Raw genomic sequence first — 67,749 nt, 5'->3', positions numbered from 1 at the left:
CCCCCGCAAAGTTGGAGTGTGTAACAGCAAATTTGGTCAAAGTTTGTATGTGTTTTGAAACCTTTTCCCAAATAGAAATTAGTAGAAGATACTATCAAAAACAATGGACGCCCTAAACCCTGAGCAATTGCGATGGAGACTTAGCAGCAGGCATGTCTGCGCACATCTCTCCCCGACCTTTGGTTGTGGGAGAGACAAACCCTAATCCTAATCAACAAACATCCTTTGCTACTCGATTAACCACAAATCAAGTTGTCCAAAATTTGACAAAAATTCAGTTGAAACAAATTCAATATGTACATGGAGAGCCTACGATTCAATTCACAAAGGGAGAACGACAGGTTTTTGCACAGGAAGAAGGATTACATCAAACTATAATTATTAAGTTCTCATCCAATACACTAGAAGCGAAGGATTTGCGAAAAGTTTTACCTAAACACTTGGGCATCAAAGGAAACTGTTTAGTTGATTTACTTTCTCGTAGACATATTCTGCTAAGGATAGACCAATATGAAGATCATGTGGTTGCTCTATCAAAATCGGTAAGCTTTTTGTCTTTCTTTGGAGATCAACAACTTTATAGGGTATTTCCTTGGACAATAGATTTCAATTCAAAAGAAGAAACTCCAATGGCCGCGGTGTGGATTTCGTTACCTCGATTATCACCAGATTTATTTTGCCAAGAGATCCTTGTTGTCGATGGCATCAGCGGTTGGAAGGCCAATAGCTATCGACAAGGCAACACAAGACAAAACAAGGCCTAACACTGCTAGGGTGAAGGTGATACTCAAGCTGCCTAAGAGGATGCGTCTCCAGTATTTGGACAAGCAGTCCGGTAAAATTCAAGAGGTTTTTCAGGAATTTATTTATGATAATTTACTTTTATATTGTTACCATTGTAAGCATCAAGGTCATGACGAAAACACTTGTCGATTGATTTTGAAAAAGAATCAAGATAAAAATCACAAAGATGATGGAATGCTTGGAGATGAACAATTCAATTGTGAAAAATTTCAAGGTGATTTGAGACAAATTATAAATGAGAAGAGGGGACTAGCAAACATAGATCAAAGTATTGATGATAATACTCGAGTTACAGATGCAAATAATAATGAAATAGCAATGGTGGAAGCCATTAAAAATAATGGAGATCGAGTAGTTGATACTTGTGTTCAAGATGATACTTTGGTTTTGGGTGCAAAGGATGGTGTTACTAGTGATTCGGTGGTTCCTGTGATTAATTTGGAGTCTGATCTAACTTTGAATCCTAAACTACCTACTGCTGGTGTTTTATCTAGGAAAGATCCTAGTTTAGCTACGATTGAAGATTCTGGCCAAGCTAATAAGGTGCAGCAATGTGAAAAGAATTTGGATCAAATTGTCGAATCTGGTGGTACAAGTGATCATGACTTCACTTTGAAGGACAATGATGAGGGAGGCTGGACTGAAGTACCAAGCAAAACATTTTCTCCAGGTAACACCAAACTACAACAACTAGATTGCACTAACCCACCATGCAAAGAGCAAATGATAAATTGTGAAAATGAAAGTATTGTGTGCTCTAACAACTTTGATGCCCTAATGATCAATTCTGATCAAGAGCTCAATGTTTTGTCCACTCCAATTCTTCAAGTTTCTAATCCAGAAACTACTAGAATAATCAAAGAGTCACATGCCACAATGTTGAATAAAGAAAACCCAATGATCAAACCACTTATACAGTCAATCTCCAAAGGGAATGATAAGAGTTTGGTGTAGGAAACGAGTGATTATAGATGGGCAGATTTAGTTGAGGAAGAGGAGCATGCACCTGCAAGGAGTAAGTTAAGTCCTCAAGAACCCATATTTGTGCCTTCAAGTAAGGCAAATCCATCTATGACAGTGACAATTTATAAGTCCAAAAAGATCTTGATCATTACCACCAAGGTATTGGAAAAAAAGCCATGAGCCAGAAGCTGAAGTTTCAAGACTTAGTCCAACTACAACTTATGATAGTGACTTATGCAGTGAAATGTTTGACGAGGATGATATGCTAGACGTATTATTTGATAAGGTAGCCAAGGATGTAGATCTCTCACCTAGGCAACAAAGAAGTGGAAGCAACAAAAACAAAAAGAAGACACATGAAAGGCAACATAGTTGAGATGGTAAGGTGACTGAAGAATTTATTTCAAGGCACCTACCAATGCGACTAGCAAAGCAAAATCATATGACAGTTTCAACAACAACACGATCCAGTAAATCCAAAAAGAAGTGATGAACTATCAAGTTTTGTTGGACATATTTGACGAAGAAGACAAGAGGGAAATACTTCATGTTACTTTACACGGGCAATCCATCTCTTTTAATTCTTACATATATAAAATGAAGTTTGAGGTTGATAACCTACCTTTATTCTTAGATTTTATATTTTTGCATTACTTAAGCATCCTCATTTGTAGTATCATCACAGAGTGTATTATAAACTCTATGATGATCATAGAATATCTAGTTTTCTCTAGCTTTTATTTTCTTCATACTTGTAAATTAGTAGAGGTTCGTTACCTCATTAAGATTAATAAGGTAAGGCCTAGCCCTCCTTGCTTGTACTTTTCTCTTTGAGATCCTTTTCTCTTTATTAATAAAACTAGCCCTAGGCACACCTTGCCTAGCGGAATTGCTTAAAAAAAATAAAATTAGTAGAAGATATTTTTTTTCTCCTTTTGCAAATTTTAAAAAAAATTGTAACTAAATTATGACTCTTTTTAAAATTGTTTTAAAATTAAAATATTGAAGAATTGAAACATACCTCAATGATACCACGACAGTATGTAGATATACCGTAATGGTATCATGGATGACTGAGTAATCTCATTGAAGGATTGAAGCAAACCTCAACGAAAATACTGCTCAGTTACTCGTTGATAGTATATTATATTTGATTGTATCAAGAAGGAAGAAGCAGTCCTTCAATGAAGACACTGCTCAATTACTCTTGGATGCCGATTGTGTTGATCAAGGAGAAAGGTTAATTAGACTAATAAGCTGAGTATATACCGCTGGCATTCTGCTATAACAGTATGATTACTAGCTGGTTAGGTAGTTAACTAGTTAGTTAGGTATAGTTAGTCTATAAATAATAGTTAGTACACAAGATGTAAACTACTATGTATTCATTCTTCTCAATCAATACAAACAAGCACTTATTTACTCTCTATGTGTTAGTTCTAGACTTCTAGTAATGACCTAAAAGATCTCATATTCACTCTCCAATAATGGTGAATTTTATCAATACTATCAGACTATATTTATAGTATATAAATATAGTCTGATGGCATCAAAGAGAAAAAAAAAAGTAAATGGTGACATCGGCATGGTGTTAACGCATGAATCAATATATGTCATTTTAAAAAAATATATGAAAATAATAAGGTATTTAAGGGTAAATTAAATATTTTACTTTTTTGGGATATAAGTAATTTTTTTTTTTATATAGTATAATTTTTCAACTGATCAATTTGGGAGTTGAGCCTGGAGGGGGTTTTGATAAGCCAAAATATAGTTCTTGAAAAGCATTGAGGTGACTTTGTTTGTGTGTGTGTTTTCCATTCACCCAATATTTAGTGTCTGGTATTTTCTTTGGATACTATTTAGATTCATGTTGTATAAACTTAGTTAGAGGAACCCTAGCAAAGATCTTTTTCACTTTCAAACTCAAATTCGAGATATCTAGTATTATATTTACAAAGACTTGATGCATATTTTGCCTTGTCAATAACAAATTATTGCATAAAAAACACTTGTATAGATTAATATTGTAACATCCGACAATTTGAAATAACTTTGAAAAAGCTTGAAATTGGAAATAGCCATTTTTGGAAAAATGTGAAAAATTTCAAATCTGAAAAATTTGGCCAAGTATGGAAAATAATGAGTTTTTGGCCAACTTTGAACAGTTATAACTCCTAGATCAGGATGATCTAGGTGTTGTTCCAGTTATGTTTGCAAAGTCCGTGGAATGATCTTTCCAACGCCATAAAGTTTGCTCGTTTCCGAGTTTGTATGAGCGAGTTATGCCCTTTGAAAGTTGGGCAGTTGGCAGAAAATCTGTCCGGAAATTTGTAAGGGTATTTTGGTCTTTTCCCTAGCCTTTTCTTTTGGATATATATTAGTGTGTTAGACTGATTTTCAAGTCAAGCTAAGAGTTTAAAGTTGAGTTCATTTCTCCAAAAAGTATTAGGGAACTATGTATTCCCAGAGAAGTTTCTAAATGTTTTTACATTTGAGTAAGAAAGGAACATCAATTTCCAAGAGAGCCTTTGGGCTAAGTTTTGAGTAATTATCTCAAATAAAGAAAAATGTGTTTAAAACACTTATGAGCTAAGTATTTTTGGGAGTAGTCTTGAGCACCGAATTGGAGACACGAGTTCCTATAAACTCAACTCTCCATAAGAGCCATGTTGCCAACATGGGAGTTAACGGGTCATACTTTTTAGATGAATCCGTAAAGTTAAGCTAGTGGATCCACTTGGTAAAGGTATAGGATGGTCATCGGGCAACGTGAGGTAAAACGTTGTATCATTAGCTTCTTATATCACGGCAAGGTATAGGATGGTCCTCGGGCAACGTAAGGTAAAACGTTGTATCATTAGCTTCCTATATCACGGCAAGGTATAGGATGGTCCTTGGGCAACGGGAGGTAAAATGTTGTATCACCACTAGGGCTCATAGTGGTGATTGTCGATTAAAGAGTCTCCCACTAAAGTTATATTACTTTTATATAAGTAAAGTTGAGTTGTTATTGTTTTATCTTTAACAAAGCTAAGCTGTTTACACTGTTTCACAAGCTTTATATATTGCATGTGGCTTATTGCTTTATATATTGAGTTCAGTTATTCATAAGTTGAACAGAGCCAAGGTAAGAGTTTCTTTGTACTCTTTTCAAGCTTGAGTTGTGGTTTAGTTTTCCAGCTCACATAATCGTACATTCAATGTACTAATGCCAGTTGGCCTGCATCTTATTATGATGCAGACACAGGTACCCAGGGCTAGCATCCGGTTCGCCAATGATCCAGTTGAGTACTTCAGAGTCAGTGGTGAGCCTCTTTGCATTCGGAGGACTCGGTTATTTTGTTCTCTCAACTTTTGCTTTATGAGGATGTCGTGGGGCCTGTCCCAGCATCCCTCTCAGTATTTTATTTTAGAGGCTTCATAGACAGCAGTCAGTCAGTTGGTTTGGAGTCTCTCATCTATGTATATATGTAAATATTCTATTTTGAGACTCGAGTTGCCTTTTTGGCCAGATGTTATTTTAAGCAGGTTGTTTTAAAAACCTTGCATTGCATTGAGTTATTCCGCTGAGTTAAGAAAGCCAGGCCAAGGGTTCGCTTAGGGGTCAGTGATGGTCTTTGAGTGCCAGTCATGTCCAGGGGGTAGGCTCGGGGAGTGACAAATATATACATAAAGAATGATGGCCTAAAATTGGCAAAACCGTATTATATAACTCGGAGAAACGGAGTACACTTAATACAATATACAATCCGAAAATTGTTGTCAACTAGCCTATGCTCTTTTACAAAAAAAATATCTACTGCGCGATTCGGTTCTTTGGTATCTATGCCCACCCCTAGGTTTCTTCAGCAGAACAGTACTCTTCTTGTGGATACATTGAATTGTAATGCAATTCAGCACAAAAGCTCAAATATATGATGTCGATTGATTTGGCTGAAATTGGTGATAGTTCTTTAGGGGCAATTATATTGTTAACATATTGTTTACGCTTAGAATTATAATCTTTTGACACGTCGTCAAGCTAAGCAAAATCACTCTGATGATACTGATCAGAAATATATCGTGGGTTAGTTAGCACACAATCATAAATAATGAAAACAGAGAAGAAAAATAATATAAGGATTTAATGAAGTTTTTGCTAAGCTTAGTAGAGAGAATTTTTCACTATGCTTTAGAATTTTCAATTACATACCCTAATATAGATCTCAAATAATCCTAAACATATAGGGAAAAAGTTTTTCCAATTCTAAACTGGAAAAAAAGAAGAAGAGAGAAAAAAAAATACCATAAATTAAGTAGACCTAATTAATTTTTTATCTATGTAGGATTTGATATATAACTTATAAAAAAAAAGTTTCCTAACTCCCTCACGTAATAAATTAAAAGCTCAACACACACATAAGGGAAAAGTAAAAAAAAAAAAAAAGAGAAAAAAAGTTACTATAAATTAAGTAGACCTAATTCTTATCTATGTAGGTTTTGATATATAACTTATAAAAAATAGTTACTATAAATTAAGTAGACCTAATTCTTATCTACGTAGGATTTGATGTATAACTTATAAATATACGTACCACCAAAAAGTAAAAAAGTGATCGATCATACACAAATTAAGAAAAAAAAAAGGCTGAGTTATAAATTCCGCAAACAAGATCAAGAAGAAGAAATAATTACAATGAGGTCTTTTCATCCTGATTATTATATTAACAGGCAGAATTATATTAGTAATAGTTACAAGATGAAGATCAATAATGGAAGTGCAATTCAGAAAATCAAGAAGTGGCTAAAGAACAAGTTGATGATGAGTAAGAAGGACTCATGCGCTAAGAGAAATTCAATTTCCGACGACTCATGCGATAAGAGAAATTCAATTTCCGACGACTCATGCGCTAAGAGAAATTCAATTTCCGAGTTGTTAAACGACGACCCAAGCGCTAAGAGAAATTCAATTTCCGAGTTGTTAAACAACGACTCATGCACTAAGAGAAACTCACTTTCCGAGTTGTTTTTACTTGATGTTCAAAATTGAGTATGTGATTTAGGAATATATACTACAAATGAGTCATATTTCAAGGTTTTTAGTTTAGTTTACTCAAATTCCAATGCGTCATATATTACAAGTTTTTTTTAGCGTATAATTGAGTAAGAGAATGTCAACTATTGATCACAATAAAATACTTTCAAAAAGCATTATTAACTTGTTTAGATGATAGTCTTATATTGTTTCATAATATATCATATAATATATATGCAATCACATAAATCTGTCTTTACTTAATAAAACTTTCCATCTCATTACATAATAATGGAATCGGCAATAGAGATACAGCAAATTAGTTTAGAAACAATCAAAATATTGTATTTAAGTTAATAATGCGATACAATATAATAGGTACGTAACAACCATCCAAACAAAGTTGTAAGTCATAATTGACAGTTCCCAGAATTGGAATCTACCTAGCTAGATATGGCTCATCACTCATGGATGGGCATTCTACCTCTGCTATAACAATATTGGAAAAACAATTATTTTTTTAATCAAACTTCAAACATTAGCCAAAACGCGAAATAAAATGATTTACTACTTCTCGCTCTATATATACATGTTTATATAATATATGTATATATGTATTTTATAGGGTCCATTTCTAGGAGAATTTGAACTCGAGAGTCGAGACCTCAAGAATTAGCCCAACACCCCCAATATAATATTTTTCATTCTAAAAAAATAAAAGCTTTAATAATCTGAAAACTCTAATCAAGAGTTAATGATACATATAATTTGTTTGTTTATATAAAAATATTATTATGAGCAAGTGTAATTACACTCCACCACTAAAAATTATATACTCTAATAATAGCCACTAAAGTAAAAAAACTCAAAAGTTAGAATTCAAATATTATAACTAACAAACAAAATCCGAACCTTTTGGTCGTTAAGAATATGGTAATCACTACGGCGGCGTCAACATCATTTCATATTAACCGTTTTAACCACCGGCGGCGTCCCCCACTTCCCTTTTTCCGTCAGCCGTCGCCCCTAATTTCCTCCATTTCTAAATAAAAATTCCATTGATGGACTCGTAAAATAAAAATAAAAAAATAAATCTATAATGTCTTCCATCAACCAACAAGGTAATGCATGAATCGACTAGTTTGGGATTGAGACGTTGTTATTGTTATATTATAGGATTATACATTGTGTATGTAATTTTTATTTTTATTTTAATTTTTGTGATTCAGGTTTGATGGATCTGGAAATGGGGCTACCTCCGGCCCCACATCCAATTTCGAACATGAATTATGCCGGCGAGCCATCATCGTCGCCATCGCCACGAGCACCGGCACTTGTGGTGTCACATTCAAGCAAAGCTTTGATTCCATCAAATTCAGGGAAAGCCCTGTTTGTGTCAAATTCAGGGAAAGCATTACTTTTATCGAATTCAGGGAAAAGGATGGATCCAACAGGGAAGAAAAAGTATGTGAAGCAGGTGACAGGGCGACACAACGACACGGAGCTGCATCTCGCGGCTCAGCGTGGGGATGTGGGTGCTGTGAGGGATATATTAGGGGAAATTGATGCACAGATGTTGAAAACCATGAGCGGGGCGGAGTTTGATGCAGAGGTTGCTGAGATAAGGGAAGCAATGGTGAATGAGGTAAATGAATTAGGCGAAACGGCGTTGTTTACTGCTGCTGAAAGGGGATATATTGATGTTGTTAAGGAGTTGCTGCCTTATAGTACAAAGGAAGGGATCACAACGAAGAATCGTTCTGGTCTTGATCCCTTGCACATTGCTGCTAATCAAGGTCATCAAGGTAATAAAAAATTGTATATGGATTTGAAGAATCGTTTTTAGTTTTCCTTATCAATATTATTATTAGTAACTCTCCTACTATTGTATTCTTCGATTTTACTATTATATTGTTTTCTTTGCTTCATTTACCTTACTAGTTGTCATTGTTATTGTTCTTTTCTCCATTATTTTCTATATGTGCCTCTCTACCGACTACCTTTCACAAGGTAGGGGTAAGGCTGCATACATATCATCCTATCCAGAACCCACTTATGGAATTACACTGAATATTTTGTTGAATAGATGTTATCATAAAATGATATTTTAGCTTCCAGTTGTCCGTCTAAGTATTTGATTTTGTACTTGCAAGGATGGAGATATTTTAGTCAAGCCTAAGAGTGTACAGTGTTCTAAGCATAAAAGGTAAACAACAAATTAAAACAAACCAAAAAATAAATAAAATCGAGCCCACAGAATTTACTGTGTGTTCATAAGGAACTTAATCCTCTCAAAGTACCCGAGGTGTTGGATTATGTTTTTCCAGGATAGAATGGAATATACCTTTGTTGGAATAGTGGTACTTCAAATTCAAGCAAACGATCTGAGGTCAAGAACGAAGCAAATCACTCGACATTGCTTTCTGGTGTCTGAAAACTAGTTTTACAGGAAAAGGCAAAGAAAAAGAATTTATTTAGTCCAAAAGTTAATCAATCAGATCACTCGAATCCAAGGAATTTATAATTTTAATTGCTAACGCGTGGAAAATGTATTTGCAGCTATTGTTAAGTTACTGTTGGAGCATGAGCCAGAGTTGAGCAAGACAGTTGCTCAATCAAATGCAACTCCTCTTGTATCTGCAGCCACAAAAGGGCATACATCAGTTGTCCATGAATTGCTTTCCAAGGATTCTAGCTTGTTAGAGATATCAAGATCTAATGGAAAAAACGCGTTACATTTGTCTGCACGCCAAGGCCACGTGGATATTGTTCAAGCATTGCTGGAAAAGGATCCACAACTGGCAAGAAGAACTGATAAGAAAGGACAGACTGCTCTACACATGGCTGTAAAAGGCGTTAGCTGTGAAGTGGTGAAGTTGCTTCTGCAAGCAGATCCAGCTATTGTAATGCTTCCAGATAAGTTTGGCAATACTGCATTACATATTGCCACGCGGAAAAAGCGGTCAGAGGTAATCACTATTGCTTTGTTTAACTACTTTTGATGGCGTAAAGCTGTGATTCATTGTTTTACCTGGCCTAAGGGTTAAGACCATCTTAATATTTTCTCTCTCAGTTTCGGTTTGATTTGATTTGAGCACGCTCAAATTTCGTTTTAGATACATCTGTTGGATGTGATTCATTGTGTCTTACTAGATGTAGCTAAGATACCATAAGAGTTCAAATTATTACTATGGAGTAACCTTTCTCTCCATGTCATGTCAAATGCTTTAGATGTTCTAGAGATCCCTAAAGCATTTTGACATTCTTGAATAATTTTTAGAGATATTGGTCAAAAACACACATGAACTATCATTTTTTTGCGAGTTTTCACACCTCAACTATCAGTTGTTCTATTTTCCCGCCTACACTATCATCATCTATGCATTAAAACACACCTCAACGATCAGTTGTTCAGGTAGGAATAGGGAACAACTATTAGGTTTCTCTGGATTTCCATCCTTTTTAAGGATAAGAAGTTGTCAAGCATTTGACTGTAACATAGCTTGTNTGGCGTAAAGCTGTGATTCATTGTTTTACCTGGCCTAAGGGTTAAGACCATCTTAATATTTTCTCTCTCAGTTTCGGTTTGATTTGATTTGAGCACGCTCAAATTTCGTTTTAGATACATCTGTTGGATGTGATTCATTGTGTCTTACTAGGTGTAGCTAAGATACCATAGGAGTTCAAATTATTACTATGGAGTAACCTTTCTCTCTGCGTCATGTCAAACGCCTTTTATTTAGACGTTGTAGAGATCCCTAAAGCACCTTTTAGACATTCTTGAATAATTTTTAGAGATAATGGTCAAAAACACATGAACTATCACTTTTTTGTGAGTTTCACACCTCAACTATCAGTTGTTCTATTTTCCTACCTGCACTATCATCATCATCTATGTATTAAAACACACCTCAACGATTAGTTGTTCAGGTAGGAATAGGAAACAACCATTAGGTTTCTCTGGATTTTCCATCCTTTTTAAGGATAAGAAGTTGTCAAGCTTTTGAATGTAACATAGCTTGTCAAATGAAACTGGTCTTTATAAGGCACTGGTAATGTTAGGCATTAAAGAATCTGTGGTTTTGAATTTAGCTTTATATGACTGCAGATAGTGCAAGAACTCTTGATGCTCGACGACACAAATGTCAATGCATTGACAAGAGAACACAAAACAGCTCTAGACATAGCTGAAGGTCTTCCTATGTCTGAAGAATCGACAGAACTAAAAGAGTGCTTAACACGTTATGGTGCTTGTAGAGCCAATGAATTGAATCAGCCGCGAGATGAGCTTAGGAAGACTGTGACAGAAATTAAGAAAAACGTTCACTCCCAGCTTGAACAAGCTCGAAAGACTAACAAGAACATGACTGGTATTGCAAAGGAGCTTCAAAAGCTCCACAGAGAAGGAATTAACACTGCTACCAATTCTGTAACTATTGTTGCCTCTCTTTTCGCAACAGTAGCTTTTGCTGCTATATTCACAGTTCCTGGTGGTGATCTTGATTCTGGATACGCTGTGGCGTCCAACACCCCTGCATTTAAGATCTTCTATATCACGAATGCTCTTGCACTCTTCACGTCCTTGGCTGTCGTGGTTGTACAAATCACAGTAGTCAGGGGTGAGACAAAATCAGAGAAAAGGGTTATTGGAGTGATTAACAAACTCATGTGGTTGGCCGCGGTTTTCACTAATCTGGCCTTTGTATCTGCTTCTTATGTAGTTATTGGAAAGCGTAATATATGGGCTGCAATTTTTGTTACAGTTGTAGCAGGGATCATAATGGCAGGGGTTTTAGGTGCCATGACTTATTATGTTGTGAAGTCTAAAAGAACTCGCAAAATCAGGAAGAGGGAGAAGTTTACAAGGACTAGAACCAACTCATTTCACACGGAATTATCTGATTCAGACTTAAATCCAATGTTTGCTCTCTGATTCAAGCTATAGTGGCTTCAGAGTATGTGTGTATGTGTGTGTTATCTCAGACAAGATACGAAGAACAGTGAACGGTTGCAGTAGGTCGTTGCTGGAAATACTGAAGCTGCATTTCAGCAGTTTTGTTAACGAATTCGTCTCTGGTAACTGGCTGGATATATTAATGGTAGATGAAGAGAAGAGAAAGCAATCACAGAAAAATGGTGCAAGCACTATTTGCAGAAGGTTTTTGTTTGTGCTAGAAGTGCATAATATTTGAATTTCTACTAACGCAAATATATATTGTCCCCTATTCTTTTTTTCAGTTCTCTTAAATTCTTTTTGTCGACAAAATTTTGCCTTATTCTTAGTTGGTGTATTTCTTTCTGTTTGATCTCAGACTATCATCTTGTTAAGTTAAATGCTGTTTCTTTTCTCGATTTTTCGACTGAATATGGAAATTGTGGAAATAAGAAATTCAGAAAACTAAAATGAATATATGATAACGTCTTTTATGTAAAACCATGGCTTCAAAAATGGAGAGAAAAACTCGTACTAAAAATGTAAAGCTATAAAATGAACATATGAACTGTGGCTGTACAAAGGACTCAATGCAACTTGTACAACATCGTGAATTAGAAGGGTAGGTTGGTCGATTACGACACTTGGAGAGAGTGTGTCCTTGTCTTTGGCTTCATCCTGTATGCACTATGCACAGGGTAATAGGTTACGAGGCAAGTGTGTCCTGGTGCTAAGGGCACTGCCTGCTGATTGGTGCTGTGGCCTGTGGGCACAGGTGTGTGACTGGTGGGGCGACATAGTCACAGGCGCACTTGTCAGTTAGCTACACCAGGGGACGGGACAGTCCATGACACCAGGCCAAGAAATCGCCCATGACATTGTTTCATAGCCTGTCTTAGGTAGGAGAATACCTATATCATCGAACTTTCTACATACTGTTTTAACTGATTGTTAGCCTCTCGGGATCTTGTTTAGCAATTCTCCATTTGCACTGACATGAGAAATGATGGTTGAAGGAGGATTTGTATATTTTCACCAATAGTCTCTACAAGAGCAAACACCATTCTTGAAGTGGTGAAAACGATGACGGTCTCTAATGACTATTTCTCTTTCAAAGCTAGCAGAAATCAGCTTCATAGCTGCATGACAATCAGGGCAAATGCGAAGGTTTTTCACCACACGAATGATAGTTGTTTTATCAGTTGCAATAAGTCCGAAAGCAACAGCCATTTTCTCACTGTGGAAGAACAGAGCCTTTTCCTTTTCCTCCTCTTCAACGTCGAAAAATACCTCTCTGGTGCTTGCAACATGACCTGCCCTCTTCAGTCGTCTATAAATCTCATCTATCATATCATATATTTCTCTGGCTTGAGGGTGTTTTTTCTCTTGGACACCAAATTCGTGTATTACCCCATTAACCTCAATGGAGCTAATCCCTCGCGATTTACCAATGCCTTTTTCCTTCATCAATTTTCGGACCTTTGAGACATCTTCCCACCTTCCTGCATTAGCATATATGTTGGACATAATTGCGAGGTAGCCCCCGTCCTCAAGGTCAAGTTGGATCAAGTGTTCTATGGCGTTTTCAGCAAGCTCAACATTTCCATGTATCTTGCATGCTCCTAGTAAGGCTCCCCAGGCACCCGTGTGTGGCTCATATGGCATAGATTGTATCAAACTATACGCCTCATCTAGCAAACCAGCTCGACCAAGGAGATCAACCATACAACCATAATGCTCCAACTTTGGTGTTAACCCAAACTCCTCAGACATGCCATAAAAGCACTTCTTTCCCTCATCAACCAACCCTGCATGCACACAAGCACACAGAACCCCCAAAATTGTCGCATCATTTGGTCTTTCAGATTCATCTTTCATACGGTAAAAGAAGTTCAACGCAGTTCTACTTTGCCCATTCATTGAGGACCCCATGATCATAGCACTCCAAGCTACAACATCACGTTCAGACATCTTATTGAAGACATCCGCAGCACTCCCTAAATCACCACACTTGCAATACATATCCACCAGCGCTGTTCCAATAACAGCATTTAACTCAGAACACCTCCTATCAATATATGAATGCAACCATTTCCCAGTATCCAGAGCTCCAGCTTGTGCACAAGCAGAGAGCAAGCTTGCCAGGGTAACATCATCAGGCGATAAATTCACTCTTTCCATTTCATAGAAGAATCTCATAGCTTCATTAATCCTCCCATCACGTACGAGCCCTCCAATTACCGTATTCCAAGATACCAAATCCCTACAAGGCATTTCATGAAACAATCTTAAGAGACATTCAACTTCACCATTCTTGGCAAGGCAACCTAAAATTGTATTGTACATGAGTAAATCCTTAACAGGAGCTATATCAAAATACTTTTTCGCTAACTCCAAGTCCCCAGCTTTGACATATCCCAGGATTAAGGTATGCCAAATAACAAGATCCTTACATGGTATCTTTTCGAACAAATCTCGAGCTTTCCCCATGTCATTAAACTTGTTAACATAGCTCGATAACATCGCATACCATGTTACCTCATCTTTATCCGGCAATTCCTCAAAAACTTGCTTAGTCATGTTCAAATCCCCCATAGCAGTATAAAAATCAACCAAGCTAGTACCCACAAAGACATCAAAATTGACCCCAATTTTAACCACCTGACCATGAAGACTAGCTCCTTTAGCAAACTCCAGTAAACCTGAACAAGCACGAATGGTGAAAGGGTAAGTAAATCTATCAGGCTGTACATTGTTTACCCGCATTTGATCAAAATAATAAAGGGTGTATTTCGGAGAATGATTCTGTTGGAACCCTCTTATGAGTGTATTCCATACAAACGAATTTGGTTCAGACATTTGATCGAACAGTTGGGCTGCATACGACATGAGTCCAAGAGAAGCACAATGGGTGATGAAGTTTCCAACGGCGAAACTGCTGTGGTGAAGGCCAGTGCGGAGGAGGTATACATGGAGGGATTTTAGGTGATTCAAAGTGGAGAGCTTGTTGGGAGACTTTAGCAGAGAAAGGGTAAATTGTTTCTGCTGCCATAGCCCACTGCAAGGTCCATTCATTGGCGCCTTGGTGTGGAGTTGGGATCGGTTAAATATAGATGTATGAACTCAAACTCAGTATTTCACGAGGCAGTTAAACAAAACACATCAAATGAAAAGTTTTGATATCAGTCTTTCATCATAGTGCATCTATCTTCTTGAAATCGTGGATTTGTATTTAATAATATTGGCATAATGTATATGAGAAATTAAAATATTCTTGACTACGTATAATAGAAGAAATGCAAGTAATGTTGAAGAAAGGAAATTAGAAAGGGGAGACCACATAAAGTACAAGAGGCGCCGTTCGATTAATTTTATTTCCTATGCTTTTAATGAAATGACAATGTGAATTGACCACGACTACAAAATCGTTTTTATACACTTGTAATAAGAAAAAAAGAAGTTCACTGCATCCGGCATTTACATCAAACTAATGACGATAGGACAAGCGTCTTGCATATAAACTTTTGTCATCACAAGTGATATGTACTCTCACTTTAGTACGTATATCTTAGTATTACGTTTCTTAATTTGGTAGAAACATTGGGTGCGAGTAAATATTTTTCCGACCAAAAAATCAGCAGTGGCAACCCCCTCCTTTCAAAGAGCTAGAAGTGATCAAATCAACAGAATAGATCCATCTGTATGGAGACAAAATCTCTACAAAAAATTGATGTCTGAGATGGGCATTTTCCAATAGTTCCATATGTTATAATCTTCCTGCAAACAGAATGAAAATCCAGAAATATGTGGCAAAGTGCCTACTTAGTAAACCACAAATTTAGTCAAATGTCCCAGATAAATCAGTAAATGAAACAGTGGTTTGTAATGGAAACTGACTGAAGAAAGAACGGAGACGTATTCATCCAAATAGTCAAAACGATGATGGTGGGGATAAAAACTAACAAGAGATTTTATCATTTGTGCAAATAACACACATTTTGTGGGGAAGATAGTTGTCAACTTTCTAAATCTATCGGTGAAGTTAGATGTAAAAAGTCACGGGAATGGAGGGGGTGAACAAGACGAGACAGAGAGAAAATTGAATTCTCTCTAACTTGGATTTATAGGTGTTGAAACAACATAAATAACACACCAATATATGTGAGCCTAATTAAAGGATTGAATATGGTGTTTTTGTTGCAGCATCTGACAATGCTAAACCTTAACCCCTCATACTTCCATTTTTGGGTCGTTCTGCTTATCTGCCATACCCACAATCCTCCTTCATACGAAGGCATCGCAACACATACATCAAATCAAGATCAAATAAAAGATTCTCCATCCCTTCTTTAAACTCGTCTATCCCTCGATAAACTAGATGGGCCTAGGATAAGGTATTAAAAAAGTGACAGCATTGCATCTATTTCACCCCTAAACTGTATCAATTATCTCACCTTTTAACACTTGAATACATGCAAACTAATGAGATGATAATACACGAGAAGATGAGAAATTGCTTCTGACCTGCTCAGCCATGGATGTCGGTGGGAACATGTCATCAACTAGACTGTGCAATGAAGTATAGGATTTCACATCAATTTGGTTATTAATCGATACCTCCCCCTGTGAGTCCACTTTAACATGTTAGGCAAACATTGTACACTAATTAACAAATCCTGTAGTTGACAACAAAGCATATGGCAGGGATTGCTAACCTTTGGGTTGATTATAAAAATTTTGCCTTTAGGAATTCCAATTTTTCTGTAACTGAATTCATCAGTGTCCCTATTCCCGAACCCTGCATAAAATGGGTTGTAATCTTGTGGGAAAAGTGCTTTGATGTCCTGAAAAGTACAAATAGCATTAGAAAGGACAACCATTAGAAGATACCAAATGGTTGGAGTCCACACGAAGAACTGTCAGCTTGAGGTGCATACCTCTAAACAGGCTATCTTGAATTCATGAGGAGCTCTTCTTATAACTGTCATGATGAAAAGAAGGAAGAAGTAAATCGAATAAGATTACATGTAATCCTTCTTAAAGTAGGAAAATGATTGCCTTCAACATGCATTCAATCGCCACTTTGAAAATGATGACATGGTATCAAATAATAGGCAGAAAAAGAGACAAATCTCTACCAAACTGGAACAACGTTTCCATCAGACTATCAGCAAATGCACATGAAGAAAGAGTTATGGAAATTAGGACATCAAAAGAATACAATTGAAGAAATATTGTGCTTAGTGTATTTACTTCCCATCAGATTTAGATTAACTTATAGAGCTGGAATATAATCTGCATACTCCAAGCTAGATCTTTTCCTTTTAACAAGAGAAGAGAAAATAGCTAAGTCTATGGTGGAGCTAACTATGGCATACAAGCATTCTTTTGCTCAATGGTCGAAAGTCGAAACATATGCAACCATCCACATGAACTCAAAATACTCATGATCCTACCAGAAAAGTAAACACTCCCTCCGTTTCAATTTGTTTGCCTTATTTTGACTTGGCATGAAGTTTAAAAAAGTAAAAAAACTTTTGAATCTTGTGGTAGTAAATTAAAGATATGTCAAATATACCAAAATGCCCTTTAATCTTGTGGTCTTAAAATGCCATGTGAAAAGTTGGAATTAAAGAGTTTCTAAAAAAGGAAAGTAGGACAAACAAATTGAAACACAGGGAGTAGTAAATTTTCAAGAGGACATATGTTAGATAACCACAAGTACAGAGAGAAATCAACTAAGCCACTTCTTCTTTTTTGGGTGTGGCAAAGCAGCATATAGGCTCTTCAATGTAATCGCCTGCAGAAAATGTCGGTAAACTATTCCATGAGGAAACCAGAGATTTATAATACTTTCAGCATGGACAAACACCAAGAAATATGTCCAACTTTTATGCACCGATCAAGCACTTTGACGCAGACAACAAGCATGAGAAGACATTAGAAGGATACGGCCGTACCTTCTCTATACAACGATGGAAATAAACCATCAGGAGAAATGACAACAGGTCCAGTGGGTAGGGTTTTTCCATCCTACAGAGCATATAACCTTTATAGTCAGAGAGATCTGTTGGATAATCAGACCGCAGAGCAATGACAGGACAACAAAAGTCACATCCTAGAAATTCAAAGTGGCACATACTGTTGAACGACAAGTATCATGAGCAAAATGATCCTCTGAGATTCTTTTTATTCCAAGAAGAAAAGAAACAGACACACACACAGAGGGAGAGAACAATGAATAGTAGGAGAAAAGTACAAGTAATGAAAAGAAAAGGCCAAGTTGTGAGAGTTACGAGTCAAGCTAATCTAAACACCATAAAACCCACTAGATATTTGAAAATGTTTAAGGAGAAATTTCAACCAACTCGTTCCCTGGGGTATTCAGAAGAATATGTCGCTATAATTCAGAAGCCTAGGACTGGTGTGGCTGATGTCTCATGAATGCATACACTATTACCTGTTTGAGATTGAACAGGAAATTCTTGGTCAGATATGCTTGAACAATAGCACGTGCACTGAGAAAGAGTAGCTGATATCCGTTTTCCTGCAGTTAATAAGCTAAAACATATCAACACTAGTATCCATGATAAACTATTAAGGAAAACTTGCGTCAATATAAGTGAAATAGAAGTGAGGTAAAAATGTTCAGCATCATTTGTGTCAGACACCCATGCTATTTCATATAAGTCTTCCTTAGGAGATGCAACTGAACTAACTGTGAAAATCCAATCTACAATTAATTGAACTTGAAGCAGTTTAAGAACTGATGGTCAAAATATTAGAAGAATCAAATTTAGACATATTTTGATGATCTATTTACAAAAAGATGGCATAAAACAGATTCCACCACACGATATACTCAGAGATTTGGACAGGAATTCCCACGAACTATTAATTTCCTCAATGGCATCTCGCCCAGGAATTCTGCATGCTACTTGATACATATTATAAAATGCAGTTGTGTAGAAAAGTAGAGACAGCAGATATCCTGATATGGTGGTGTTGATGAATAATCTTAAGCTGGTTCTTAATGTGACTTGTCAGTTGTCACAATCAAAATGGGTAAGCAAACACATGTCCTAGTTAGACACATAACAAATATTACTGTTTTATAGAACTAATGGAGTGTTCAAATGCAAAATCTCGAATGTGGGTTAGAGAAAGAAGCACCTTGATTGCAGAGAAAAGTCTGGCAGTTCCAAAATGTGTCCAGTCCTTCCCAACCAAAGGCATAAACTGACCAAGAACATCGGACCTGGACGATGAAACATGTAGCCCAAAGGTATGTTATCATATATATCCACATCCATAGTCAATTTTGACAGTAACATAAAATGTGGATTATTACTTTTACTTCTAAAGAAATAATGATCACTAAGCATATTTTTCCCACATAAATCAGATGAAGCTTACAGTAGCGTATTCCTCAATAGGCACCCCAAAAAAATATCTTCTCATTGTTCAACTCAACTACGCATGAATCAGAATTTGTGGTATTTCAGTTCTACTCATTTCCGATAACTTAACACAATCTAACCTTGTCAGACTTTAGCCTTTATTGATGGCCTCATAAACTTTTAAGGTTATAGATATTCTTGGGGAAGATATAAGGGTTATAAATGCATTAAGCAATGTTCAACTGAGTTCAGAACTTCTGCTAATCTAGTAACTTAGACAATGCACAATCCATATGTAGTCTAAAAAGAAGAACAAGAATCGTTCCATTTTTTATGCAGCAGATCAAGAAAATAAAAACTCCCAAGTCCATCCCGATTTATTTGACAGAACTCCTACTTTTATTCATTAAATCTTTAATGACTTCAAAGGACTTTATAAGTTCAAGTATGCAAAAGACAATTTCTAGCAAGCATGCACAAACATTCAATTTTGAAGGCCAAAAATTTTAGTGCAAAATCTTACTTGGTAATAGTCCCATCAACATCAGAAATAACAATTTTTGCGTTCCACTTCCACAAGTATATATGGGATTCAACCTGTTTCAGAAAGTTGCTTGAGCAACCAAAATAAGAATACAAAAATACAGTAGACCACGTCATTAGAACAAAATATTTTGATTGAAAGAAAGACGACAAACCTTTTGCTCCCCTAGGACTCGGGTTGAGAAAATGAAAGTTACCACATTCTGCCCCTCCTTCAAGTTTAAAGATGTGATTTGACTGGAAGTGGGAATATTTGTTCTCACGAGTTGCAACTGAGGAGATTCCTTGCCTCCTTGAGCGATTGCTGTTTGTTCTATAGGCTGGTACACAGAACCAGATTCAGAATCAACAAAGACCTCTTCATTTGATGAATTACAGTTACTTTTCTCAAGTGTCTTAACCCTTCTAAATGGATTTGGCCAGAGAGTCCATCGTCGTCCAGAAGGAACTGAAGAGATCTCACTACCATCCTCTCCTGATTTTGAGGTCTCCCCCAACTCCACAGGTATGAAATCAGCACATTCAACAGGCAGTTCCATATCACATTCGGCCATGGCAAGAATGATAGGAGCAGCTCTATCCCACAAAATATAGTTTCCTCGAATTCTGACAACTAAGTTTTTGTTCTTGATTATGGATTCTGAAGAACTTTTGAATTCCTCCTCAGATATGTAATTTGCATCAAAGGCTTCTCTAGCAGCACTAGAACCCATTCCAGCATGAAGCAAGCTGCCACAAAGAGATATCTCTACTCCTGTCACTATTACTAAAAGTGTGCGAAATTAGTGAGAATTTGCAATAAATCAAAAAATAAATGAGAGTCTGCAATTGTATTCAACAACAAGAGGGACCCCCCATTTGTGCTGAATCAGCTTTTGTACCTTTAAGAAAAGCTTCTATAAGATGCTTCACATTTTCACATTGCATACATTCATCTGGTTCTTGCTGGCCACTCTGTATTACTTCAGTTGCTAAAGATATATCATTCTTTTTCTCAGGGTGTTTATCACTAACAACCTGATGGTCTATTGAGCCGTCAGAACCATTAGAATCCATCACTGATTCGCCTTGCAGAAGGGTTTTAGCAGGATTTAACGAACTGCTGTCTCCCAGTTTCCCAGGAGGCTTCTTTTCTAAATCGTCAACGACTTCCTGGATCTTCGCAGGAGAAACCACATCTGGCTGATTTACCTCATTCTCAACATGTGTGCCAGACGCTTGGAGCTCCAAACAGCTGTTGGACACTGCATTCTTCTTAATGACACATGATGTAATCTCCACATTGCCATTTTCCTGATTCTTGACGTCCAGATTCACTGGATATTGACCATCTACTTCAGAAACATCTGTCTGGTGCTCAACCTTACTGCTCTCTTTTTTCACATCGCAAGCGTCTGCAGGAGCAACTTTTGGTGACGCCTGATAACTCAGATACTCATTAGCCCATGTAGCTTCACCTGAGATGAACTCTGAGTTACTATCAGAAAAATCTGTCCCCTGACCAGGACCTAGATGAAACCTAGGCGTGTCTAATTTGACATCTTCCACATTCATTTCAGATGATAAGATGGGTGCTTTCAATATATGGCCATCCACACTCACCATAACAACTTCAGAACTGGAGTCCTGTGATTCCAGGACCTCCTCAACATTATCTGCGTTCTCACATCTGCTGGAACTAAGTTCTGCTACAGCCGAATCCTCCAAAGAAGATTGTTCGTCCAGAAACTCATAGGATCTCCTGTCACCATCGGAATCTCCCCCGTCTAATCGTTCTATACCCAATGTCACATCTTCATCTCGCGATGAAAACTCGGCTTTATTAGAGTCATTATCCTCCTTTACACCTTCGTTATTGTTCACATTATCAAGATCACTAGTATCCACTTCTTCCTTTTTAGCAGAATCCCTTATATCCCCATTCACCTCATTCACATTATCAGCAACAACCTCTCTGATAAAATAAGCTTCACCCGAATTATCAAGATACATATGAAAATCAGCTTCTACACCGTTAACTTCAATTCGAACCACTTTTTCTGCCCCTTTAAGTACACCCTGAAATTTACCAAATCGAACATGCCAAGGGGTACTCCTAAAAGTCTCATCATTCTGCTTCACGACAATTATATCAACTGCTCCACCAAAAGGGTGAAATGGGGTAGCAACTGAATACACACCCTGTGTTATAAAGCTACTAACTTTACCAACCACATTCATTTGCACACCTCAAAAACTCAAAACCCCAGATACAAAATTATCGAAAACTCCAATTATTTAAACCTACAATGTAATTTTCTTCGTAAATCAAAAAACAACCCAATCCACAATCTGCATGGAATCAAATAATAGCAATGTGTGATCATACATGTTACAAATTCAAAATATCCAAATCACATAAATTTTATATCTATAAGCTTCAAAATACAAAACCCAAATGAAATTTTTCGATACAAATGCATGAGAATGAACGATTCATGAAAATAAATTTTTAAAAAAAACTATACAAACTTACAGATGGAAATTTTCAATGTGACATAAATTGAATGTAGCCCAGAAAATCTTCAAGCTCCAATTATATAAGTGGATCAATTCGAAATTGATCTCACCGCTTAATGGGGTTGAAGAAAGAAGAAGAAGAAAATAATATACCCGAAAATTCTTTCTCTTCGAATTTTTTGTTTTATACTTGCTCTGTGTAATTTATATGGCACTTAATTCAAACTATATACAAAATTTGGATCACCATTTTAAAATATATTTTCCATCATATTAATATAAAAAGAATTATAATTATATATATTTAACTTTAACTTTAAAAAATATTAAATTGATTTAAACCATAAGTTAATTAAGCATAATAGATGATAAATATTTTAATTTGATTTTTACTAGTTGCACATCTAGATATCTCAAATGATCTCTATTGTGTCACTTAAGAACTTCAACTTTTAAAATGATATCTAAACAAATTTAAAATTTATGTATCACATTAGCATCGAATGTCTATGAAACATAATAAAAATTTATTGAGGAATCTAAATGTGCATTCTCAAAAGAGAGAAGTATTGAAAACACTAGCTTTAAAAACACATTCTTTTTTTTATGACAAGAAAAATTCGCAATTGCTAGCCTTTGGGTGAGCACAGGGTAAAATTCCCGCTCCTATGCAATAACTCGCAAACCACACAGGAGAGGTAACCCGCACTAAGCAAGGTGGGTGCGACGAGCTCGATCCAGAAGGCAAATATTTTGCTTTCGTTGGCAAAGGCAAAGGGGTTTCGAACTTGAGACCTCCAACATGGAAGTCTCAAGCCCAAAATAATGGGCCACTCTGAGGGGTAAAACACCTTTTTACTTAACTAATTGAAGTTAAATACTTTCCGATCTTACAACATGAGTGAAATACACCCTGTTTTCAATACTTTTTTTATTTTTTATTAACAGTCACATGTTGCTACAAGAGTTTGAGATCATTTGTTGTGTCATATGCCAGATTGATGATGTATCTAAGTTTAATTAGTCAAAATAAATTAATATTTTTTAAGATTATTATACTTCAAAACTAAAACTAATAATTTGTGATAAATTCAGAAGTCTTTTTAATACTTCTCCCTTGTCAAAACTCAAATGTTTAGCTATTTTTGGGATATAATTAGTTGTGATACAGAATTACAGATAGAGATGTAACGTCAAAGATTTTTCTGCAAAAGGGTTGATGAGGAATTGAATGAATTTTTGGGAAAACCAAACCAACCAGTCATAAATTCCTATGTTTATTTTTGTCAGAATTATCTCAAAGGATCACATAACACATCACTTCCATCGAAAACTTATATACTCGGGGCGTATAAAATCCAAAATAATAAGTAAAAGTGAAAGGATGAAATAAAATTTTAAAGAAAAATAAATGTTAGATATTTGTATGATTATAAATTATTTTATTCAAGATAAAAAAAATTAAAGCTAAATTGTTTTTGATTATAAAGTTTGAAGCTTCAAGTTTCAAATTTTGGGATTCACCAAACGAACTTCATTTTGAATAAATAGAATAGGGAAAAAGGTTAAAAATATCTCTCAACTTTTATTTATTAGTTGATTTTATTCTACCGTTAAAATAAAGTTGTTCTTACTCTTGTCGTCTACAAACTTATCATTTGTACCCTTCAATTGGATGAAAAGCCCCAGATCAACTAAAATTATCCAATTTCGATTAAAATGACTCGATTTCTTTTTTTAAAATACTCAATCCATCAAACCAAATAAATTCATATATACAAAATTAAAACCCCAGATGCACCTCTCTAAGAGAGATGGGTTTGTAGTTTTAATTGGTAGGAATTCATTTGGTTTAGTGGGTCGGATTCAGATTAAAAGAGAAAATTGGATGATTTTAATTGAAATTGGATAATTTTAGTTAATTTAGGGCTTTTCATCCAATTAAAGGGTACAAATGATAAGTATAGTAGAATAAAAACAACTTCATTTAACGGTAAGGATAAAGTCAACTAATAAATGAAAGTTGATGGATATTTTTTACCCTTTTCCCAATAGAGTATTATTTTATAGAGTACATTTCGAGAAGTTCATATTTCGAATTTGAGAGATTTTGATACAACAATGAGATGAATTTGGGTGATTTTTGGGAAACATCCAAATATTGAGATGAACTTAGATGAAGGAACCAATCTAGTCGTAGTGATATGATTGAAATTTCTTATCTTTAACAAGAGATCTCAAAATTAAACTTTAAAAAATAATTTTTTATTAAAAATATCACCTCTAAAAATGAATTCTACAATACATAAATTTAAATTATTTGAGTCAATACGGATACAAGGGAAAAAAAAAAGTCTTGAAGGATGTGAAACTATAAGATAACTTGTAGTTAAGTATGGATAGCTGGTCTCGTGTTCTAGAAGGTGAAATCCAACTTGAGTTGGTAAGGCTTATGTAATTCTTATAACTTCCGTTCCGATTTATATGATATTTTTTTACTATTTAACATTTAAATAATATAAATTTTGATTATTGATTTATTAGTTATGATTGATTTAGGTGTTAAAATTTCAAAAACAAAAAATAATAACTGAAATCACTTTTAAATAAGGTGAAAAACCATTGAACCATGCATACAAGTTGACATCTTGCATCTAGTGTAATAGCAAACACTGGTACTTTGTAGAATAAGCAAGAGTTTGAGACAGTCAAAACTAAAAATATGAAACTAAACCTTAAGTCAAGGACTTTATACATCAAATGGTATAAATATAATATGTACATAATGAAAATTTATGGGACTCTGCAAGCTGCAAAACGTGTTCAATTCTAATTGTGATCCTACAAGGCGTATTCAATTTCTATTAGGATTCTTGGAGGCTACTCAACCCTAAATTCTTGTTCATGCATATATAAATGATACTATATTCCCTTAAAGAGGCATCTTGAATATTCCACAAATTTATGAAATATTCATAAGGAGATCAAATTCAAATCATCCTAATTTGAAAAATACGTCACAAACGGCTCTCGAATTATGGATAAATCTTATGAGAAAAGAATCAAGGGATAAACAGATTTGTACCCGCAATGTTTATCAGTAAGATTATGTTTTTTTTTATATTTTATTTATGATTGTAATTTATTTTTTGTCACTTTAAAATTTATTGCAAACACTAATAACCCAATATAAAAATGAATATCAAAACTGTTATCGAAACTATTAAATCAATAACTTTTTTTATATGGGCTATTGGTTTCGATTTCGTTTTGAACAACCCTATCATCAATATAAAATTTATTTTCTCTTGCAAATTCAGAAAAAATATTCTTTTGAATTTTAGTATTTAGAACGTATTTTCCAACCTAAGATATTATTCTTTAAAACATTTTGACCAAGTAATCATAATTTATTTTTTGTTGAAAAATCCATATCAAACACACCAAATCGATATTTACAATTTAGTTTGACTTTATTAGAATAATAACGTAAATATTTTTCTTATAAATTTCCTATAGTTTACTTCACAATAAAGACTACTATAATTACCTTTTTTCTCCAAACAAGATCTAGATCTAACACAAAAGGCTAATTTCGTCATTTCCTTAATATCTTCCCCTAAATTTCACTCTTTATTCATTTCATTTCAGTCCCTAACCTTATTTTCTCCTACTCCTAAAATCCCCTCAATTCTCTTTTCCGGCCCGTTATCCTCGCCGGCATTGACGTCCTCCTCCGTGAACCACCATTGACCCGCCGCACTTGCCGGCGTTTCCATTTTTCCAAAATGACGAAATTACCCCTCCCCTTCCTCCTTCTCCTCCTCTGTCTTGTCTCGTTCACCACCGGCGAGATAAAAAAGCTGAAAATCTCCTCCGATCCACGTGCAATGATCCTCTTCGAGCGGTTCGGGTTTACACATACGGGTCAAGCCGCCATTAGCGTCTCCTCCGTCTCTGTTATCTCTACCTTAGCTACGCCGGACCCTTCACGGCTTGGGTTTTTTCTCTTATCGGAAGAAGCGCTTATTCAAGTTCTTCTTGAACTTCAACAAAACCCTACATTTTGTGTTCTACATTCCAAATTCATCAATTCGTTGTTTACTTTCCGTGATCTTTCTCCACCCCCAAATTCTTCGTTTAACCGATCTTACCCTGTTACTTCTCCTAATGAATACTCTCTCTTCTTTGCGAATTGTGCTCCTGAATCGAAAGTATCCATGGATGTTCGTACGGAACTGTATAATCTAGATAATCAAGTGAAGGATTATCTTTCTGCTGGTCTTACTCAGCTTCCCACGTTGTATTTTCTGTTTTCCTTTGTGTATATTGGGTTTTTGGGGTTGTGGCTGTCTGTATGTATTCGTAATAAGAAATCTGTTCATCGGATTCATATGCTTATGGCTGCTTTAGTTGTAATGAAGGCATTGAATTTGATTTTCGCTGCGGAGGATAAGCATTATGTTAAGGTTACTGGTACTGCTCATGGTTGGGATGTGTTGTTTTACATTTTTCAGTCGATTCGTGTTGTTTTGCTTTTTACTGTGATTGTTTTGATTGGTACTGGGTGGTCGTTTTTGAAGCCATTTTTGCAAGAGAGGGAGAAGAAAGTGTTGATGATTGTGATCCCGCTTCAGGTTTTGGCTAATGTGGCATCAGTTGTGATTGGTGAAACGGGTCCGTTTATTAGGGATTGGGTGACTTGGAATCAGGTGTTTTTGATTGTTGATATTATTTGTTGTTGTGCTATTATCTTCCCTATTGTTTGGTCGATTAGGTCGTTGAGGGAGACATCAAAGACTGATGGGAAGGCTGCAAGGAATTTGTCAAAATTGACTTTGTTTAGGCAGTTTTATATTGTGGTGATCGGATACTTGTACTTCACTAGGATTGTTGTGTTCGCATTGAGGACAATTGCTGCATATAAGTACCAATGGGTGGCAAATGCTGCCGAGGAGATAGCCAGTTTAGCGTTCTACATGGTGATGTTTTACATGTTTAGGCCAGAGGAGAAGAATGAGTACTTTGTTCTTGACGAGGAGGAAGAAGAGGCTGCAGAAATGGCTCTTCGAGATGAGGAGTTTGAGCTGTGAAGTTGACTTCAGTGGAAGGTGTCCTGTCATTTATGCGGTTTGCAGCCTAACACTGTGAGTTCACTGAAGTGATAGTTAGGTTTGCTGGGATGAATTATCATTTACTGTTCTTTTACTTTTTCATTTTTATTAAACAATATTTTGGTCTGTAGTAATAGTACTGTAATCATGGAACAGCGGCTTGCATTTTTGGATATCGATAGTTCTTTCATTGGACGTGTTATGTAAACCTCATTTTCATTGATATAGTGCTTTATCATGATCTTCCCTTGTTGGTCTTTACTCCCTCTAGATGGTCGTGTGCTTGAATATGAAATTGTAAAGTTTGTTGTTTTCCATTGAGAAATTAGTCTAGCTATGCTTATGTAGGTTCAATTGAATGGTAATGGCCTTGCTGTCTGTCCTGTTATGGCCATTTTGTTCCATGTTCTGTTGTTTACTTCGTGGTATGCCATCACTCTAGACTGACTTTCTGAGGTGTGATATTCGGTCTGTAGTAATAGCACTGCAGCTATGAGCAATATGGTATCTGTGTCCTATTTCTTTACTCTGAATTTCTGAGATGTAATATTTTAATCTTTCTTAGTAATAGAACGTGTTTTATCTTATAAAGCATTTTACATAAACAATGAGGAGTAACAAACGATGGGGCATAGGCCAAAGAACTTACTATCAAAGAATCCATGGAAGAGAATAATAGATCAGTGATAGTATATTGGTGGGAATTCTTACAGTTTTTTATTTGTTGTCTAGACCATCACTGAGATCTGAAGCCCCTTCCAGATATAAGGCTTAAGGAACCATGATGCAATAGAGTACATTTATTGACGTGCTGCTATTCATCAGGATAATTCTGCCTTTGTGTGAGAAAGTGTTCAACTGACTTTTACGTTTTTTCTCTTTGATCTTCTACACTAGAAAGCTGGCTAAATTAAACAATCTTGACTTGTAAACAAGAGTGGTAATATGATTAGGTGTTTTCTGCATGTTGTGTTAGATGCATTTGGGGGGTCATCCCTCATTTGTCAGCATATGTGAGCGTTGTCATACCTCCTTTCTGCTATCTTATTTGTTATCCTTATTAGAATACAAATGTCATTAGATATCTAGTGATAGTTTATTAGATGGAACAGGTTCTAAAAACAGAAAGCACCATTACAACCTTGTTTATGCTGATACAACTTTTCAAAGTTTTTTGCTCAATTGATCCCGATGCTCATTCATAGATTGATACATTAGACCATCGTGGTAGATGAGATCGCATGGAACTTCTGGCTTGACTTTCACTTTTCTGATTGCTTCCTTTGCTTTTTCTTGCTGATATGGTTTCTTTAAATGGCGATAGTGCATATGCTGCTGAAAATGGCAGCATCGTACTTGTTTTCACTTCCTGATAGCTAATGAATTTTGTTTTTCCCCATCCTTCTCTCTTTGCTCTTTGCTTATTTTGCGACACTTTCTTAGTTATTCTATGAACGAAAAGGGCCTAAAATACCCTTCAACTACGTGAATTGGAACAAATTTACACTTCTACCTTTTGGGCCTAAAATGTCCTTGACATCAACCTTTAGGTTCTATTTTGCCCTTATTTTTAACAGCCTAAATAATAACATCAATTAACAAATTCATTTATGACGTGTCACTATCCTATTGGCTACCCTAATAATTAATTAAACTAATTAAAAAAAATTAAACCCACCCAAAAGACCCACCCATTAAAGTGACCCAAATCCTTAACCCATCTTTTATCCCCAATTCCTTTAACCTAAACATAACATACGCTCCAATCTAAATCTCCTCTCTTCTTCCTCAATTGAAGCTCACCGAACTCAAACTTTCTGGCCAAATCTCCTCTCTTCTTCATCTATCAAAGCTCACCAGAACTCAAGTAAGAATTTTTGTTTCTTCTGGCCAACAATTTGAAGCCACTCTTCTTCAGTTTCTTCTCTTCAACAATGTCGACATCTTCTTCTGTTTCTTCTCCTTAACAATTACAATCCCATACATGTAAGTGGGGATTGAGTGCAAAATGTTTTACTGCTACGACCATTGAAAATGGTGGATGCCGATTTTACAAATGTCGTCGTCTTGGATCAAACTCTTGTGGTTATTTGAATTGGTTCGATGAAAAACTCCCACCTCATGTGTCAATGATGATTCATAATCAAAAAGTTGAATTGGATTCTATTCGTAAAAATGATGTAGTATGGTTTGTGTCACATTAGTATTATTAGTCGGTTAGGTTAGTTTAGTGACTTGATATTGTTGTCAAATGAAAGAGATTTGCATATTTGAAATTTGCAGTTTGATTGTAATGAATTATTTTGCACAAGTGTTATTTTGGTGTTATGGTGTTATGTAATGAACAATCTTTTTACAAAATTTTATATTATTTGTTAGCGTAAAAATGTTGTATTAGAAGTTTGACAAGATTTGAAGAATATTTTGCTTTAAACTATACCAATACTTTAGTTCTTTGAATCCTGTGACTGCTGCTCTTCTGGCAGAGTTAAGTTGTGAAAATGGTTGGGGATGTTAAGGTTTTGAATGCACTTGATTTTGCAAAAATTCAATGGCATCACTAATGCTTTAACAAGTATCCATAGGATCTGAAAATGATCCTTACAAATGTGTATCATCCAGAACCATAGTCCATATATGCATCCCAAATTAGCAATCCATAGAAACTCTAAAATCAGGTTCATATATGTATCATCAAGTCTTTGTTTGATCTTTATTCACAAATTCATTAAGGGTAATGTGTATGGAGACCTTACTCCTACCTCGTAGAGATAGAGAGGTAGTTTCCGATAGACTCTCACTAGTAAAGAAGCAAATCTTTGTTTTACCATTTCATGGAAAAGAAATAATAAGTGGGCTGAAGATACATATGGACAGTGACAACAGGACCTGTGCATATACCATTATCCCTGTTATGCCAGAGAGCTAAAATCATGAATTGCTGCTCAACCAAGTGAGCTAATGCTACGCAACAATAAAGATGAAAGTTATAATGAAATTGATTTCACAAAGAAAAAACTTCTGTGACACATTCTGCACTCCATCAAGAAATAAGATTTATAAGATAAACGTACTTTCAGCCCACAAAACATAAGAACACAAAATGACTAGTGTAATTCCATTACGAAACACAATAAACTTATGCCGCAGAAACTGAATAAACTGATTCCAGAAAACAGAGAAAACATACATTCTGCACTCCAACAAGACATAAGATTTATAAGATAAACATACTTTCAGCCCACAAAAATATTCATGGCCAGTCACAAAACATAAGAACACAAAATGACTAGTGTCAAGACTGAAACGACCAGCTTCAGGACTGATTCACAAAACCAAAATAAAAGTTTTCATTGTGCATTTACATAACCAACAAAAATCACTGCATAATGCATAATTGTCATTCCTAATGCTTGCCTCTCTTTGGATTCAGTTTTCCAATCTTTCTCCTTTTCTATTGCCAACTGATTTGAGGTCACACATGATTTGCCTTTCCATGTCAACTTTCTTGGTGAGTATGGCAGGTTGGTAGGCATACTTACACCACTCTCATCACCCCGGAAGTTAATCTTCCTTGATCCTGTTGGTAGTTAATGCAACTTCTTCATTTGAAGCCTAGTTTTAGCTTCAGATATTGCTCTAGGCCTAATTATTGTTGTCTTATTCTCATCCTCACTTTCAAGCTCATCTTCATCTTTCATCAATAAATGCAACATGTTTGTCCTTTGCTTTTCTCTTTAAGTTTGAAGGACTAGCAACTTCAATACTTGGTTGGCTTGTCTGAACACTAGGAGATGGTACAAATCCAGGAATTGACACGAAGACAGATTCTTGACTTGATTGTGGTGCTGACAGTGGCACATCTGGAAGAACTTGTGCTCTTCTTTCAAGCTGAACAAAGTGACATAGTAATTAGACTATTAAATAAACAATGTAACAAATGACTAACTAAGGAATAATGAATTTACCAGAGGACAATTCCTTTTATTGTGACCTGGTGCACTGCATTTTTAGTCCTTTTCTACTTTTTGACCACAATCCCTCCCTCTTTCTTGCTTCATCCTTTTCCCTTACTCTCTTAGTTTTTGGTCTACCAACCATTTTATGTACTTCTGGTGGCTCCATCGCATGAGAGGGATACACTTTCCAGAATCTTTCACCCCTAACTGGTTGAATTTTATGTTGGTACACCAACATATAAGCCTCTTTTGAATACCCCCAATTCATCTCATCCAATGATTCTTTTTTATCATGTTCTAAAGCTTTAATGGCATGAGGACATGGTATTCCTGCCAAATCCCATGTTCTACATATACATTTCTTCCTAACAAGACTCACAACATGTCTATCAACACCCTCAACCACCTCATAACCTAGGTCTCCATTAGAATGAACATGACAACCATGTGCAATGATTTTGTAATTCTTATAAAAATCCATAGCATATGGACTGAAATCTCTTGTCCATTTTTTACCCTCCTCTTCAAGATCTTTCAACCTATTCATAACCTACACATAACATAACAATGAAATATTTATATATACATATATAAACATAGTAAGATTATATTATATCAAGTAGTTGTGAATAAACATAGATAATACCTTGATTCTAATATCTTCCAACATCTTAATTATTGGTTTTGACCTTGCTTCCAAAATTCATTTGTTGAATGACTCAGTAAAATTATTTTCACATGCTTGATTCTTGCAAATTGTGTCAAAATAGGCCCTGTACCAATGTTGTGCAGGGTACCATACAGATCTTCAGGAGCTTGTTCAGACATGGAGTCCATGGTTTTTAATTGATCTTGAAATTCCTCTACATATGTACTCCAAGCAGATCACCACAATAATTTTTTCATCTCTACACCTCTCCAAGTCTTGGTCCAATTGGCTTCTATGTGCCTTATGCACCATCTATGATGTGCTTTTGGAAGCAACTGACCAACAGCACCAATCAACCCCTGAAACAATAAACAACAAAACAAGTAAGTAGTTCAATTGTATACAAAAGAAAAATCAGAAAGTGAAAAAGAAATTAACAAATTATTACCTTTTGCATATCAGACATAAATGTGAATCCTTCACCATCTTTTAGATCTAATGAATTTCTCAACAACTCAATGAACCATTTCCATGTTCTGGTTGTTTCTCTATCCACCATTGCCCAAGCAAGTAGATAGAAATGCTTCACTGAATCTTGTCCAAGGGCAACCAACAATATTCCTTTACACTTACATTTTAAAAATGTTCCATCCAGCCCTATAAATGGCCTCAGACCAGCTCTCCATCCATTTTTCAAAGCTTGAAAGCAAACATACATTCTTGAAAATTTTCTTTTTCCTTGTTCCAAAGCATCTTTAGATATGTTTATCACCACATCAGAACCAGGATTGCTATCCCTCAATTCTTGAGCATAAGCCTCCAATTTGTTAAAATTATCAATAAAACTACCCTCAAGTTTCTCCAAGATAAGTCTTTTAACCCTCTTCATTTTTGAATAATTGATATTGAGGGAAAAGTGATCATCTACATCCTTCCTCATGTCTTTCACTTTGTACTTGGGGTTATTCTGAACCTTGTTCTTGAAGTAGTGTGCTAAAACTTGTTGAGTAGCTCTTTTATTCTTAAAGGCTTCCTGACATGTATGTTTTGTTTCTAAGGTCTTACTTTCAAATCCTTGACCTTTCTTAACTTCTGATATTAGACACAAAAAAGGACAACCAATATCACACTTATATCTAAGTCTGGTAGAATCACTCTTCACAACTCTAAGACCCCTCTTCCTAACAATTGAATATTAACTCACAATTCTTTTAGCTTCATCAAGATTCTTGAAGCTCATACCCTTTTCTAACTCCAAAAAATTGTCTAGTTTCTCAGTTACTTCTCTTCCTTTTTCCCTCCTAAAAAATTCCAACTCAACACTAGCATGATCACTAGCAAAAGGTTCATTTTCACCCTTCTCTTCCTCACTTGATTCACCATCAGTTACTGCATCTATTGTCACAAGACAGGCTTCATTAAGTTGATTGATATCATAATTAATTACGATATCTACTGTAATAGGGAGAGATTCATTCAGTTGGTTGCTGTCACAATCAGTTACTGCATCTACTGTGATAAGGAAAGGTTCATTAAGTTGATTGATGTCAAGAGCTGGGACATAATCTTCACCCTCGTCAACAACAAACAATTGAAGTTGAAGCACATTAGATTGAGTAGACAATACATTCTGCAGTGTTCTAATTCCTGAATCACCCAAGCATAACAATTGTTTCACCTTACTAAAACACAATTGTTCAGTGTATTCTGAACAAAGGTCTATATATGATAGCAAATTTGGATCATACTCTTTTCATACATGAGTCAATTTTTTAATGTAATTAACTTGATGAGTCAAGGCCCACTTGCCCCAGTAGTTAAAGACCACATCAACCTTTTCATCCATTCTTTGAAGAAAGTCACATGACAAATATAAAAAAAAAAAAAGAGAAAGTGACTTAGTAGAAAACAATAAAGAAAACAACAAACAAGGAATCTACCAATATTTTATGAGAAGACAAAGGGGATAGGGACCACATGTTATATGTCTATTAGATTAAATAGAGAATGCAACACCAACAATAAATAAATGCATTTAAGTATGACATACCTAACAAGAAAGCATGGAAAACAGAGAAAAATACACGAAATGTATGCCGAAAAAGATAAAACTTTCAGCTTGAGACAACATTATTAAAAAATAATAAATCGAGATAATAACGAAAACATAAAATAATGTATCTTCTAAAAACAACTACAACAAGCATATACCACATGTAACAACAGAAAAATGTAAATATACATAAAATTATAACAACATTAGAGTCCGAAATCGTAACTAAAAATACTAAAAATAGAGAAATTCTTACCTGAGTGGGTGAGGATATTAATCGCAACAGCACGAAGAACAGAAACTTCAAATTGTTGGCAAGAACGATTGAGTTCCGGTGAGCTTCGATTGAGGAAGAACAGATGAAATTTGAAGATGATGAGCGTAAAATTCTGTTTAGGTTAAAAGTTTTGGGGCTGGATATTGGGTTAAAAGGTTTGGGTAATAATGGGTTAAAAGATTTGGGTTATGGGTGGGTCTTTTGGGTGGGTTTGATTTTTTTAATTAGTTTAATTAATTATTAGGGTAGCCAATAGGATAGCGACACGTCATAAATGAATTTGTTAATTGATGTTATTATTTAGGCTGTTAAAAATAAGGGCAAAATAGAGCCTAAAGGTTAATGTCAAGGACATTTTAGGCCCGAAAGGTAGAAGAAGGGTAAATTTGTTCCAATTCGCATAGTTGAAGGGTATTTTAGGCCCTTTTCCGTTTTATGAATGGACATAAACACTCTTTTTCTTTTGAAATTCAGTTATTACTGTTCTCCTATTGAGTCTTCTGGTGAGCGCGAGTCATCGAACATAACCTGTTTGTTGCCTAGGGCACTTATTCTAGCACTAATAACTTAAACAGAAATGATAACTTCTGAGTTCTGACCATAGAGGGCTTCTTTATTGTTTGAATATATTTTTACTTTGATGGATTAGGGATTTTGATCATCTGGACTTCAATATTAGGCATGTCTCACTCTTTGTTTTGGTGTTTTTTACAAAATAATCTTGATATTTAGGTAAAAACTTGGAAGCATATCAAATACTCACTCTGTCCCTAATTACTTGTTCACTTTTGAATTGGCATATCTATTAAAAAAACAATTATTGACATAGTGAGTTTATCATTTTACCCCTATTAATTATGAAGTGGATGAATTAAAAACTTAAGATTTTCAAAAAGTTCTACCGTTTTTAATTAATTGGGGGTATAATAGGTAAAGAAAAAAATTGTCCTTTCTTGATTTGTTAAAATTGACAAGTAATTAGGGACAACTAAAAAGGAAAAAATGGATAAGTAAATAGGGGCAGAGGGAGTAGTAAACAAGGTTGAAACTTCCAAGAAAAAAAAACACAATCCTTAGAGTGAATTGACTATATTCCAAACCGACAGAGGTGAACAAGTATAGTATACTAGGGCGCTTGAGAGAACCATGTCGAAGGAACTCGACAAAATGACCCCATAACTTGATGAGAAAGGGTACGATCATTATCAGCTCATACTTCTTGATGCCTACACATTGAAAGTGAAATTTGGGAACAAGAAAGCCCCACCTAATGGAAAATGGGATATTTGATCCTCTTTAAAATGTCTATTATTTGCTCTAACTAGTTGTTTGCTTTTGGTTAAGAGTATAAAAAGGCCATAACTTTTTATTCCCACGCCATGCGAATTTGAATTAGTTAGAATCTCAAAGCAAGTAACAAATATCGAGTTGGAAAAAAAAAACCAAGCATGAATATCACTAGCTTAAATACTTAATCTAACACAAGCATGTAATTGACCCAACTAGAGAAGAATCCACACTAGTATTTTACTTTACCTATGTCGACTTGACACCTCTCTTATTTAAATGCATTCGTTAGAAGTTTATGTTACTAAATTAATTTTATTAATTATGGTTTGAAAATCTAAATTTGACTATTAATACTTTATATAGTTATTTAATAGTAAAAGTAAGATTGAAAGCAACTACAGTAATATATATTTTTTAATTTGCTAAAATAAGTATAAAATAATGATCTTTTTTTCTTTTTAAATATATAAAAACCAAGTAAAATGAAATGGATGCAGTACATAATCTCTCTAATTATAAGAAGACTTGCTATTTATTGTTTACCAACAATGAGTAGCACGATACTCCTTCTGTCCATGTTTAATTGTAATGTTGTGCTTTTCAAAAGTCAATTCAATTAATTTTCAAAGCTAAATTAGATTACATTAATTCGATATTTTAAACAAAAAATTTAGATATTCAAAAACTATATTGAAAGTACTATAAATTGTAATTTTTTACATATCAATATGATGAAAAAATACATAGTGCTATATTAGTCAAAATTCTTGTTGTTTGACTCTAAAAGAGGAAACCATGGCAATTAAAGTGGACGGAGGGAGTAATTAATTTTCTTTTCTCTTCTTTCTTCTGGACAATTCATTGAAGTTTTCCACATTTGATTATGAATATCAATAAATTCCACAAATATTTTATTTCATTATTTATATTAAAATAATGAAATTAGCTATTTCATATATATATATATATATATATATATACACAGGGGCGGATCTATAGTGTGTCCAGGGGGTCATCCGACCCCCCTCGGAAAAAAAATTACACTGTATATATAAGATCAATTTTTTTTGTGTACGTGTATATATTTAAAATTGAACCTCTTGAGCATATGTCAAAGGAGTAGCTCAGTGGTTTATGAGGGTCAGGATTCAGCCTATGTGAGCTTTGGGTCACGGGTTCGATTCCAGGCAACAACATTCTTTTTATTTGAACTCCCTTGATAGAATTCCTGGCTCCGCCACTATATATATATATATATCCCAACAACCAAATAATCCTTTAAATAATAACCCACTCTCCAGTCATATGCTCAATATTTATTTTTCTAAAACTGTTTTTAAAGTCAACCTAATTCTTTTAAAGTAAATTAATTTGCATGATTAAAGCACTTTCACCGCTAATAATGTGAACTTATAAACTATAAAGTACACCACACATGGAGCATTATCCCACTAATATCGATGTCCACATTTTCCATGCCTCACACTATTTTCACATTCTATATAATATTGTTCATTTCTCTCAATTTATATGATATAATTATATTAGTTTAAAATAAATGATATTTTTTAAGGAAAAAGTATTAATATCTTTTTAGACTATGACCTAAATTTCAGAAATACACATTAACTAAACTAAGGTCCGATTACCCCTAAACTCATTTTATTTGTAATTTTGTACACCTTTTTGGCTTACCTGGCATCCAAATATCTCCCACACGCCTCAACTGCGTGAAGCGATAGGTGTGCCACATTAGCCAAAAGATGTACAATATTATATATAAAAGGAATTCAGGGGTAATAAGACCTTAGTTTAGTTAATGTGTATCTCTGAGATTTCGGTCATAGTCTAGGAATACTTATGCCTTCTCCCATATTTTTTATATTGAGTTAATTATTAAAAAGCATACATTTAAATTATTATATATTTGCTAGTTTCATACTCTAATTATTCATTGTTCAATTTATCAATATAAACTATCACCTTTTTGTAGAGACATATTTTAATTATGATTTTCTTCATTATTTGAGAATAAATATTTGATTAATTCAGTATTAAATTGTGTTTAATTAAAAAAAGTGATAACTCAAATTGTTAAAGAGAATAATGGATAATCAAAATAAAATAATAGTTTAAATACTCCTTTTTGACCGTTAATCCTTTTATACTTAATAATTTGACTTTAAAAAAATTATTTTATTTCTAGTGAGATGATTTATTGATAAATAATAGTATTTTTATAGATATTTAGATTTGGATTATTTCACAAATCTCCTTAAGACGGAAGAGGGAGTATATAATAACCTCTTTGTTCTGACAATTGTCTTTCATACCCATTACACACAACAACAAAAAGAAAAGGTGAAAACAAAAATTTCACTGAAATGGCGGAGTTTCTGAAGATGAATTCTCCGGCGATATACGGCGGCAGAAGACGGCAGCTCTGGCAGTCTCCTAGGGTGGTAGACTCCGTATCCTGCCGCCAGCTGTACTTGAGAAGCGCTTATACGTTCTCGAGAAAAGAAACTGTTCCTCAAAAAACTAAGAAGTGTCTCGGAAAAGTCAGAGAAAGAGTGGCGAACGGCGGCAAAAAGAAGGGGAAAATCGGTCGGAGACGGCGGCGCGTGAGGAGTTTCACGGCGGTGAGGAGAGTGAAGAAAATTTGTTGTGCGGCGTTGTGCGGTGTTTTCCGAAAGCTGTTAGCGTGTACTGCTACTGTTGATGATGTTGTCGATCATGAAAGTTAAAAAAAAAAGTCAGTGTTAGTTACAGTATTTTTAATATTTTTTTTCTCTTTTTGTCTTTTTTACCTTTAATTTTTTTTTTTTATAGTTTGTATTAAAAAAAAAATAAAGTGTTTTATTTCTTTTTCTTTGGCCAAATATTAAAGCATGAGCATGAATTAGTTTAAATTTTTACTTGAATTGTCGTGGACGATTGAGATTTACCTATCCTTATTCAAAGTTCTTTAAGTTTTAATTCTTAGAATGACTTTTCTTTTTGTTCGAAATGTCGCCAGTAGAAATAGGCTTTGCAACGCATAAATTAGGATATCAATGCAAGCAGCGAATATCAGATGAGAAATAAAAGAAAGGTGCAACATTTGTTATTACTTTGTTCTATTTAATTTATTTTTTTCTTGAGATTCTAGATTCGAATTGTGAATATATAAAAATCATGATAAGAAGTGTGTTCCCTATATATAAATTAGGATATACACGGCGTAAGTGCAATTAACTGAGGCTTCAATTTTTGTATCAGACACTGAATGAAATAGCTATCATATGTATGGTTATACGTTTAGAGTATAGGATCCTTAGACAAAACAACTCATAATTGAAATATGCAATTGCTCTACTGTAGAAAAGAAAAAAAAAAAGAAAAGGTAGAGATGTAACCGTAATTAAATGAGCAAATGATAATGCAAGATTAAATTGAAGATTCCAATTAACGGCTATTGACCATGAAAATAAGGTTGTTTATTACTGTAATTAATGTGACATTAAAGGCCTTCAAAGTGGTTAACCTCAAATCATTAACATCACTCAACTATATCCCCAAAAATACCCTTTAAAATATGAGTACTTATTATTTAGCTCATCAACTCATATCTTAACACTACAAAATAAAAAGACATAACACAAAAGCACCATTTAATTTGACCTTAATTTGTATTTATTTTCTCTAACTTTGGGGTAAACAAATATACATTTAAATTTGAATGATTTTAAAAAAATAGATAATTTTATCCCATGTGACAATTTTGTTTCCTACGTGTATTATGCCACATAAGATATATATATATATATATATATATATACTTGTTCAATTTTATAAAAATTTAAGTATCTATTTGTGCACCCAAAATTACTTAAGCATCAGACTACACAAAAGAATTTACAGATCGATAATCTAATTTACATTCATTTTTTCTATCAAAGAAAATTGGAAAAACTTCATATAACTTATTGGGGATTTTTGAAATTTCCAAGAATAACACTTTTGAGGTGCTTAGTATATACTACCTCCGTCCACTTTTATTTGTCATGTTGCACTTTTCAAAAGTCAATTTGACTAATTTTCAAAGTTAAATTAGATTACATTAATTCAATATTTTAAACATAAAACTTAGATATTCAAAAACTATACTAAAAGTACTATCAATTGTAATTTATTGCATATCAATATGATGAAAAAATACACCGTAAAATGTTAGTCAAAGTTCTTATAGTTTGACTCTAAAAAAGAAAACCATGACAATTAAAATCGGAAGGAGGGAGTATATATTTTTTTGAGGAAAATAGTGATAAGTGAATATATTATTCTAAAAAAAAAACTTTTTGTAGACAATTCTCAAAATTTTGATGGCCATTTAAAGAATCAACATTGTTCCTAATGTAAACATGGTGCTCTAATACAAACATTATTGATTATTTTTACGGCTTAAACCAGTGACCTCAATTTTATCAGGCTCCGAGGCAAAACCCAATAAAATAAAAGTGTAATTGGTGTAATACACATATAAAATTGGTGTCAAATAAAAAATGCTAACGGTTGAATAGCGCGCGAACTGCTCATCAGCATTTTCCTAACAAGCAAAATGCCGAGCCTTGTTCCGCCATGAAAGGTCTCCGTAATAATTACGGAAACCTTTCATGTAATCTCCTTCATCATCTGTCCCATACACAATCAAAAATAAACTTTTACATGTCAACGATGCATCGAATTCCAATCGTGTTAATTTTCTGTACCTCACTTTTTCTCAGATTGCTCCCAGGTATATTTCATTTTGGTTTTTATAAAAAAAAAATTGTTTTTTTTTTCGATTAGTTGGTTATATGAATATCGTATATAAAGATACTCATTCTTGCGAATTGATTTCTTTGATAGTCACTCAAGTAATATGCCTTTCTAAGATAATAAAATATTACTCGGCTGCGTTGCCCAATCCATGTTTCCTGGGTTTAAAGGAGATAAACAATTGATCATTTTTGTTTGTGCAGGATTAGTTAGAGCTGCAATTGTTACACTTGATTCGATTGAAATATATAAGAAACATGAAATCTTCGGATCAAAACCAACAGTATTTTTTCGGTGTAAGGGGGAAAACTGGACAATTCTGCCAGATGTGAAGAAAAAACATGTTTTGTATATCTTCAAGGGCGAAGAGTCTTGGCAGGTTTATAATGATGAAATCTCTCTCAATTCTTCTATTTACTTTCCGTGGAATTTTCTCCATGTGACCCATAGGTTATGAGTTTGAGTCGTGAAATCAGTCACTAATGCAGGGTGTGACCCTTCTCCGGACCTACATGAACACAAAATGTTTTGTGCTCCGAACTGTCATTTAATATCAATAACCATTTGTCACGATGTTTGGTCATCAAAATGCATATAAAACATGAATGTTTATGGCATACGATAAATCTCCTTCCAGAATTTGACATTGATTAAATTTGATGTTTTAGCCTTTGACAGAGCTTACAGATAAAAAGTGCAAACGATGCGGGATCTATGAGAAGGACACGATAAAGCCTGACGATACGTTTGATGAGTGGGAGTTATGTCCTTCTGATTTCACTAGTCCTCATGGAAAGTATAGTCATTACATAAAGAAAGAGTTCAAAGCCACATTTTTGTGTCCAGAGTGTATCCACCATCGCGATGGTAAGTTTTCTTATTCCTTAATGATATCTAATCTTCTCTTACTTTATATTATAAGAGTTGCACTTTTTTCGTTATACCCAGGCATATCATAATAAGTATTCAGATAAACTGCACATCAGAAATTGTGTAGGTTCACTAGTAGTTCCCTGAGAGGCAGGGCGGAGCTGATTGTTAATTTAGAACTCAGTAACTTACCCAAAATCTATAAACTTTAAATCCCGACTCCGCCTTTGTAAGGGAGGAAACAAGCATAATGTTATCCCTCCCGCCCCCTCTTGTGGGGAGAATGGTGTAAAAAATAATACTGAATAAGCTTTTGATTTGCATACAAATCGATTTGTTAGACATAGTAAGTACTAATTTTGCATTTTGTTGCATTGTTATTGTAGCTTCACATCACTCATCTGGCTCACAAAAAGGCGGAAAGAGATCAATGCACTGGGCTTTCATACTTCTCATAGGTGCTTCAGTGTTGATTGTTTTAGTTATTGGAGCAGTTATTACCTACAAATGTTGGAAGCAAAAAAAGAGGCAGAACGAGCAAGCTCGTTTCTTGAAGCTGTTTGAAGAGGACGATGACATAGATGACGAACTAGGCATTGGGCCACTTAGTCATGTTATTTAGGAAACTAGTACTATCATTTTTCACGTCTCAACATATCGTGTACATGCTTGACGTAGTTGTACAGTAGAACTTAAATGGGGATTATTTTTTGTATGGAATCATATTATTGCAAGAGAATGTAGCCAATGTAGGTAGAGCCATGAGCTTGGAAGTTAGAACGCGACAATTGGAGATTTATGAGACTGAACAGCCTTTTTGAATAGAATTTTTCTGGGTAAATTGCACTCAACGTACTGTAAGATGAATCGATTGATAGATGCATCCTGTATTCTACATTCACATTTGTACGATGTGTTCACTAGAAGATTTATCATAAGATATGTATTTCTATTGGTTTTCGGTTGTTCAAGAAGTTGTATACGAACGATGTTTATCAAATTGATGAGATTCCCTGCAATCAAATTAGACGCCTCAAGTAGACCTTGTTCATTTTAAACACCTATAGTAAGTCTTGATTGTGGCATTTTGATATTTTTTTTTTTCATATTTTCAGATTTAGCTTAGGCGCGTTGGACAAACACTTTTTACGTGGAGAAATAAACAAATCTACATGTGACACGTGGATTTATTTTATTTTAATAAAAAAACTTTGTTTTCTTTGTTTTTTCTCCATATCTCTAACCTAGGCCCCACCCCTTTCTTCATTCTTCTTCTAAAACCCCACCAAGAACACGAGAAAAGTACAATTCTTATTTTGTCTTCTCACAAGTCACTATAGTTGCAAAGGAAGACAAATATATATAAGAATTAATCTCCATTGTAATTGCGAGATTAATTATAAATTTGAAAATTAATTATCTCTGTAATTTTAAATAATTATTTATTTCATTACTAGTGGATATACAAAAAATTAGGTTGAGGTTGAAACGATATGAAAAGTAAAATTTTAGGGAAATACTTCTATTTCGAAACTGTAATCAATTTTCTGTTTTGATGTTCGATAGAACTTCTCACTTGAGAGGAAACGATTAGTGATAAGCGAAGCGATTACTATCTGACAGGAAACTATGGATGAAAAATTAAATATGAGATCAGAAAATAAAAAAGGAAAAATTACAATAATATACTACTTAAGACTTTAATTAACAATATATGCACATACTTTTATTTAATTATAAACATAGTTTATAAATTACATACGTAGCATAATAATTAATTTTTTATGTTAATTTAATTATATAAATTTGATTTTCTTCTCTCCTATTTTTGGGATTATATGCCTTATTTCTCTCCCAATTACAGTTTTATTTGCACACGTTACTGCCTTTTGAATGATATTATTTTATTTTCTTCCTTTTTAATTCAATGAATGTAAAGTAAGACCTTTTTACTTTTCCAACAATTTATTCTTTCTAAATATTCATTATTCCCTATGTAGTTTTATTTGGAGAGAAATTATAACCATTGTTGTCTTTCTATCTTGCGTTCATATTCATCATTTTCACCATTCTTTTCTTTCTCACTAGTTTAATGCTTTCACCATTTTTATGTTTTCTCTTAAGGTCAGTCATCCCTCAATATTATATAATACAAACAATTTAGCCATTATATACGACCAATAAATTTGAACAGTTATATCATATTTTCACCAAAAAAAGCATAATGTAGTAAATCAACATGTAATTGATCACCAATGTTACAACAGTAATTACACCACTATTATAAATTGAACCATATTATGAAATAGCTAATTAACCAAATATGGATTAAATTGTGATTAACATTCATTAAAAAAAAATATGAATTTCAACAAAGACCTAAAAGATTCAAATGTATACTTTTAAAAAAAAAACACCAATGCAAATTCTGAGGCGCAAATTTGGGGCAAGTCTTTTTTGTTATGCCCTGGTGTACCACATTTACTACAAGTGACTTTACACCTTTTGAAGTTTTCTACGTTGAATTCCTTCTTACGATCATTGTTTGTTGGTCTTCCTTATTGTTTTCTTGCAATTGATGGTAACACTATTCTTCCATAATATGTGATTGAATATACCAAGTGCTTTCGCAAGGCATTGGATCAATTGAGATTGCATAAGTATCTTGAAAAGTCTTAGAACTATAATAAGCTGAACAATAATCTTCAGGGTGTTTGTTTTTGTATCTGATAGCAGCAACTGTGTGACTACAAGAAATCTCATATTGTAATCCACGTACTTACCTGTGTTAGATTACAATTTATTGTTAACCAATCTCCAAAATAATTTTGGACAACCCACAATACACTATAAAATACACCAATAGATGAACCAAAAAAATACCATGAAAATTGATGTTTATATACAACCTAAATATATCAATTACACCAAAAAATACACTATCTAAATTCCTAGCAAAAAGGCTATCATCTGTGGTAGCCTGCTGTCCATTAAGAATAGAAGTGCTGCAACTCAAGCCCTTTTTCCCTGAATCAATGTAGAAGCCTCAAATACACCAATAAATGAACCAAAAAACTACCATGTTAATTGGTGAATATATATGACCTTAAATATGTCAATTACACTAGAAAATACACTATATACACAAATAGATGAACCAAAAAACTATCATGTTAGTTGGTGTATATACGACCTAAAATTAACAATTCTACCAAGATATACACAATAAATACACCAATAGATGAACCAAAAAACTACCATGAAAATTGGTGCCTATATTCTACCTAAATATATCAATTATACCAGAGCATACATCACAAATACACCAATAAATGAACCAAAAAACTACCATGAAAGTTGGTGTTTATATATGACCTAAATATATCAATTATATCAGAAAATACACTATCTACTACCCCAATAGATGAACCAAAAAAATATCACGTTAGTTGGTGTTTAAATACATTATAAAATATACAATTACATCAGAACATAAACCCAAAAAACTATCCCAATTTTTTATGTTTATTAACAATCAATATACACCATCAACTACATCAAATCACCTACACCAAATACACTATCAATTACACCTAGTCTTTTACCAAAATAATATTCAAGGAATTTGGCGTTTATATCACTCACACCAAAAATAAATAATGAATAATGGTGTTTATAAAAACATAATATAGAATTGAACCTAATAATATACCTAAAACGATTAATAATATTTATTGTTTATTCAAGAATTGAAATCAGTCAATTGTTGCACCAGATCATTTACCAAAGCATATGAATTTTATACCTAACCACAAAAACATACAATTCAAACCAAAGAATAAATACCAAAACGACCTAATATAGATTGTAAGAAAAATGATCATACAAAAAAATCACAAATATATTAAAATAATCGCATAAAAAACACCAATTCAATAGTTATTTGTTCAAATACCTGATGCGTCCCATCGTTCATTGTGTTGAATTAGAATTCAAAAATTATTGGTATCCATGTTTCAACAATCTATCAGAATGAGTAGAAAGAGAATTTTATTTTTGTTAAAAACCTTTCTTCATGAGAGAGAATATAAATTCTAGGTTTTTGTTTTTAAACTATAAATTCTAGTTTTGAAAAAAAACTATAGCTATATAAGTGAAAAAAAAAATTATTGCTATATAGTAGTAATTAAGGTACTTAAGTTGTATACTTAAGTTTTTTGCCCGTTTCTATTGTGTCATTTGGACACTTCTCGCTGACTCAACATTATACGTGTGTGACAGGAATTCTGAGCGTGTTTGAGAAGTTTTTTTGAGAATTTTTTTTTGCCGTCTTCTTCCTCACTTTTCTCTCTCCTTCCACCACTCTTCTGAATTTTCTTTTTCTTGTTCTTCCTCCTCAGGATCTCTCTGCCACTTTTCATCATACCAATTTTTTGTTAAGTTAGTATATTACTTGATTTCTTCTTCTTTCTTGAGAATCAATTTTTTATTGGGCAAAAAACTTAAGTATACAACTTAAGTACCTTAATTACTATATATCAATAGTTTTTTTTTTAAAAAAAACTAGAATTTATAGTTAAAAAAAAAAAAAGAGTGGTGGAAGGAGAGAGAAAAGTAAGGAAGAAGACGGCAAAATTTTTTTTCTCAAAAAAACTTCTCAAACACACTCAGAATTCGTGTCGCACACGTATAATGCTGAGTCAGCGAGAAGTGTCCAAATGACACAATAGAAACCTACTATCGGTGTTCAAAATGAACAAATCTATTTGAGGTGTTTAAGTGATAGTTGGTGCCAACTTTAAGGGGCTACCGATAGGTTTAGCCTAATAAATAATAAATAAAGTGACATGAACTATGGTGAGGCTATAGGAGTTTTTCTCCGGATCCTTATAGATGGTTCTATAAAGGTTTTGGAAAAAAAAGTATCTGAAAGCCGTATCAACCAAAAATCCATGGGCTAACAGACAAAAAAAAAATGACAAGACCACCAAATTCCATTTGAGTGGCCCCTAAATGCTAAAAAAGTGGTGTGGATCATGGTGAGGCTATAGAATTGTTCCCGAGGTCATTGTGGATGGTTCTATAAAGATTTTGGAAAAAAGTCCTAAAAAATTGGCGTGATTTTGAAAAAAAAATGCTGAGAAAATTACCTAATTCATGTTGAGTTGCCCTTAAATGCTAAAAACAATGGTGTGGTTCATGGTGAAGCTATAAGAATTTTCCCCTAGGTCTTTACGGATGATTCCGTAATGGTTTTGGAAAAAAAAGTGTCTGGAAGCTATATTGCCGAGAAATTCATGGGTTAACACACAATAAAAACTGAGAAAATCGTATAATTCTTGTTGAGTGACCCCTAAATGCGAAAATATGTAGTGTGGATCATGGTGAAGCTATAAGAATCGTTCCCATATCTTTGTGGATGATTCTGTAAATTGTTTTTTTAAAAATGTCTAGAAGTTGTATCGCCAGAAAACCCATGGATTAACACCCTTGGAAAACTGAGAAAATCACATAATTTCTATTGAGTGACATCTAAGTGCTAAAAAAATTATCGTGGATCATGGTGTGGGTATAGGAATTGTTCCCATAGTCCTTAGTATGGTTCTGTAAAGGTATTGGATAAAAGTGTCCAAAGCCATTTCACCAAAAAATCTATAGTCTGTTGTGCCGTAATTTTACTAACCTTAGCAAAATCACTATTTTGAAATGCTCTAAGTATAAATCAATTTGAGAAATACTTAGAAAGAGTCGCCACTTAATTTTTTAAAGAAATTAAGAAAACTTATAATTTTCAAAGATTTAAACAGAAAAAATCATTTTGAAAATACCAAAGAAGGTTCGGGGTTCAATTTACACTTTGAGAAGGGTTTAAGCATTCGAAGTGTCCACTAACATGCGATTGACCTGCGACTTGACTAAAATGTATTTGACTATTTTTAGAAAAAATAATTTAACATAAAAAATATATAATAATTTACACTATTCGGTTAAGTTTGAAAAATAGCTAATAAATGAACCATTTTATTTTGACCTTTTTAGAGGAAGAGACCTAAAATGAAAATATTTGAATTAAGGTGCAAGTGATTAGAAAATTAATAAAACTAGACTAATTAGAATTTATTTAATTCATTTTAAAATAACTTAAACCAATTTAATAAATTAAAGTATAAAAAAAATCATTTTTGAATTAATTGGCTAACATTTTTGAGAAAATAACTAAGTCATTATTTATTTATTTATTTATTTACACTATTAGATTAACTTTGAGAAAATAGTTAATCAAAGAGCGATTTTATTTTTTAAGAAAAATGGGACCTTAATTAAAACATTTGAATTAGAGACAAGTAATTAGAATTTTAACGAAAAACTAAATTAATTGGTTTCTATTTGAGTCATTTTTGGTTTATGAAAAAACTATTTTAAACTAAATAAAAAAAAAAGTTTTGACTAAAGATTATAAATGATAATGCAAGAGTTGATGAAATGAGATTTGTTAGAAATAAAACAACACAGAGAAATAGTTTGTCTTTTGGGGAATTCGATTAAGTTAATTAACAATTCTAAAGTTAGAGTTAATAAACAACAAACAATAAATAATTATAATTAAATAATTTAAGAGTAACGGAGAGAAATTGAATTTGGGCCTTTTTTGGGCCAAATTCGTTGCTACTTTTTGGGGTTTAACCAAAACCCGTTTTTGGTATACAGCTGATGTATATCAGTGTATATCGGCATGTATATCAGCTCTTTTCATGTATATTTTGCTTCCAAACACCTGTATTTCGCCTCAGCCCTGTATTTTACTCCCAATTCGGAATTCATATATTTGTTTTCCATTCCGGACTTGGCAACAAAGGAGATGACTTGAAAAAGCTTTTGGGGCCTAAGTGGCCCGTTTCATATGCAAAGGGGTTGGAGAAGAGTTTAGTGAACTCATCCGATGATGCCATACAGAGGAAACAAAAAACAAGAGTTAGCCAGCTATAATTTTTTTGGTGGAAATGAATCACAACTCCTAAAAATATAAAACTAGAGCTCAACACTATAACAACAAAAATTCAAATAAGCAAGATTATAATAGTCATAATACATATCTCCCTTGGAGCAAAATGATATTACCCACCCGTGGAGTATGCCATTCAATTAGTAACCAAAAGAAAGAAAAATTTCACATAAAAAAATAAAATAAAAAATCCCTTAATAACATATCTAAGCACCTGGATACTTATTCTTGAGTATAAGTACAAAATTAACCATTTATAAGAAATACATATATTTATAGATACTTATCACTAAACATCTATGCAAACTAAAACCAAAATATGCACATTAACCCACATATCACAGATATTAGACTAATGGACATGAATATTCAAAAACGGAGAAGCTAATCAATGAGGCAGTAAGCACGTGACGAGGGTAGAATGGCCTTATTAGATACAAGGATCCAAGTTGGAAAGGCATTCAATTTTATTTTTTTATTTTTTTTTTACGAATTATTTGAACTAAAATAGTGAACAACCAGTTGATTCGAAGAACATGGAGACGTATATTTTATCTTTTCCAACATATATTCCAGGTTACTCTCATTGCAATGTAAAGTAGATAGATGAAACATAAATCATATGCAAAATGAGAGGTTTTCAACTATATGAACGAGTAACTAATTTCCAAACTTAAACTAAAATCAATATAAGGTAAAAACCAACTCGAGGCTAGGCAAAACAGATTCTACGAAACGGGTACAACAAATAAACTCAAAAACAAAAGCAACTCCCATACGAGAAAATCACAAATAACATACAAATATCGACTTTTTTAAATGTCAAAATTGAGACAAAATTGATCCAATGGAGATTCACATACTAAAAAAAATCAAACTTATGAAAGAAAAATAATCGAACTGCTCAATCATAAGGTAAAACAGAGCAATCCTCTAACAATAATATCAAGTAACACTACATCGAGAATATACAATGATTTATATAGGACGATGAAGTTTACCTTTTCCGGGGCAGGGATTGGGACGATGAGCTTGACTATGAAGCAACCCCCACTACCACAACAAAGTTTCGTTGGAGAATCCTCCGAATTCCAGAAACCAAAAGCCTCGATTCCGATGAAGCTATTTGAGTCGTTCTTAATATCCAAAATATCTATATTTTTTTGGGTGATATTAGGTGATCTAAAAAAAAAAATGTGTTCCCTTTTTTTTTGGTCTCCCCCTTTCTCCAGTGAAATAAAGAGGTTTAAATAGATGGGAAAAAATTGGGATTCAATTCTTGGCGGTGGAAATCGGAAAGGGTAAGGGTAGAATAGGAATTCCAATCGACTCCACCAAATTCAAATTTTTTCTTCCCAAGGATGGGAAGAACTGTTCTTTGTACAAAATTTCAAACGAAATCCCCCTAAAATCCGGATGAAAAGATCAAGGGGCGGCTGTTGCAGAGGAAGCTGTGGGAGTTGATGTTTGTTGACCCGTGAGGGAGAAGAAGACGCGTACGAGGTCGCTTGCATCATTCACGCGTTCTGTCCAGTCGCGTTGCTGGACTGTTCTGGATCACGTGAGCTGCTGGACTGGCAGATTCGCGTAGAAGAAGAAGGAGATGTGCATGGGGGGTCTCTGTCATTGTATTGTTGTTGTATGTGTTGAAATTACAAAGGAAAAAGGCGTTGGGTCAGGTCAAGATGGGCTGGGTCAAAGGGGATAAAGAGTGGGCAGGGAATGGGTTATTGTTGTTGGAATTTACTGGAAATTAAAAGAGCAACTTTCACATATAGCAAACACAAAATTCATATTTGTATGCTATAGCAAATTTTGCATAATTGCTCTTCATAGCAAACATAAATATGTATATTTCGCTATACATATACAAAAGAAAGCAGTTGTATAATCTGCTTTGATATACATATACAAAAAGATCAAAAGTGAGAGAGACGAGTGAGCGAGCGAGATTTGAGAGAGTGGCGAGTGAGATCTGGGAGAGTGGCGAGTGAGATCTGGGAGAGGGGAGAGAGGAGAGAAGAGAGAGGAGAACGAAAATATATGTATATATACAATTTTCACGCATTTTATACATTTGCGTTTTTGTATAAAGTGAGAGAGGGAAGTGAGAGAGCGAGATCTGGGAGAGTGGCGAGCGAGATCTAGGAAAGGGGAGAGAGAGGAACGAAAATATATGTATATATACAACTTTCTCTCGCTTTATACAAACACAAACGCATTTTATACAATTTGCGGTTTTTGTATAAAGTGAGAGAGACGAGTGAGAGAGTGAGATCTGAGAGAGTGGCGAGTGAGATCTGGAAGAGGGGAGAGAGGGGAACGAAAATATATGTATATATACAATTTTCTCTCGCTTTATACAAACACAAATGCACTTTATACACTTGCGTTTGTATAAAAAACGAGAGAGGCGAGGGAGAGAATGAGAGTGGCGAGCGAGATTCACCAGGAGAGAGGTTAAATAGCAATAGTTTGCTATGGGGTACAATTAAATCAAACTATATTTATAGCATTTAATTTGAATTAATAGTTTGCTATTATATACAATTTTCCCAAATTAAAATGAAATCAGGGAAAACGGACAAAGGGGTTGGGCTGTTGAGTGGGCTTAAAGAATAGAGTGGAATTTGGGCCAAATTTGATCTTAAATTTGGCCCAATCAAGGAGCAAAGTTTGGTTATATTTGGATTTTAGGAAATAAATAAATGGATCTCAAACTTGGCCAATGGGAATTAAGTAATTAGCCAAATTAAATTTAATTGGTGAATTCGGTTAGAACTAAATAAGATGAATTAGCATAAATTAATTAATGAGCTTCTTAATCTTAACGAAGTAAAAAAATTATTAACTTAATTATAAACTAATTAATTCAATTACAAAACTAATTAACTCAAAATTATAACTATAACTTAAAGTAAATTAATAAAATATTTAACTAATATGTAAAGTTTTTTGTGGTGATTTTCAAATATTCATAAAATAGCGTGATTGCAAAAATATACATATTTATTATTTTAAAAAAAATGATAAAATTGTTTTAAAAAATAACTTGAAAGTATTTTGATTTTCATAAAACTCATTAATTCAAAATTATAACCTTCCCTAATATTTAAAATATAAAATCTTTTTTGAGACGATTTTCGAATAATCATAAAATATACTAATTATATACATAATTATGTAAAACATATATATCATCTAAAAATTATAAAAAGTGACAAAACTATAAAAAAAATCTTGCAAACTATATTATTATTTTTTGGAAACTTTATAAAATTAATTATTTTAAATCTTTTGAGATTGGAGAAGCTCGAAATGATTAATTTATATTGTGGAGGGTCAAAATTGGGTGTCAACATAGTCTAATTAATACAAACAAAAAATTGAGAAAATCACCTAATTCCTATTGATTGATCTCTGAATGCTAAAAAAATTGGTGTGCTTTATGATGAGGCTATAAGAATTGTTCCCAAGTTTTAGAAACAAAGTGGCAGAAAGTCATATCACTAAAAAATCAATGGGATAACACACGAAAATTTGAGATAATCGTCTGATTTCTGTTGAATGGCTCCTAATAAATGCTAAAAAGTGATGTGGATTACAGTGAAGAATTGTTCCCCAGATCCTTATGGATGGTTGTGTATAGATTTTGGAAAAAACGTGCCCAGTAGCCAAAAAAATTCCATGGGCTAACAAACATGAAAAACTGAGAAAATTATCTAATTTTTATTTTTTGGCCACTAAATACCAAAAAAGTGGTGTGGATCCCTAGTTAGGTTATAGGAATTGTTCCCCATGTCCTAGTGGATGGTTCTGTAAAAGTTTTGGAACAAAAGTATCTTGAAGCCATTTCACCAAAAAATCAATGGGCTAACACACACGAAAAATTGAGAAAATTGCCTAATTACTGTTGAGTAGATCCTAAATACAAGAAAAAGTGTTGTGGATCATTATGAGGCTATAGGAATTGTTCCCCTGGTCCTAGTGTACAGTTCTGTAAAGGTTCTGCAAAAAAAGTGTCTGAAAGACATGTCACCAAAAAATCCATGAGATAACAGACACGAAAAACTGTGAAAAAATAGCCCAATTTTCGTTGAGTTCCCCCTAAAAGCTAAAGAAAGTGACATGGATCATGGTAAGGCTACAAGAATTAATCTCAGGTCCTTACGGATGGTTATATAAAGGTTTTTGAAAAAAAGAGTTTGCAAGACATATCACCAAAAAATTTATGGACTAACACACGAAAAATTGAGAAAATCGCATAATTCATGTTTAGTGGCCCCTAAATGCTAAACAAATTAGCGTGGATCCTACTGAGTATCTAGGAGTTGTTCCCAGGTCCTTATAAATGGTGTTGTAATGATTTTGAAAAAAAATAGTGCCAGTAAGCCATATCACCAAAAAATCTATGGGCTAACACATTTAGAAATTTTAAGATTAAGTTAATGATTGTCCAAGTGAAGAAAGTTGCAAATTTTACCAAATATAGACTAACATTAACTTAATTATTGCAGTCTATAAAAAAGGGCTAAACAAGTATAGGTGGTGGACATAACCAAGGCCGCTTTTATGATGCATTCCTTCTTGGGCCTAAATCACGTCATTTATAAATGTAGGCTGGTGATAGTGTAGACCGTGTTGAAGACCTCCTATTATGGGAAGGCCCATTAGGTCAAGGTTTGATGCCTATAAATAAAGGGCTAGCTAGGTTGCCTCTCATCTCCTTAACCTTATGGAGACCGCCACATTCGACTCCTAGTTGTAGGAGAAGCGATGAGAGGAAGACCTAGTTGAATGTTCCACATGTCTGAAACACGCTTCCGCGTTGATAAACAAGAAGACTTAACAGGTATGCATCTTAATCTAGCTTTCTTATGATGTTTATTTACAAAACATAGTAGATCTGAGAAAATTAAAAGCAGCCCTTCCAATGATTGGGTTCGGCTCGTCAAAATTCAACCTTAAATAGGCCAACTTAGTGTGTCCTACAACTAAGATTTTCTCCATCTTCATTCCTCCTTATATCTCATCTATTGAAGGCAACTTCTTAAGATCATATGTTTCTCCTTCAAGCCAATTTGAAAGAGTAAACATGAATGACAAACTTGGCTGAAATTCCAAAATGATTTTGTCTCAAACATACTTCTTTTCGAGTAAGTGATATCTCAAAAGAACTGAAACAAGAGGGGAGTCAGAATTAGGGATGGCAATGGAGCTGGGCTGGGTGGGGGCGGGCGGGTTTCGACTTATGTGGGGCGGGTCGGGTTTCAACTTATGCGGGGCGGAGCAGGGCGGATTTGGCTCTATGCGTGGATGGGGCGGGGTGGGGTGGGGTGGGTTGAAACTTTTTGTAAAGAATTTAAAGCGGGTGCGGGGCGGGTTGCGGGTTCCTTGTCTTCACATTAAATTTTGTTGTACATTCATTCTTAAAATTAAATGTTGCATTTTAAATTGGTTTCACAAGTTGGAATTCAATCATCTCTAGACTATTGTCATCCAATTTGTATCAAATTCCCCTCCTTATTAATAGTAAAATATAATTACTCATTATAATAAAGTTAATAACAGACATATAATATAACTAGACCAATTTATTTATAGGCAACTGCTAGAAGTTAATAACTGGCATATAATATGATTAGAGCAAAATATAATTGCTAATCACAGTTATTTAGAGTATGTGATAAAAAATGCTAATCACAATAATGAAGTATAAATACCCTCTCTTTGTCCGTTTTAAGAGTTTAGATTATAACATTTCACTTTGTTGCAATACTTATTCTAAAAAAGAAATAAGTATTTTATGATTTTTTAATTTTATTTTTATATAAATTTCAGTTTTAGTATGAAACATAGTTAAAAAATAGAACAAATTATGAGGAGTGGAGCGGGGTAGGCGGGTCTATGTGGGGTGAAGCGGAGCGGGTTGAAATCATAATTTTTTACTTTGCGGGGCGGATTAAAATCTTTGCGGGTTCACCGGGATTTTCCTGGCAACACGCCCCACTCGGTTTGCGATCCCTAATTAGAATCTCAAAAGTTGGGGATAAGATTTGATCTTGTTTTGAACTAATTACCCTTTATCATTCACAAGAAATTTGTAGAAGGTTTGTTCTTTTAAATGTTAATAGAAAGTTCAATGGGGTTTAATTTTAAATATCACATTTATTGTATACTAGCATGGTGGGTAAGAAAGCAACAGAGCGCTAGAAAATTGTTAAGAGTTAAGTGAATTTTAATAATTTTCTAAATGGAGAGTGCCTAAAATGCCACTCAAATTATTTGAATTAGTACAAATCTACCCTTCATCTACCTTTTGTTTCGCCAGATACCCCTGGCGTCAACCTTTTGGCTCAAAAGGTTGACGTCAGGGATATTTGGGGTCGAAAGGTGGATGAAGGATAGTTTTATATTAATTCAAATAGTTAAGGGGCATTTTAGGCCCTTTTCCGTTTAGAAAATTATTAAAATCCACTTTATCTCTTAATTAATATACTTTGTATCCCTTTTAACTTCTATCTCCATATATAGTCTATAAATCAAACACAAATGTTCTTTCACATCAACACCTTCTTCCTCCTACATTCAGCTTTGAAGCATCGATAAAAATCATACCATCCATTAACAAGTTACTTGAGGTGAGATTTGTCATTATTTTCTTTGTTTTTCACCTTTGTTCTTCACGTTTTATCATCATCATCATCAACACATGATAAAACTTTAAACGCGAAGAACAAAGGTGAAAAACAAAGAAAATAATGACAAATCTCACCTCTAGTAACTTGTTAATGGATGGTATGATTTTTATCGATGCTTCAAAGCTGAATGTAGGAGGAAGAAGGTGTTGATGTGAAAGAACATGTGTGTTTGATTTATAGACTATGGAGATAGAAGTTAAAATTGGCTAAAAGGGTATATTAATTAAGAGATAAATTGGATTTTAATAATCTTCTAAATTAGTGAAATCTAATCTCCTCGCTGAAAATATTGTTTCCTCCCTCAAAAAAAGAAGAAGGCATAATACATAAATTAGACCCTTAATTTGACTTCAAATTAGAACTTTGACCTTTAACTTTGTCACTGCACAAGTAGACACTTTAACTATCCAAAACTTAAACAAAAAAAAAACTCAAATCCTACCTTGCAAAATGCGTGAAATACACCCAAATTAGGTGCGCCAGAGGTAAAATTGAGGGCCCCAACAGTAAAAAAATATTGAAATGACTATTAAATATTTTTGACTTATTTAAATATTTTCCTGGAAAACAAGTAAATTTTTGACTTATTTTCTCATATTTGGTTGGTGAGTTTCGGAAAAGATTTTTTAGTGTTTGATTTATGAATGAAAAATATTTTTGGGAAAATATCTTTTAATTTTACTAGAGAGTAGAAAATGATTTTTGAATTGAAATTGNAAACTTTAAATTTTTTTTGGGGGGGGTGAGGGTGAGGTAGGGGGTGGCGGGGAGGGGGGGTCAGGGTGAGGGTGGGGTATAAAAATAAAAAAATTGAAGTTGATTTTTTTTTAAAAAAATAAGCTTTAAATTTATTTTTTCAGTAAAAAAAAATTAGTTTTTCAACAAAAAATTGTAATTTGAAGTTGGAGAAAAGTTTTGGAAAATGTTTTCCTTAATTTTGTAAGGGAAGCCTTTTTTTTTTTAGGAAAATGTTTTCCTTCATACCAAACATTTTCGGAAAATGTATCTAATTTTCTGTGTGAACTTATATGATGGTTTTTATGTTTTTAGTTTTTACTATATCTTTAGCATGATTGTAGTCAAAATTCAAGTGATATACTGTCAATAATATAAATTCTTTTTCAACGAATTCACTAATCCATACTAATTAATAATTAGTAACCAAAAAAGTTTGTTTCACTCCAATGAGTTGTACCCTGATGAACCCATCACATCTGATTCTCTTTTTGGGAATGAATTTTTTTTTAAAGTCAAATTTGGACTCAAAGTCCTTATTATTAATAATCAAAATGGGCCATGCTCCTTATTACAATATAAAATACCTGGTCGTCCCAAAAGTGACCAGACTAGGTGAGTAAAAATTGAGCTATTCCTTAGGATTTCCTAAAGGAATCATTTCCACTTTTTCCTCTTTTGTTCTTCTTCTTCTCTAGCTCATTCCACCTCTTTAGTTGCTGCCATGATTTGGTTCAAATGAAAAAGCCTGTAAGTGTTGAATTTGTTCCTCATTTTTGTTCTTTGATACTCCTCCCCTGATTCCTTTTTCCTGCAGTTGAAGCCGAATAGGAGAAGATGTTCCCGAGGTTTAATCACCAGATCTCTTTGCTGGATGCACTCTACCACTTCAGATTTGGCCCTTTTACTCTCGTCTTTTGTTGATCCCTGTATCTCTTTTTGTTGGCTAAACATGTTGTCCATTATTGTACAAGTTAATTTTCCTTGTTTTGATACGAACTGAAGGGACTTGATATTTATCAATATTCAAAAGCTTTCTTTCCTTACTTAGCAATTGTTGAAAATTAAGGAATATATGCTTATCTTCTGTATTGACTGCTGAATTAGCTATACAATCTGCTAGCTGATTTGTTTCTCTAAAAATGTGTCGAACATTCACTGTAATTTTTTCAAGCATGTTATGAATGTCTTACATTATTTCTACTAGCTCCCACAATATTCTCCAATTTCTGCTGATCATATTTTTAAGCACTAGGGAATCAGTCTCCAGTTGAACCTGATTTAGTTTTTTCCTAATGCAATACTTAAGTGCTTCCAGAACTGCTTTTGCCTCTGCCTCCATGTTAGTAACTATCCCCAAACTCTGAGCTTCTGCATATATAAGATCTCCACTACTGTCCCTTAGGCAAAATCCATATGCACTTTGACCTGGATTGCCTTTGCTTGCCCCATCAGTATTGCAAGTAATCCACCCTTCTTTTGGCTGCAACCATGTAACAATCCTAAAGTATAAAGTAGGTTTGTAACTCTTCAATGTGTCTACCATTTCTGACCAGTGACAGGATAATCCTTTAATCCATGGGAATTTAACTCTTATTAATTGATGTATTGTCAATTGACATTAATGATACATATATTGATAAGATATCTCCTTCCCATGCCTTTTAGCATTTCTTCTCTTCCACAACTNAGGCAAAATCCATATGCACTTTGACCTGGATTGCCTTTGCTTGCCCCATCAGTATTGCAAGTAATCCACCCTTCTTTTGGCTGCAACCATGTAACAATCCTAAAGTATAAAGTAGGTTTGTAACTCTTCAATGTGTCCACCATTTCTGACCAGTGACAGGATAATCTTTTAAACCATGGGAATTTAACTCTTATTAATTGATGTATTGTCAATTGGCATTAAAGATACATATATTGATAAGATATCTCCTTCCCATGCCTTTTAGCATTTCTTCTCTTCCACAACTCCCACATGATGATAGTTGGAATGGCCTTTAGTAATTGGTCCAGCTTAGTTGACATTTTGTGCTCCCACCACTTATAAATGAGTTGCTTTAGATTCAACCCATTTATGTTGATACCTACACATGAAGCAAACTGCTTCCATAGCTTTTGGGCTATGGGAGCTGTTAGTAATAAGTGAGACATAGTCTCAATTTCTCTTTTTTCACAACAATAACATTTAGACACCACTTGCATCCTCATTCTCTTCAAATTATCATCTGTGGCTATTCTTTTATCCCAAACTCTCCATAAAAAGAATCCGATTTTGTAAGCTAAACCCTTTACCCAGAAGTAACTAGTCCAATCTTTTTCTGCTTCTTTTTTCTCAAGCTGTGAAATGCTGATTTTACTGTGAAATCTCCTTTTGAACTTTGTACCCACCAGGCCTTATCTAGAATAAATTCTGTATCGGGAGGTCTAATGTTCATAATTATGTGTTGTACCATCTCATCTGATACCACTACTTTCAACTTTTGTTCATTCCAGCCTCCGTTTATTACAAAATCTTTCACCTCCACTTCTTCTTCTTATGCCTGATCTCCTTCCGTGAAGTACAAAGCACCTTGTTTGATCCAATTATCAAACCAAAAGCTCGAGTTTCCAGCTTTAATTTGCCACCAAATGTCATGTTCCACTTCCTCCCTGATGTTAACCATTTTCCTCCATATGTGCGAACCCCCTCTACTATGCACCATAACAGGATGCAATTTCTTGCAATACTTATTCCACATATAACTGGCCCACAATGAGTTGGTGGAAATTCTGAACGACCACCATAGCTTAGCAAATAATGCTTTATTGACATCATGAAGAGATCTAAAACCAATCCCCCCTTCCTCCTTTTGAAAACATAATTCATTCCAAGCCACCCAGTGTTTCCCTTTTACACCTCCTGTCTTTCCCCAAAAGAATTTTGCAAATATTTGATGTATTTGCTCAATTACTTTCTTGGGAGGATTCATAGCTGACAAAATGTACACAGGCATCGACTGGAGTACATTATTCACAAGAATTTGCTTTCCACCAAAAGTTAAGAATTTGTTATGCCATGAAAAAATCCTCTTGGCAATTTTCCTAATAAGCTCCTCAAAATGACTTGTGATGTTCCTTCCATAAAAAATCGGACAACCCAAGTAAATGAAAGGGAAATTACCCAGCCTAATCCCTGTCAGTCTCCTCATTCTAATAGCAGTAATCAAAAGAGTCTTATCATGTAAATAGAAAAAACTCTTTGCTTTGTTAACCATTTGACCCGATACATCCTCATAATCCCTCAAAATCTTCATCATCTTGATCACTGATCCTCTATCTCCTGAACAAAATAAGATAGTGTCATCCGCATAGGACAGATGATTGATTTTCAGACTCCACTTAGGAAGGCCATATCCTTTAAACTCTGTATATGTATGTAGGCTATTCAAGCCCCTAGCAAGGACCTCTGTTGCTATAATGAACAAAGTTGGGGATAAAGGATTCCCCTGCTTAAGGCCTCTGGAAGACTGAAAAAAACCATATGCCTTCCCATTTATAAGGACTGAGTACCAATTATTTGACATTATCCTCCAGACCATATCAATCATTACTTCTGAAAAACCAAATTTCCTTAACACCTCAGTAAGAAAAACCCATGATACCCTGTCATACGCCTTGGCCATATCTAGCTTTACCACCACATTAACATTTTTGTTCCTTCTATTAATGTCCCTGATTATCTCTTGTGCCAACAAAACATTCTCCGCAATACTTCTACCCTTGACAAAGCCTGATTGAGTTGGTGAAATAATATTTTCCAATACCATGATCATTCTCTCATGAATCACTCGAGATATGATTTTGTTCATGAAATTACTAAGACTAATGAGACGTAAATCAGAAAAGTTATTCACTGTCTCCTTCTTAGGCAGCAACACTAAATTAGAGTGAGTGATGAACTTAGTCAGATCTTGTCCGCAAAAAAATGCACACACCATTTTATTAATATCATCCCCTATTATCTCCCAACATTCTTGATAAAATTGCCCTGTGAATCCATCAGGACCATATGTACTACTCCCATTTAATTCAAACACCACCTTTCTTACCTCTTCCTTGTTAGGCAGTCTACACATTTCCTCATTCTCCACATCTGATACACATCTTGGAATATAATCTAACACTGCATAATCTTCCACAAGATTATTTTCTTTAAATTGCTCTTGGAAAAACTCCACCGCTGCTTGACCAATGTGAGCATTGGTTTTTAGAGTGACTCCATTTTCTGTTGTAATCTCTGCAATATGTAGCTTCCTTCTTCTCCCCTTTACATACGAGTGAAAGAACTTTGTATTCTTATCACCCTCTGAAAACCATTTCATCCCCACCTTTTGCCTCCAAAACTCTTCTTCAAGTCTCAAGTACGTCTTTAATTCCACCTCCACTTTATGCAGCTCCACTCTATTGCTTTCTGAAGGCTGAATCTCCAGCTGAGCTTCCTTTACCTTATGACATCTTCAATAGTGGCAATTTATTGAAAAACATTGCCAAAAACTTCTTTACTCCAACCAGCCAGGGCCCTTTTAACTTTTTTCATCTTTGCTTGGAATTCTATAAACAGATTCCCTACAAAATCGATCTTCCAGTTCTCTTCCACAATCTTCTTGAAATTTTTGTGGTGTCTCCAAAGATTAAGAAATCGAAAAGGCTTGATTGTGATGTCCTCCTCCAAATTACATCTCATATGCAAAGGTGCATGATCTGAGCCCTGTCTAATCAAATGGGGTACCTTTGACGATGGAAACACTTTTACAAATTCCTAGTTCACCAAGATCCTGTCAAGCCTTTTAAAAATACATTCCTCTTCAATCCGCCCATTCCACCAAGTAAATTTGCTTCCAATCGTTTGCACTTCTGATAAAGCACACATACAGATGAATGATGCAAAATCTATGACCTCATGCTGGGTAAAAGGAATCCCTCCAAGTTTCTCCTCTTCATTTAATATAACATTAAAATCACCCACAATAATCCATGGCCATTGATCCCTGTCAATAATACTTTCTAACTCTTCCCAAAGTTTAAGTCTTTCCAAAGCATTACATCTAGCATATACGGCAGAAATAAGGAAAAACTTGCTGTCAATTTTGAATCTAATGGTGACTTGCTGCACAGTATCTAGAATGCTGATTCCTTCCCACTCCGATCTCCAAAAATACCAAATTTTCCCCGAACAATTTACACCTGCATTATCAAAGCCAGTTTCCTCCTAAAATGATCTAACTCTGATGGATCTTGAAAAGGTTCCATCAAAGCTACAAATGCATAATGATATCTTTTATTTAGGTCAATTAACCTCTCAAAAGATTTTTGAGTGTTAACCGACCTAATATTCCAAAAGATAATTTTCCCAATCATTGATCACTGTTGGATGCCTTGTCCTTACTGCTCCTTGTATTCACCTGAAGAGGTAATGTTTGTTTGCCTTTTCTCGCCCCATGTTTCAGACTGTTGGTATGACGTGGTGATAAGTCGCCCGCTTTGCTAATTTGTTGTATGTTATACTCCATATCCTCATCCTCTTCCATCTCTCTTCTATGTTGTATCACATCCTCACCATCTTCAATTAAGTCTAGTCCTTTTTTATGCTATGTCTCCCCTTTGCTATTCTCCCCCATAGAGAAATTACTTGTCCCAAACAAAATCTCATTATTTTGGTTTCCTTTATCGAGTTTTTCTTCTCCATAATTGTTAGCCAATGACTGATCCTCTTTACTTGACCTTTCTGGTGTTTTATCCTCATTATGAATAGAGACCCTGCCTGATTTAGTGTTTTCGTCTTCACTTTTTGATATGTTGTCCACCTCAACCAAGTTCGTATCATCAGACGTCATTTTTTACTTGTGTCTCTTCTCCATGTTATCACTCATACGTGCCCCAGGGGAATCAACTTTTGTCTCCTTCTTATGGACTACCTTCTTTACGCCATCCTTCTCTTGAATCTCTTTGTCATCTTGTGTATCTTGTCGTAACATATTAAATTTGTTACCAGTTATGATGCCTACTTTGCTCCAAACCTGTTCATGCGGTTTGTTTCTTCCTCCTCCCCATTTTTTATACTTTTTCTCCATGAACTCTCCCTCTTTCCTGTCTTTTTGTACAACAAGTTCTTTATCTGCAGCTTCACCCCCCTTAGCTTCAAAATTCAACCTCCTATCCTCCTGTGTCTGTCCTTCTTTGTGCCCTGTCTTCTCTTTTGGATATATTCCGGATGTATCACATAACATTGTTCTTCATTATGCCCCTGAATCATGCATGTCTTACAGTATTTTGGGACATAGTCATACTTTATTTTGATCCATTTCTCCATCACCTCCCCACTCTGTTTTCGCATCCCAATCTTAATGCGTTTCGGAAATTCTTTCATCAGATCTACTTCCACTTTCATTCTCGCACAACTAGGCCTGGTTTGATTTCTTGTAGCCATATCTACCTGTAATGGCTTCCCTACTGCTGCAGCTAAGGAGAAAATTGTTTCCTTTCCAAAAATTTTTGGGGGAAGCGAGGGAAAAGAGATCCACGCAATAGCAGTCGTTGTTTCCTCCTCCGGATTGAACATTGGATCCCACTTGAGAGTTCGCATTGGATATGAACCATTTTTGCTGATTAATGTAGAAAGCCGGTTTCGATAATAGGTGTACGTAATCCTCCAAGAGAGTAGCCCTGATTAAAACATGTCTATTGCTTAATAGACTAATATTGCAATCCCATTTAAGTTCACACTGCTTAGGGATCAATCTACGCAGGTCTTGTATATCAGGCCATCCATACGAAAACTTACCAATTACTACATATTCAAGATTCTCGTTTATGATCATCTGATTCACTTCGTCCTGTTCCCATATTACTTGTGGTTCACCATGCAAAAAGGAAATTGGTTTAAGGGGTAAAGCCTTACTATTAGCTTTATAATGTCTCAAAGAGTCAGCATACGTAGGTACTGCCAGTATGCCATCCTCAGGAGGGTGATGGCCCCCAGCCAAGGCGGCCATCGGAAAAGACTAAAAAGTTTAACGGTGGCAAGGTTTAGGGTTTTTTTTATTTCCTTTGGGAATGAATTAATTTATGTTTGTTTTAGAATAAAATAATTCATTAAATAAGTGTAGAATTATATGTATTCCTGATGATTCTTTTTATATGTATTCATTAATAATCTAGAATAAATTTACTTTTAAAAGGTAATAATAACAGGTACTATTAGTATGATTGTAGTTAAAATTCATGTGATATACTATCAATAGTACAATTCTTTTTTCGACGAATTCTCTAGTACATACTAATATGACTGTTGTTGGCAATTCACATTAGAATCTTTGCAGCCCGATTGACTTCCTTGTCCGGCATATCATCATATGTGTTTTTCGTCATCTTTATTTTCTATATATGTCCTAATAAATAAAATAAACAAAAGTAAAATTGAAAATCAGCTTTAAATATAGTTGTAATATCTATTAGTGTCCATTTCTTAGTCGAAGCATAAAAAAAATATACCAATTTACTTGAGAAGAACAAGCGAACGAACAATTAAAGCATGTTTGACCAACCTTTTGAAAGGTCAAGCTTTTCTTTAGCTAAAAAGAAAAATATTTAATTTGTTATAAAGATATGTTTGACCGAGATTTTGGTGTGAGAACAAATATTTTGGAGTACTAGTAGAAACTTTTAAGTAAGAACTGAAAAGATGATGAAATTCAATAAAGACTTTGATTCAATCCTGGTAAAGATTAAAAATCAGTCAATTCTAAACAAAATATACTGAAATGAATGAGATCGAAGAAAATCTTTTTAGCTATCTTTAGGTAAAATATCATGTATTTATATATTAGGAAAATTTCATTAAATAGGTACGAATATTTATTTTTCAATCCAACAACTAAACAAAATGGTTGATTATATGTGGAAAAATATTTGGGATAACTCATTGGGAGATTTTAAACAACAAAAATTATTCCAATCAGATTTTTAATCTCCAACTTAATCAAAGTGAACACACAAAATTAGGATGGGCTAAATACTGAACCCTTAAATATATATATATATATATATATATATATATATATATATATATATGAAGAATCATCATCATCTTCAACACATGATAAAACTTTAAACGAGATGAACAAAGGTGAAAAACAAAGGAAATAATGAGAAATCTCACCTCTAGTAACTTGTTAATGGATGGTATGATTTATATCGATGCTTCAAAGATGAATGTAGGAAGAAGAAGGGAGAATTTTGTTCATTTCAAGATAAAAAGGAGGAGGAAGAAGATGTTGACCGAAAGAACATGAATGGTGTGATGAAGATATATTGAAATTAGATACACAATTTGTGTTTGATTTATAGAAGTTAAAAGGACTAAAAAAGGAATATTAATTAAGGGATGAAATGGATTTTAATAATCTTCTAAATTAGTCAAATGAAATCTTATCTCCTCACTAAAAATATAGTTTCCTCCCTCCAAAAAAAATATATTCAAATTCAAATTACAAGACTGGATATATCTAATTTTTTTGTGTGAACTTATATGATGGTTTTTTTTTTATTTACTATATTTGGAAGCTCTACATATAATATTATAAATTACTATTTTTCCTAAATATAAGATAAGATATTTAACATGGTTGTAGTTAAAATTCGTGTGGTATAGACGTAAACAATCTACATATAGTACGATTCTTTTTTCGATGAATTCAATAACAACAACAATAACATAACAATTGTAATCCACAAGTGATGTTTAGGAGGGTCTAGTCATTAGTGTATTCAGACCCCACCCCTACCTCAAGAAGGTAGAGAGGTTATTTTTCCAAATGGCCCTTAGCTCAATCCAATTCATTTTTTTCTTATTTGACTCCAATGAATTGCACCTTAGTGAATGCATCGCGCCTGGTTCCTTTTTTAGAATGAATGTTATATTTGTGAGGTTTGGGAGGGTATAGTATACTCAGAACTTACCCTTATCTCAAGAAGGTTGATATGTTGTTTTCAAGTGACTCTCGGCTCAAGCAGTGCATATTAAAGCAGTTTAATATATAGCAATCAAACCAGCAAAGGAGTAAATTTGTCAAATTGTCCCTCATGTTGATGAAATTGTATAGTAAAGCTATTTATCTCGTCTTTGTATCAATAATGTCACTCAACATAAATCTTGTCTTCTACAAAGTAATTCCAAGCTAAAAAAACACCTTGCACCAGAAATTTGACATGGAAGGGGGGCCAAGAATCAAATTGAGTGGCCAACAACAACATACTCAGTGAAATTACACGAGTACGATTTAGGGAGGTTGGTGTGTATGCAGCTTTCCCCTACCTGTTGAAGGTAGAGATATGTTATTTCTGATAGACCCTTGACTCAAATAAAGCATATCAAAACAGGTATCAACATGAGTCGCCATTTAAGAAAGTTACAAAACTATCAACTTATTGGACCATTTGATTTTTCTTTCATATGGTCAGATATTGTTTTAATTAGGAACTAACAAGCATTAGTAAACTAATGATATTTATATTAAACAAAAAAAAAAGAGATGATTACAACTGAAAGTCTTTAATCTTTTGTTTACAAAATTCTTTCCAAAGTTCACGTTGAATCATCTTCAAAATCTTCTCCTTGTCTATCTCTATGTAGATAAGTCCACCTACGCTTTTCCCTCTCATATTTTACACATGGATCGTCTTCATAGTGCAGACGGTCCAGCCCTCCCCTCAGGGGCGTTGCCATGTGCATGTTGGACACCCTTCATCGGAAAAACATACCATATATACAAGTAAAATGATACACAAAGTGATTAAATAACATATTTTGGACACTTAATACAATAGGTTGTTGTAGCGTAGCGGTTTTAGACCCCTTTGACGGTTCTAGACGCCTTGAATGAGCTAGTGCTTGCGTGTTCAAATCTCACTAGCAATAATTTTTTTCCCCTTTTTGAAAAGAGCTTTTGTTGTGCAATTTCTGGACACCCTTTTGTAAAATTCCTAGCTCCGCCACTGCCTCCCCTTACAACTTTGTTAAGTTGTGAACCGGAGATGTTTCCCCTTTTTGAAAAGAGCTTTTGTTGTGCAATTTCTAGACACCCTTCATAAAATTCCTAGCTCCGCCACTACCTCCCCTTACAACTTTGCTAAGTTGTGAACCGGAGATGTCCTCAACGATGAATTGTGAGTCCCTTGCCAAAACACAAACATCATCTCTAATCCCAACACCTCCAGGCAATCTAGCAGCTGCATCTCTTACTAAACGGTGAAGAGAAAAATGAGTCGGTCTATTTGTCTTAAGAATATCGTGATGACGAATCCTTTTAATGGTTTGCCACTACGCCTTTTTAGCGAAGCAACAACAGATTTATGACCATTGATAGTTGTATATGAGAAAGCCCTTTCAGGTTCTCTATACCTTAGAGCTTCTTCTCTACGGAAACAAGCTCTTATTTCCTCGCTGTGGGGGTGAATCGTTTCGAGACTATTCACAGCTCTTGATTCCTCTGACCTTTCGCCAAGATTGAATGACGTGCATGATTTATTGTTGGCTTTAATGAACTCAAATCCAATGTAACAGTAACCAACTTCTCAACTATATCAACAAGACTAGAGTTCAATCACAAATCCACAAAGTAAATGCAATAACCGCAAACAACAAAAATCCAAACAGAATCATAGAAATACTAAACATAAGAACTAGGGAATTGATAGACGGTAGAAGGGAGATGAGAAGCTTAGACTTAGATTGGGGATGAGAAATGTAGAAACTGCCTTTTGCACATAATTGACGATCCCTTTGATAGTGATGCCCTGTTCTATTTAACGACAACCAACAGTACCCTCAGCCTGGATCCCAAATTATCCTTTGTGAAGGCTTGGCCTGATTGCTTTTACTCGGCCCAATATCTATTTGTGTGATATCCTTGTTGGTAGGAGTGTACATGACCGGGTTGGTTCGAGTTTTTCAAATATCAAACCAAACCATTTGTGTTGGATTTTTAAATCTATAAACCAAACCAATAAAACTCAAGTTTTTCAACCTCAGGTTTTTTCGGATTTTTTCGGTGTTTTCGGATTTTCGGGTTTTTTCAGTAAAGTATTCATACAAACATATAATTTACTTGTACTTCAAATATTTCTTTAGTGCTACCAAATTACAACTATCTAAGGTGTTTCTTAGGAAAATAACACAAAATATGATATGAGTAATGACACTAAAATATCCAATAAAATAATAATAATAATGAAATCGCGTAAAACAAATATTGCAAATTAACAAGTCATAATGAAAATTATCATAATTTAAAAGTACTAAATCATGCTAAAATAAGTTTAATAAGTATTAGTTACATGACTAAATATTAAAGGAAATTAAAATTAGATTATGTATTTGAATTGTCTAAACCAAAATAAAACAAAAGAACAACTATTCAATATTATTGTCATTCTTAGTGTTGAATTGATTTTCTTTTTGCATTAGTATTAATTTGATTTTGATTTAAGCTTTATTATAATTATCAACATATGTGGACTATAATCTTTATTGAACCATTCAGAATTCTAAGTTTCAAATTTGAAATAATATATTAAAAGATAAAAACTATGAAAAAGTATAAGAAATATTTAAAAATTATATCAAAGAAAATATTTTTATGTATAAAATAAAAAGTTTAAATTATATATATAATGTCGGATTGGTTTGGTCTCGGGTTGGTTTTTTTTAGTTAAAACCAAATCAACCCAAATATAGTCGGGTTTTTTTTTCAATACCAAATCAATCACTAGTCGGGTTTTTTTTCTCGTTTTTCGGTTTGGTTTTGTACACCCCTACTTGTTGGTATCCTTATTGGGCTGGGGCTGATTCACAACATTGGCCATTTGCATTAGAATCTTTGCTGCACGATTCACTTCCTTGTACGGCATATCATCAGATGTGTTTTCTGTCATCTTTGTAAGGAGTAAAGTGTTTGATCAAAGTTTTTGGTGTAGAAACAAGTACTTTTCAGATAGACAGTGTGTGTTTGATTTATAGACTATGGAGATAGAAGTTAAAAGGGCTAAAAAGGTATATTGATTAAGAGATAAATGGATTTTAATAATTTTCTAATTT

The 67,749-nt window shown here is 34.2% G+C and overlaps 6 protein-coding genes and 2 pseudogenes across 7 annotated transcripts; 4 read left to right on the top strand and 4 right to left on the bottom strand.

Moving 5' to 3' along the window:
- Positions 1-7,828: 7,828 nt before the first annotated feature.
- Positions 7,829-11,993, top strand: LOC125866303 (ankyrin repeat-containing protein ITN1-like). The gene is made up of 4 exons (XM_049546642.1): positions 7,829-7,905; positions 8,014-8,589; positions 9,344-9,753; positions 10,893-11,993. The coding sequence occupies exons 1-4, from the start codon at positions 7,884-7,886 to the stop codon at positions 11,715-11,717; spliced, it is 1,833 nt and encodes a 610-aa protein (XP_049402599.1). The 5' UTR covers positions 7,829-7,883; the 3' UTR covers positions 11,718-11,993.
- Positions 11,764-14,792, bottom strand: LOC125864105 (pentatricopeptide repeat-containing protein At2g29760, chloroplastic-like). The gene is made up of 2 exons (XM_049544036.1): positions 12,777-14,792; positions 11,764-11,868 (listed from the first exon to the last, which is right to left on the bottom strand). Exons 1-2 carry the CDS (start codon positions 14,790-14,792, stop codon positions 11,764-11,766), a joined length of 2,121 nt encoding a protein of 706 aa, XP_049399993.1.
- A 310-nt stretch (positions 14,793-15,102) lies between these two features.
- LOC125866034 (phosphatidate phosphatase PAH1-like) lies at positions 15,103-22,321 on the bottom strand. 2 transcript variants are annotated; one of them, XM_049546315.1, is made up of 11 exons: positions 22,176-22,321; positions 20,542-21,991; positions 19,816-20,426; positions 19,641-19,714; positions 18,891-18,975; positions 18,178-18,264; positions 17,678-17,750; positions 16,655-16,698; positions 16,433-16,561; positions 16,242-16,340; positions 15,103-15,494 (listed from the first exon to the last, which is right to left on the bottom strand). In XM_049546315.1, exons 2-11 carry the CDS (start codon positions 21,878-21,880, stop codon positions 15,435-15,437), a joined length of 2,601 nt encoding a protein of 866 aa, XP_049402272.1. In that variant the 5' UTR covers positions 21,881-21,991; positions 22,176-22,321; the 3' UTR covers positions 15,103-15,434. The 2 variants fall into 2 exon arrangements, with proteins under 2 accessions (XP_049402272.1, XP_049402273.1); XM_049546316.1 differs by having other exon boundaries at positions 19,816-20,420.
- Positions 22,322-25,722: 3,401 nt separating this feature from the next.
- On the top strand, positions 25,723-27,468 carry LOC125864703 (protein CANDIDATE G-PROTEIN COUPLED RECEPTOR 7-like). Its single transcript, XM_049544741.1, has one exon. It carries the CDS (start codon positions 25,948-25,950, stop codon positions 27,250-27,252), a length of 1,305 nt encoding a protein of 434 aa, XP_049400698.1. The 5' UTR covers positions 25,723-25,947; the 3' UTR covers positions 27,253-27,468.
- Positions 27,469-32,098: 4,630 nt separating this feature from the next.
- Positions 32,099-33,727, bottom strand: LOC125865697 (uncharacterized; annotated as a pseudogene).
- A 4,131-nt stretch (positions 33,728-37,858) lies between these two features.
- Positions 37,859-38,290, top strand: LOC125865652 (uncharacterized). Its single transcript, XM_049545856.1, has one exon. It carries the CDS (start codon positions 37,886-37,888, stop codon positions 38,246-38,248), a length of 363 nt encoding a protein of 120 aa, XP_049401813.1. The 5' UTR covers positions 37,859-37,885; the 3' UTR covers positions 38,249-38,290.
- A 1,789-nt stretch (positions 38,291-40,079) lies between these two features.
- LOC125865654 (uncharacterized) lies at positions 40,080-41,870 on the top strand. Its single transcript, XM_049545858.1, has 4 exons — positions 40,080-40,278; positions 40,505-40,680; positions 40,970-41,168; positions 41,558-41,870. The coding sequence occupies exons 1-4, from the start codon at positions 40,122-40,124 to the stop codon at positions 41,791-41,793; spliced, it is 768 nt and encodes a 255-aa protein (XP_049401815.1). The 5' UTR covers positions 40,080-40,121; the 3' UTR covers positions 41,794-41,870.
- A 23,368-nt stretch (positions 41,871-65,238) lies between these two features.
- Positions 65,239-67,562, bottom strand: LOC125866314 (uncharacterized; annotated as a pseudogene).
- Positions 67,563-67,749: the final 187 nt, after the last annotated feature.

This window comes from Solanum stenotomum, chromosome 5 (genome assembly GCF_019186545.1).
Source record: "Solanum stenotomum isolate F172 chromosome 5, ASM1918654v1, whole genome shotgun sequence".
In the NCBI taxonomy this organism is placed as follows: domain Eukaryota; kingdom Viridiplantae; phylum Streptophyta; class Magnoliopsida; order Solanales; family Solanaceae; genus Solanum; species Solanum stenotomum.
This window is presented reverse-complemented; position numbering and strand designations above follow the sequence as displayed.

What these genes read in the sequence shown, in the direction of transcription:
- LOC125865654 (XM_049545858.1), top strand. Translation starts at nt 40,122, where the DNA reads ATGAAAGGTCTCCGTAATAATTACGGAAACCTTTCATGTAATCTCCTT. An exon ending in AGGGCGAAGAGTCTTGGCAG is followed by an intron (nt 40,681 to 40,969) that starts GTTTATAATGAT and finishes TTGATGTTTTAG; the next exon opens with CCTTTGACAGAGCTTACAGA. An exon ending in GTGTATCCACCATCGCGATG is followed by an intron (nt 41,169 to 41,557) that starts GTAAGTTTTCTT and finishes TTGTTATTGTAG; the next exon opens with CTTCACATCACTCATCTGGC.
- LOC125866034 (XM_049546315.1), bottom strand. Translation starts at nt 21,880, where the DNA reads ATGAATGTGGTTGGTAAAGTTAGTAGCTTTATAACACAGGGTGTGTAT. An exon ending in TATAGAAGCTTTTCTTAAAG is followed by an intron (nt 20,427 to 20,541) that starts GTACAAAAGCTG and finishes GCACACTTTTAG; the next exon opens with TAATAGTGACAGGAGTAGAG. An exon ending in GACTTTTCTCTGCAATCAAG is followed by an intron (nt 18,265 to 18,890) that starts GTGCTTCTTTCT and finishes TATTAACTGCAG; the next exon opens with GAAAACGGATATCAGCTACT.
- LOC125865652 (XM_049545856.1), top strand. Translation starts at nt 37,886, where the DNA reads ATGGCGGAGTTTCTGAAGATGAATTCTCCGGCGATATACGGCGGCAGA.
- LOC125864703 (XM_049544741.1), top strand. Translation starts at nt 25,948, where the DNA reads ATGACGAAATTACCCCTCCCCTTCCTCCTTCTCCTCCTCTGTCTTGTC.
- LOC125864105 (XM_049544036.1), bottom strand. Translation starts at nt 14,792, where the DNA reads ATGAATGGACCTTGCAGTGGGCTATGGCAGCAGAAACAATTTACCCTT. An exon ending in TTCACCACTTCAAGAATGGT is followed by an intron (nt 11,869 to 12,776) that starts GTTTGCTCTTGT and finishes TAATATATCCAG; the next exon opens with CCAGTTACCAGAGACGAATT.
- LOC125866303 (XM_049546642.1), top strand. Translation starts at nt 7,884, where the DNA reads ATGTCTTCCATCAACCAACAAG. An exon ending in GTCTTCCATCAACCAACAAG is followed by an intron (nt 7,906 to 8,013) that starts GTAATGCATGAA and finishes TTTGTGATTCAG; the next exon opens with GTTTGATGGATCTGGAAATG. An exon ending in TGCTAATCAAGGTCATCAAG is followed by an intron (nt 8,590 to 9,343) that starts GTAATAAAAAAT and finishes ATGTATTTGCAG; the next exon opens with CTATTGTTAAGTTACTGTTG.